The sequence below is a fragment of the Equus quagga genome, chromosome 3 (genome assembly GCF_021613505.1).
Source record: "Equus quagga isolate Etosha38 chromosome 3, UCLA_HA_Equagga_1.0, whole genome shotgun sequence".
Lineage (NCBI taxonomy): Eukaryota > Metazoa > Chordata > Mammalia > Perissodactyla > Equidae > Equus > Equus quagga.
The window spans coordinates 134,072,979-134,134,112 of NC_060269.1; the positions used below are offsets into that span (position 1 = coordinate 134,072,979).

The following is a 61,134-nucleotide window of genomic DNA, read 5'->3' on the forward strand; positions in this document are numbered from 1 at the left end:
AATTAACAAGACAAGAATAACAAGTGTGGGGAGGATGTGGGGAAAACAGGACTCACATACACTGCTGGTGGGAAAGTGAATTTGTGCAGCTGCTATTGAAAACAGTATGGAGATTCTTCAAAAAATTAAGAATAGAGCTACCATATGATCCAGGTATTCTACTTCTGGGTATTTATCCAAAGAACACGAAAACACAAACGTGTAAAGATATTTGCAATCCACAATAGCCAAGACTTGAAAACAACCTAAGTGCCCATCAGTGAATGAACAGATAAAGATGTGGTATATGTACACAATGGAATACTACTCAGCTTTAAAAAAAAAAAAGACGAAATCTTGCCCTTTGTGACAACATAGATAGACCTTGAGGGTACTATGCTAAGTAAAATACGTCAAACAGAGAAAGACAAATACTGTATCATCTCACTCACATGTGGAAGATAAAAGAACAACAAACAAACTCAGAGAACAGATTGGCGGTTACCCGAGAGGAAGAGGGGTGGAGGGAGGGTGAAAGGGATAACAGGGAACACTTGTACGCTGACAGATAGAAACTAGACTTTTGGTAGTGAACACAACGTAGTATATACAAATGTTGAATCATAATGATGTACACCTGAAATCTATATAATGTTATAAACCAATGTTACCTTGACAAATATATATATATATATATATATATGTTTATATATATATAAAAATTACTAACTTCTCATCCAGGCAACCAAGGAACCAGGAAATCAAGAGTGAGATTTATATTGAAATTACAAATTGAAATTACAAATCTTTCTCCTAGTCAGTTCTCTACCCAAACAAGATTTCTCACCTAAGGAATCACAGTCAATTAAGAAAAAAATCAATGGCTATATTTTGAAACTCTATCACTATATCCTAACAAATTGAGGCTGAGAATGAGAAAGGAAAACAGAAGCCCAAGAAAAACACACGCGCGCACACACACACACCCCCCCCACACACGCACAATATTAGCCAAGGAGACCACTTTTGTGTACCAGGATCTAGGTAAACCCATTCTTGCAAATGAAAATGCTAATGAGTCCCTAACTCTTGATAAAATATTAGCCATGCTGTAAGTACACTCACTCAGCTCCAGGAGACCACGCTTAATGAATATAACTCCCTGACCTTTAAGATTTTACTTGTATTTTTCAAGATGCCCCTGAGAGTCCTTACTCTCTTCCTATTTAGCCATTGGTCATGGGATAACAATGCTCTGTGATATAAGTAATTGCTTGTAACAGTCATTGCCCTCCAGGGTTTCTTTCTTCCCTACAAGGATTGTGTCTCCAGGACTGGAGGGGTTTATAGAGGTGGTCTCCTCTGGCCTGAAGGCTGGGAAGTACTTAATAGCTGTCCCAAAGAAATAGAAATCTGAACTTCACTCAGTAACCCTTTCCAATTTTCATTCACTCTCCCTAGCAAGGAATTCTGCCTTCATTTAACCTAAGTATGTCTCGTTGCAGTTAATTCATGTTCCTCTCCTTTGGTCCCCAGGGAAAGGAGAGATATTTGGCCACCACCAGTATTCTAAGCTCAAGAGCCTTTTGAAAATGTTGAGATCCAATGCATAAATTACCTTTACTGAGTACCACAAATATGACTGACCCTCTACTTAGCACTGGGAGGAGAAAGGTGGACAAGTCTGTTAGCTGAGAAGTAGAAATTTATTTGTTGGTAATAACAAAGTACCAATATTTTCAAATAAAGTTTCTTGAAATGTATTCCATAGTTCCTCTTTAACAATGAACTTCAGAATAGTATAGACACAATGTGCAACAGTGAAGTTCTTCCAAGTAGAAATCAACCAAAATTGGACCATTAAGATATAGAGGGACATTGTCACAGCTATCTGTGAACTGGCTGTGATTGGCTTGACTAGGTGATTAGGAAGTCATCCCCAGCACTCTTTCAAATCAGTGCCATTCACAACAATTCATTGAGCATCTTGGGTCAAGAATTGAGCTAAGTGCTACAGCAGACATAAATAAGGGCAAGACTTCGTCTCTGCCTTCTGGAAACTAAAAGAGAGGCAGTCTATTTCAGGAATGGTAATTACATTTCCCCTGTATATCAGGTCTTATTGACTGATGGTGACTGTGCTGAGTGCCATGTTGAGAATTATGGAGCTGGGTCTAAGGTTGGTGAGAAAGCACCAGGACTAACTGGCAATGTCTGCAGGATGGAATACGGGGATGGCAGCATATTTTCCAGGTGTTTTGTTTCCCCCTGTAGTCTTTTAGACTAGGACTTACCCAGATAGAGGAAGACTGCTTCTCCTGCCTACCATTTTCCATTATCAAAGTTGCCTTCAGGTCCTGCAGACAATGGTAAGATCCCAAAGAGGAGACCACTGGGGCCTCAGGTACTTGGTTGGCTAGCCCTTACATTCCTCCTGTCACCGCCAGGAGGGAAGCAAGCATTTCTGTTACTTTTCTTTCTTCTCACGAAAAGAACATTTGAATTGCACAGAACCTGATCTTCCCCCATATATGTTTGGTGTGATAATGCCTGAAATCAAAAGCAGGTACAGGTGGAATTACAGAAACAAAGATTCTCAAGATCCGAGATGGGATTTTTTTTTTCATATTTTCTTCAGATTTTCTCACTTTGACTCTACTCCCACAGAAGAGGGCTCTGTTGCTCTCCCTTTAAAATTGTGACCTGAGAAGGAGCAAACACATCATTCCTGAGACAGCCTGACATTTTCATAAAGAGCTTTATTAAAATCTAACAGAGAAAAAAGAAATAATTACAGAAATGCAAACAGAGTAAGAATAGTTCGGTCTTCAAAGCACAGGTCTGCGATCCTAAGCAGACCAGTAAATCACAACTGAGAAAAATGAGCCTCAAAACCCCTCACCCTCAAATAACTCGCCCAGGCCTGTGCGGGTCGGCAAAACCAACAGGGGCCTTGGCCAGCTCACTTCTCGTCTCTCAGAAAGTGACCTTCAGGTGACTTTTGTCATCCTGACTACTGGGATCTAGCCTAGGGCTAATTCCAGCTCTCTTTTCCCAGTTCCCCCGTCCCTCCTAGAGCCCTTGCCCTCAATTTCAGATCTTAGTCACATAGCCTTTCCCAAAAAATATTCACGGCAGTGGTGACAGGTACTCGCTGGGATCTAATGAAGGATACTGCTCTCAGTTTTGCCCGCTTTCAGTGCAATCTGGAAAGATTTTGTTGGGTGATCCTCTATCATCTCCTCACCTATTCACAGGAAGAAATTCTCTGACCGAGGTCCACCCACTGGAGTTTTAATACCTTCTAACTCATTCACCACACCTGGCACGTGAGGTTCCAGCCCTGATTTGAGGAGGCAAGGGCTGGTCTAGGCTCAGTGGGAAAAAGTACAAAGATCAATTAGCAATGTCTGCCATGGTGGTGGGAAGTCCATTGGCATTATCCACAGGCCTATTTAGCAACCCCAACTTTATTTACTTCCTTTTTTTAAAGATTGGCACCTGAGCTAACATCTGTTGCCGATCTTCTTTTTTTCTTCTTCTTCTCCCCAAAGCGCCCCCAGTATATAGTTGTGTATTCTAGTTGTGAGTGCCTCTGGTTGTGCTTAGCAACCACAACTTTTATTGCATAACTGTAACCCCTATCCATAGTTAGCAAATAAGAAAAGGGCCCTTCTTTTCTGGTTGGCTAGGCCAACAAGTTTTAGTTTCTAGGAGAAAGCAGCTACAGCAACAGCAACCACAGAGGAGGATAATGGTAGGTTTCTAGACTGATAATTAACCCACTTTTCTAATTAGTTCTAGGCCTTTTCCATCACTCCTCTTCTATGTTCAGCCAAAAAATAGATCTTTAAGAAAACTCGTAATTGTTCCATGATGCTTATATTCATCCTCTGTGGCATGGATATGTTGGAAACACTGTGGTGAGAGCTTTCTTCAACATGATCGGGTCAAAACTGCTGGTGTCTGGCCCTCCAGCTCCTGAGTAAAATTGAGAAAGTTCATTGGATTGCAAAACCAACAGAGTCCACCACAAATTCATCTTCTCCTGACTGAAAAAGTCACATGTTCAAGATCTGAACGGATCACAATTTTGTTGATTTAAAAAGGGACAAGTGGGGACTGGCCCAGCGGTGTAGTGGTTAAGTACACGCACTTCACGAACTTAGGTGGCCTAGGGTTTGCAGGTTTGGATCCCAGGTGCGGACCTACACACCACTCATTAAGCCATGCTTTGATGACATCCCATATACAAAATAGAGGAAGATTGGCACAGGTATTAGCTCAGGGCCAATCTGCCTCACCAAAAAGAAAAAAGAAGGACAAGTGACTTCACTCTACCAACGAATATCCAGGATTTTAAGTGCAAGCATTCTTACAATGAGAATAAAATAAAAGCCAAGGATCCTACATCTAGTACAAGCTTCTGCTCCTAATTTTGGCTCCTACACAGTATGAAGCAGGAGAAAACAGTAGTCTCGGTGTGTTTTTATGCCATTGAGAACTATATCAAAAAGACCCAGAGAAATAAGGAAAAAATTAGCAGTAGAGAGAAAAAAGCAAAACGTTATCCTACATATTGTTAAAACTCTCAGGTGGCAACAGAGCATATGAAAAAAATGAAGAAAGGATATATTCCCCAGTACTTTAGCATATATCAACGCCTTGTTAACACCTTGTTAAGATTCTCCTAAGAATCTCAAGGTTTTCAGGATGTGAAAAAAATCCCATTAAATCTACATGGTAGAAGATGGACTAGGAACAAAGTGATGGAGACAGCAGCTATGAAGTCGAAGCAGTTTGCCTCACTACTGAGGCAAATCCTTGATATTATTAGTACTTAGAGTGCTGGTGAGGAGTCATCAAAGAATTTAGAAATAAGGAAAATAAGATTGGAATTGTGACTTTAAGACCAATAGAAAGAGATCAGAGGGGCTTAGTGGCATTGCGGGTAAATTCACGAGCTCAGCTTCTGTACCCTGGGGTTTGCAAGTTTGGATCCCGGGCCCAGACCCACTGCCGCTCATCAAGCCACGCTGTGGGGGCATCCTACATAAAATAGAGGAAGATTAGCAAGAGACGTTAGCTCAGGGCCACTCGTCCTCACACACACACACAAAAAGGGTCAGAGAAGAGATGAGTAAACTCAGCTTAAGGAAATAGAGTAACTCATACAGTTAACTCCCTTAATTCAGGGTCCATGCTGAACAAACAACCCTTTTTATTGTGATTTTATTTCTCGTGTGATCTGTAGTGGGTTGAATTGTGACACTCAAAAAGATATGTCCACATCCTAACACCCAGTACCAGGAAATGTGACCTTATTTGGAAATCTGTCTTTTAATGTAATTAAATTAAGGATCTCAGGATGAAATCATTCTGGATTTAGAGTGAGCCCTAAATCCAATTAATAATGTCATTGGATTTATAGTAGAAAGGAGAGACAGATTTGAGACACCCAGACACAGAAAAGGTCATGTGAAGATGGGAGCCGAGATTGGAGTTATGCTGCCATAAACCAAGAAATGCCAGAAGCCACCACAAGCTGGAAGAGACAAGGAAGGGTCTTCCCCACAGCCTTCAGAGAGAATGTGGTCCTTCCAACAATTCCATTTTGGACTTCTGGCCTCCAGAACTGTGAGAGAAGAAATTTCTGCTGTTTGAAGCCATTGATTTTGTGGTAATCTGTTGCAGCAGTCCTGGGAAATTAATGCATGGTCTGCTTTAAGGAAAACAACGCAATGACCTAGGGACTCAAGTGTCGGGCCCCTAAGCAGTCATATTTACCACTGTACATTTTTAAATTAGCATCCTATTTCTACACAGCAATCTCATGCACTTGGTGAATTAGGCAGGACAGATCAGGTTATGCCATTGTGACAACCCAAAATCTATCTTAACATGCCACAAGCCCCTCGAGGGTTGGTAGGGGGTAGTGCTCTACAGGTACAATTAAGGAGTGAAAATCTACCCTGTTGTAGCTGTGCCATCTGAAATCCAAGGCCTCCTGAGTTGCAACAGCAAAAGAGAGTGCATAGAAATTTGACAGCTCCTCTATGTTTTAGCCCAGAAGAGAAAAATACAACCCTGTTCGGACCCCACCAGCAAAAACTAGTCACATGGCCTTGCCTCACTGCAAGGTCAATGGAAAATAAATGAGAGTAATTGATATACTTTGTGAACATTACTTTTACTGCTGCGCTTCATTAACATGAATCCACATGAGTAAGAAAAAGACTTTCCCTTAGTGGACTCAAATAGGGAAAGTACTGAGTTTATGAGATGGAAGGTTAGTCCTTGAACTTTGGCAAACTTTCTAATGCTTCTTAGGGGTATCCCGGGTGGCTTCCTCTGGGCCACACACCATCATACTAATTCAACACTATGTGCAAAAAAATTTTTTTAATTATTTTTAGTTTCTATAGTACAAAAATACTGTAAAAGCTCTCCAAGATTCATCCCAAATCTAGCATTCTGTAGCTTTAATTCCAGACATCCTATAACTTTCGGTCCCATGATGCTTATGTGCAAGCCATCCCTTTTCCCCTCCTGCCAGGTACTGCAAAATTTTAAGTCCCTGGGATTCTCAAGAAAGAAGGTATCCTGGGACACTGAAATTTTTGTCAAATGCAGGACTAAGACCAAGAAAATTTTTATGCCAAACCTTTACTACAAATTCTTCCTGAAAAATCTACAGACCATTGCGACTTGCTAAATGGAGTCAAACATGATAGAATCTTTGATACTCTGAATCGTGTTGCATCCGAGGGTTATCATTCTTAACAAGACACTGTACTCAGAGAAGAATTACTCCTCCCAAAGCAAGAGGGAAAGAGTTCACCTTGAGGGGTTCAAACCATGGAACCCTTCCAGATCTGTTCTCTCCCTGCAGAAATCATTTGGAATCACAGCTATCCTATTTCACCCAGATCTCAAGAGCCTGAATCCAATCCAAATTTACTTCCCACAGTTTTCAAACAACAACAACAAAATCTGGATCCCAATAATTACTGCTAAGTGTGATTTAGGAGAAAAAAGTAAACACTCTTCAAATTGTGATCTGCTGCAATTTCCGGCTGTGGTAAACAAGCTTCACAAACACAGACGTTTGCAGAAAATTCTTCCTGTGCTGGTAAAAGCTGTTTCTAAATTGATGCAGGTGGTCCTGGTGAGACTCCAGCATAGCACTTGGGTATTCCCTTAAGGGCATGCTCCCTTCTTGCGAATTAACTGTTATTTTTGTCTACAAATTAATAGGCATAGTTAACCTGGAGTTGGGATTTAACTGGTGCATGGGGAATTGGGACCTCAGAGACTACTGCACAAAGGAAGGAAGCTAGGTCTCTCCCAGAAGGCACTGTCACTTCCCTATAACGACGCCTTAAGGTTAGAAATAAATGTCTTACCTTGCAAGGAAATTGGCCTGAAGGAAGAGCAAAGGAGATCTCATTTAACTCGCAGCAAACCTTCCAAAAGTGTTGGAACATACTAGAAGAAATGTCATGTCCTGTCACCAGCCTTGCACTGGTACAGTTATCCATTGAAATCAAGAAATCAGAGACCTTTTCTTACTACCTTCATCCAAAGGCGTTATTGTACACCACCATGATCAAGGTCTGAAAAACTGTCACAAAGCAGAGAAAACCAGATTCTGCCCCTCAAAAGACTGGCTAGACAGGTGACAGTGATCTAGATTAGTGATTAAAGAGAAACATGAGTACTGTGTGTATCAATGGGTACCTTCCTTATGGTTAATTCAGACTTGAAACCAAGGCTGTTAATACTAAAGGTTCTGAACAATACTGCACTAGCAGATATTCTATCTTGACTTAATGGAAATAAATGTGCTGCTTTGTCTTCTCTGCAGATTCTGATGATGGTTTGATAAATCCAAATGATAGTCCAAATTTATGTGATCCAGATTAACCTATCAATAAAGGATTACCAACTATCTATTGTGATAGACTATCCAGCATCCTTCACTCTTTATAGAAACAGCAGCACAATTTTGTTTAGTGAAATACTTCTTCCTTCACTCTCACTTAATGATGTTTAGATTATATTAACCCCACATCTGGCCTGGCTAATGAGAACATTACATTCTTCAGCCACCATGATGAGTCAGGGATGAATAAGCAATCCAATTAAAACCAATGACTTTTGCTGAGAACACAGAGAGAGACAGAGAGAGAGCAGAGAGAGGCTCTATTATCTTATCTTCTGACCTGGATTAGTCAGAGCCAGGTTGCCACCAAGAGGGAGAGGCCTGAGCTAATGACCATAAAAACAAACTATGAGATGTAGAACTAAAGGATGGAGGGATACCAGGACCTGACAATCATTTATGAAATCATTTGTGCTTGAACCCAGCCATGCCTGAAGGTGACAATCCCTAAACTTTTCAGTCACTTAAGTAAATAAATTTTGTTTGTTTAAACATATTTGGCTAGGGATTTTATGTTACTCCACACTGAAACAATAAGACTTAACACAATCATGTTCCTAACACTTTGAAAGTAACTTTAAAATACCAAACACGTAGGCTATTCCCACAAGAAATTTACATGCTAGATAAAATAGACATATCAAGGTACCCAGGAGTAGATACTCATTGTTATGAATTAAACAACCTGTCACTTCTGAACTCCTAGTTTTCATGAAAATTAGGAATACAGAGCCTGAAGAGTTATTATAGTTCCACGGGAAAAGAAACTGGAGTTACCCAAGGTCCCATTTTTACTTCTTGCTACTGAGTGCAAAAACAGATCCATTCCAATGATGATTTGAGAATCTTGTTAGAGCAGATTTAGAGACCTTGAAACCTCCATCCATGACCATCATTTCTTGCTTTATTGTTCGTAGTGCATGGAGCTTTAGATTCTGAATTCTAAGCTCTTCAGTGTAAAGATCTGACACTGGAATCTCAGCTACACAAAGCACAGAGACTCTCAGAGATGCTGTATAAATTATACGCAGCATCAGTGATGAGAGGAAACAGGTACAGAGAAATTGTGCTCCTTGGAGTTTTATGAACATAATATTTCAAACTGAAACTAGAAAATCTGGGAAACAATTTGTACTACATAAGAGTGGAAAAACTGGGGAGTTAAGGTCTGCGTTTCTAATGTGTTATTATTAAACTAGGAACGGAAGTAGAAATTCTATGATCTGAATCATTCTCCCTCAGTGGAATAATGCCTTGTATTTTTTTTGTAAACTACAGAGAAATGAATCTTCAGATTAAAAGTCTTAATCTTTTCATGGAAACATTTCTTCCATGTTCTACATATTTAGAAAATTGGCATATAAACTAATATATTAAGAGAAAAACTATAGAACATTTTGACAAGTATTTAGAGTTTCGATGTATTTCAGAAAAACATATAAAATTATAAAGAAATAATATTACTCCTGAAAGTTTGAAAGACACAAAATGACACAAGCAAAACTGAAGAATCATAAGAGATATTTACAAAGTTAATCAAACAAATGTGAGATACAGACATAAGTTAATTGACTTTACCATCCTCTAAAGCTTTCTCCAATTTCTCCTTCTACTTCCCCTGCAAAAAAAAAAAAAAAAAGAGATTAAAACAGCCCATAATACAGACACTCAAAGGGCAATTATGTGTACCTTGTAAAATGTCCAAGTTACCATTCACTCTTTGTGGCATCTAAGAAAACAAGAAGGAAAAACTGTGGTCACTCTTTTTAAATAGCAGCTTTATTGAGATATAATTCACATAGAATTAAAGTTCACCCTTTTAAAGTTTACAATTCACTGGTTTACAGTGTACTCACAAACTACCAAAACTGACTCAAGAAAGTCTGTAAAGAGTTTAGTAATTTGTCCAATTCATTTAGATTATCTAATTTGTTGGCATGCAATTGTTTATAGTATTCCCTTATAAACTTTATATTTTGATAATTTGAGTCTTCTCTTTACTTGGTCAATTAGCTTAAGGTTTATCAATTTGGCTGATCTTTTCAAAGAGCAAACTTTTTGTTACATAGATTTCTCCATCGTTCTTCTATTCTTTATTTCATTTATTTCTGCCCCGCTCCTTATTATTTCTTTCCTTCTGTTTGCTTTGAGTTTAGTTTGCTCTTCTTTCTCTAGTTCCTTAAGGTGAAAAGTTGGGGTATTGATTTGAGATCTTTCTTCATTTTTAATATAGATGATTAAAGCTGTAAAGTGTCTTTTAAGCACTGATTTAGTTGCATCTCATAAGTTTTGGTATGTGCGTTTTAATTTTTATTCATCTCAAAATATTTTCCAATTTCCCTTGTGATTTCACACATGGATTCAAGTTAATGTATAGTGTCCTTTCATTTCAGCTCAAAGGACTTGATTTAGCATTTCTTGTAGAGCAGGTCCACTAGTGATAAATTCTCTCAGTTCTTGATTTTCTGGCTATGTCTCAATATCGCCTTCATTTATGAAGGATAGTTTTGATGGATATAGAATTCTTGGTTAACAAGTCCTTTTCTTTCAATATTTTGAATATGTCATCCCATCTGACCTCCATGGTGAGAAGTCAGTCAATCTTATTGAGAACCCCTTGTATATGATGAGTCACCTCTCTCTTGCTGCTTTCAAGATTCTTTGTGTCTTTGGACAGTTTGACTAGCATGTGTTTGGTGTGGATCTCTTTGAGTTTATCTTCTTGGATTCATTGAGCTTCTTGGATGTATAGATTAATGTTTTGGCCATTATTTCTTCAAATACTCTTTCTACTCCTTTCTCTCTCTCCTCTCCTAGGATTCCTATTATGCATGTGTTAATACACTTGACAATGTCCCACAGATCTCTGAAGATCTCTTTACTTTTCATTTTTCTTTTTTTTCTCATTGTTCCTCAGATTGGATAATCTCAATTTACTTGTCTTCAAGTTCACTCATTCTTGCTTCATCCAGTTCAAATCTAATATATTTTTCATTTTGATTATTTTACTTCTCAACTCTATAATTTTTATTTGGTTCTGTTTTATAATTTCTATCACTTTATTGATATTCTCCATTTGGTGAGATATAATTCTCATACCTTCCTTTAGTTCTTTAAACGAGATTTCCTTTAGTTCCTTGAATATATAGATAGTCATTGATTTAAAGTATCTTTTTTGAGTAAGTTAAACACCTGGGGACAGTTCCTATTTACTGCTTATTCACTGTGTATGGGCCATATTTTTCTGTTTCTTTGTGTGCCTCATAATTTTTTTTTGAAATCTGGACATTTTAAATACCGTAATATGTCAGGTCTGGTAATCATATTCCCCTCTCCAGGGTTTGTTGTTGTTGTCATTTTTGCTGCTGCTGCTAATTTTGTTTGTTGTCTTCGTGACTTTCCTGGACTAATTCTTGGTAAAGTCTGCATTCTTTATCCTATGCAGTCACTAATGTCTCTGCTTGGTTGCTTAGTGGTCAGCTAATTATTGAACAGAGATTTCCTTAACTTCTTGGGACCAATAAGTCTCCTAGTCTTTGCCTAAAGGCTTTCTGTGTCATATGTTGGGAGCCATATTCAATGCTCCTGAAGGCACTACAATTCTGCCTCAGCCTTTATATCCTGCTTGTACAGAGCTTTAAGCCCAACCATAAATAAAAGCAGCTTAGAGTTCTCTCGGGTCTTCCCTGAGCATGACTTCTAGATTCTCAGGAATACATCAGAGTTTTCCAAAGCCCCCTATTGACATCTCATTCTCCAGTTTTTCTTTTTAAGTTTTGTTGTCATCCTCCTGTTAGCCTCAACAGGTAATACCATCTCAAACAGCTGTGCAGTTAAACAATTGTCACTGATTGTTTTCAACAAGTGACTTGCCGGTAGGCCGCATGCAGAGCAAATTCTGAGTCAAGTTAAATAATGCCCTGAGAATGGAACATTTCATTACGCTACCAGATAGGTCAAATACAGACAATGAGGTTTTTAGGTTGCTAAGTGGCTGCTAAGTTAGTTTTTACAGCTATCATAGACGCAAGGCTGTTTTCAAAGCTATCACAAAGATGGGGGAAGGGTATGGAATTAGAGCAAGTTAAAACACCACAAGGCTCGTTGTTTTTACCAAGACTCAGTTGTTTTTCTTGAACAAACATGCCTTAGATTGTTGCAAGCCCTTAGTCAATTTCCAGTGTTCTGAAAAAGTTTTTTTGACCAGTATTCCTGGTGTTCTCATTGCTTTTATGGAGGAGAAGTTTTCAGAGGCCCTTACTCTGTCATTCCCAAAGTTAGATGTAGTAGACATTTATTGTAGCAAGTTTCATTTAAGTTGAAGATAAAATTGTAGAAATAAATAATATATAATTGAATAGAAAAATAATAGAAATCACACAGTATAACAAAATAGAAATAGATAAGTAATAATATGTAGTTGCCATTATTTTCTTCAACATTTCTAACTTTTGATCTCTACTCATGAACCAAATATTCAAGTGGTGCCTGACATCACATTCCACAGATTACTGACAGAAATTATTCCTGTGACTTGCAGATATGTTTCTATCAACCAATAAGAGAAGTTTTGTTACAATAGCATAATAAAAACAAAATCTCAATTGCTTAACCTTAAAATCTTCTATCTTGCTCACCATGTATATCCAACAGTGGGGTGAGGTGAGGGGATCTCTGGTCATCACAAAGAGATCCAGGTTGATAGAGGATTCATCTTGATGAGTGATTTCATGATCAACACCACATGGGAAAGTAAATCTCCCATTACCTCTTAAAGCTTCTACTCAGAAGCAATATCACTTCTACTCAGATTTCACTGGCTAAAATAAGTTGCATAGCCATGTCTAACTCTGAAAGAAGCAGAGAGGTATAATCCTATCATATAACAGGAAGGAGAGAAGAGCCAAAATATTTGTGAACAGCCAGAATATCTACTGCAGTGTCTTATCATTTTATTCTTTATCTTTGTCTTTCTTAATTTAACAAGGACTACCAAGAATGAAATATATATGCCAATTTTCAGAAGGGGTGGGGTCATGTGATTAACCAACTATAATGCAATGGTGGTGGTCAAAAGTCAGGAATTCTCTTTTAATGGCAACACTGGCTTTCCAGACCCATGGAAAACCTCTGATTTTCTGCCCTCCCACTTCTACCATAAGTAGAGTGGAGAAAATGGATATTTGGATAAGATGAAATAATGACCTCTTTACTAGGTAGTTGATTCTCAAATTTTGATATATTACAGGATTACCCAGAAAACCTGTTGGCAGTCCAGATACCCAGGGTCTATCCTCAAATGATGTGATGTAATTGGTGCAAACCATGCTATCAAAGACCCACTCGTGTACTCTCCCCCAAAATTCACATGTCGAAGTCCTAACCCCCAATATCTCAGTATGTGGCCTTATTTGGAAATAGGGTCATTGCAGATGTAGTTTTAAGATGAGATCATACTAGAGTAGGGAGGGGCCCTAACCCAATATGACTGTTATCCTTATGTATTAGTCTGCTTGGACTAGCACAACAAAATCCCACAGACTGAGTGGCTTAAACAACAGAAATTTATTTTCTCATGGTTCTGGAGGCTGGAAGCCCACGATCCAGGTGTCGGCAGGTTTGGTTTCTCCAGAGGCCTCTTTCTTTGGTTTGCAGATGGTCACCTTCTCACTGTGTCCTCACATGGTCTTTCCTCTGTCACACACATCCCTGGTGTCTCCCTCTTGTCCAGACTTCCTCTTCTTATAAGGACGCCTATCATATTGGATTAGGGCCCACCCTAATGACGTCACTTTAACTAAATCACCTCTTAAACGTCCTATCTCCAAATACAGACATTCTCTGAGGTACTGGAGTTTAGGGCTTCAACATATAGATTTGAGGGTCGGGGGACAAAACCCAGCCTACAGTACCTTATAAAAAGGAGTAATTTGGACACAGAGGCACACAGCGAGAATGCCATATGAAGATGAAGGCAGACATCAGGTGATACAGCAAAAGGCAACATACACCAAAGATTGCCAGCAATCCTCCAGAAGCTGGGGAGAGGCAGGGGAGAGGGTCTGTCTCGAGGCTCTCAGAAGGAACCAACCCTGCCAACACCGTGATCTTGGGCTTCTAATCTCCAGAACTGTGAGACAATAAATTTGTTGTTTAAACCACCCAGTTTGAGGTACTTTGTTATGGCAGCCCCAGCAAACAAACACACTCCTCTTCCCACCACAGCAAATGCTGCCAGAGGTCCAACTCTCAGTCCTGCATTTCTTTGCCTGGCTTTGCCTGCGTTGACTTTTCTGGCTGTCAAAGTTTCCTTCGCCCACTCACATATCAGGAGAAAAGTGCTGGGGCATCGATGCCCCCAGAAGCCACCTTCCACTAAGGTGTGATTGAAATTGGTGTGTAAATGCCACAGGTCCCTCATGCCTCAGGGGCGACGTGTACCCTGGCCACAGAGTTTCTTCAGGATATTAACCTCCAGTTGCGCACAGTGGAAGGTGATAACACAGCCCTATTGGCTGTCCCGTCTTCCCACTTCCCTTCCCCAGCCCTCTGGTGTTTCCTTCACCACTTCGACTTCACTCAAATTCTAGTCTCAGGCTCTGTTTGGGGGATTCTAAACTAAAAACAGTTCTGGGGCGGGGCCTAGGGATCTCCATTTTAACAAGCTCTCCCTGTCATTGGAACACAGGCAGTTCGTGGATTACCCTTGGAGACAGAATTTCAGGGCTTCCAGGTTTTATCCCTGAGACCAGTTAGAACAGCCCAAGTCAAAATGATGACCTTAAATGGGTTCCTCTCTGGCACAACATTTTGCTGAGCTGGACTTTAATGTGATGTCTTGATCATTACAAGTGAAATAGTTACTCAAAACTACTTCTAAATTCATCATAAAACTCTTGTGTTATATATATACAAAATCCCTGTGAAGGTCTTTTTCTATAAGAATTTCATGCCAAAAAAAAAAATTAAGTTCCCTCTAAGGAGCCAGGGTACTTCTCTGTGATAATAAAAGAATGCGTTTACTCTTTTTCCCTTTTTGTCCTGGTGACCAGGAATCTCTAAGACAAATCAGATGCTCAGTCACTATAATTTTGAGCCTACTTTCACATCGTTTTTGCTACCCTTTCCATGCTCTTACATCTCAATTCTACCTATATTTGCTTTCTAAAACAGTCCAGGGAATGGAAATAAAGCAAAGATTAGAGTGAGACCAAGGAGTAATAAGTTCTCTGAGGTTACCAAAGCACCATGCCAAACAGTTTCCCCTCCTTTATGTTTTCGATGACAAGACTTTCCCCAAGAAAATTTAAATGGAGCATTTCACTGGCAAAGGAAACCTGTGTGACGAGGACTCTGAGCAGAAATGATTAATGGCATTAGAACGTGGAGTGCCTTTGACCTGAGCTGGTCACCCAATGACACCCATTTGGCTTCTAAATCTGAATATACCCTATGCCAAAAAGATACTTTCAGAAGAAGAAAAAACTGACTCGGTCAACAGGATCCCCAAAGGGAAGACTTACCATTGCTGAAGAGTAGTTGGCTGGGAAAGAAAGTAACCACACACACTTCCTCCTGTTGAGAAGCCAAGAGTTCTGTTTTCATTTCGTTCAACTCAAGAGGCCCACTTCAGACAACTGCAGTTTTATGTACTGAGTCAGACTCTCTGAATCCAAATTCCTGCCAGCCCCATGGGGGCTTGGAAGAAACCCTGACTAGTTTCTGTGTAAGAGGACATGCTCAGTGGTACCCAGAAAGTGATAACTACTCTTGATACAGTGAGATAAAGAAGAAAGACACAGAAATTGATACTCAAATGGAGACAGACAGTGCAAAGCACATAAGCATCCTTTCTATCCACTGTCTTGGCAGAAAGTTCAGCACATCATAGGCACTCAACAGTCATTTGACGAAATTATTTATTTATTTAATTTTTAAAATGACATTCTCATGAGAAAGGTAAGAGGAAATATTATTTTTATTTCATAGGTGGTGGAAAAAAGAGCAAAGAGAGATTGCCTCTTGAGGTCATATAATGCAAATGACTTGGGACTACTTGCCCCCCATCTCCCCCTAACAACCCGTACCATCTCCTGTGTTTGATGTTTCAGTTAACATCGCCACCCATGCCACCCCTCTGGCTGAAAGTCTCAGTCAAGAACAACCCTTTCTGCTCCTTCCCCTCCTACACAGATTGTCACCAACTGCTACTGAGTCTGCCTCAGAATCTTGCCTCTCCTCTCTGTCCTCACAGCCATGACCTTGGTCTGTCCTTGTCTGGCACCAGGACGTTCAGCCAGTCAGTTGGTTACCAATCTATCATATTTTTTAGCACTACATTGTGCTACATTCTGAGCTTAGGAACTAAACATATGTGTTAAAGGAAGGAAAGAAGTATTCCCCACTCCAAAGGAACTTACTGTCTCAAGGGAAAGACAGTCGGAAAAACTGCAGTGCTTGAAAATGCCACAGTAGAGGTAAGAAGAGGGTGCCATGGGTGCACAGAGCTCAGGCTTTCATTAACGCATTCATTGACAAAGATCGCAACAGTGAACAAACTATGGGTCAGGCATTAGGCCAGGTGCTGGAGCTCTGCTGTGACCAAGACCATTAAGCTGATATTTTACCCATGAAGCTTATACTCTCATGGAGGAGACAGACAAAAAATTGCATAGATGATAGAGGATGAGATAGATAGATGACAGATATGAGAGAGAGACAGCTAGCTAGCTAGCTAACTAGCTAGCTAGACAGATAGATAGATGAGAGAGAAAGTCAAGCTATGTTAATGGCTCTGAAGAACAATGAAGCAGGGAGAGGGATCAGCTCAGTCCAAGTATAAACAGGATGATCAGAGAAAGCCTCTCTGAGGAGCTGTCATTGGAGCTGAGACCTAGAAAAAGTGAGGGAGCATGCCAGACAAGTACCTCGGCAAAAACTTTTGGCAGAGTGAACAGCAAGGGTACAAACCCTGCAACGGAAACGTGCATTTCCCTCCGACCAGGACCCAGGGACAATTTTGTGAAGATGAAGCATGAGCTGACTTGAAGAATGAATGAGGCGCCAGGTGGAAACGGAGAGGAGAGCATCCCGGCCAAGGGCAGACACAGGCAGAGCATGAAGCCAGAAAAAGGAATGGTCCATTCTGGGAGCTCCAAGTATTCAGAAGTCCCTAGCCACCAAGTAATTTGGTTTCTGTGCCACCAGCTTCCCACCCCATGAACTCTCCAGGTTTTTTGTCTCATCTTTGCTTAATTTGAACCGTCTTTCTACGCAGACGCTTCATCCAAGGAAGCTCTGTGATCAGCTGCTCCCACTAAAAACTGGCCCAGCCAGGTGCTGTGGGTAAGGCTCTGGCTCACTTCCACAGGCTGGATTTGCCTGAAGTTTCTGACGTGACATGAGGGCGGGCAAACCTCAAATCTGGCCACAGGTCCCCGAGAGGTGCTCTGCAACTCCTGAGGACGCCCCATGCTCCTTTCTGAGCATCGCTTCAGGAGAAGGGGATGGGCTTGGCTTCACTGACTTGTTTGCATGAATAAGCACAGCCTCAGTTTCTCCTGTTATACGAGGACCAATAGTTGGTGCCCTCCTCCAGCTTTTCAGAGCCCTAGGAGGTTAACGAAATGTCGCCTACCAAGCCTAGTGAATTCCTCTGGCATGGCCTTATGTAATACAAGATTAGGTCTTCAGAATCTGGCAGAGGACTGGTTTTCATTTCTACATCAGCGCTCTTTATTTTTTGCTACAGAAGCAATTCCATCACACCGGAATTCACAAACTGGAGAAAAAAAATCATTTCTGATTTTACTTCAGCATAATCCAGAAACTTATGGCCCGGATATCTATCACAAAGGAAGCCAGAAGGGGCCAGGGGAAGCATCACCAGGCAGAAGGAGCCCAGCATGGGGGAAGTGCTATGGAGACAGCAGGAAAAGAAAGATGTCATTCAGGCAGACGCGAGAGAGGAAGGGAAAGAAAATAGGGCGCACGGCAGAGGCAGGCAGCCACGGCTCGCTACAGCCTAGTTCCCAGGAACAGGAGGCCTGGAGAAGCACCCATAAGACCACAAGCAGCTCATCACCTCATCTCTCAAACCAGCTACCTCTACTCTGTGACCCCCTTCAATCAACAGAACCAGCCAAGTCAGGCACCTTGCTGAGAAAGTAGATGTCATCCTTGATTCTCCCTGTCCTCTCACTCTCTAATCAGCCACTAAGTAAGGAAGCTGCTGATGCCTGAGGCAGGGCTTTAGAGACAACCTGTAACTGACCAAACAGGAGCGTCCTACGCATGAAGCAATCAGAGCCAGACGGGCCGGGCTCCTGGGAGGCAGCTTCCCACTCAGAGTTTGCTCCTGTTTCCAGTCACCTCGTCTGGTTTCTAGACCCTGCTCGAGGCCCCCATCTTCCCATGTGATGTTGATGCCTGCTCTAGGTGACCTTTGACTTCTCAGCCAGGGGTCAAGGCCCCTTGATGCATTTCTGGCCCCAACCCCTGGTTTCAGTCCCATTGTGTCTCATGTTGAGGGAGGCGCACCAGCTTCTGCCTCTGCAGGAATACTGAGTCCTTCACCCATTTCATCACATGCATTTAGCGACTAGGTACAGAGCTCCTACTGTGTGTCACACACTGTTCTGAGCCCTGGGGACACAGGTGCACAAGACAGAAAAAATTCCTGCTCTCGAGTAGCTCATGTTCTATTAACAGAAGAAATGTCAATAGGAGAGAGGTGGTTGACGGGGTGTCAGACAACTTAAGACAGTGGCCAAGGACGACCTGTCAGAGGAGGTGATATTTGAAAGATGAGAATGACCCAGTCATGCAGTGATGTGGAGGATGAGAGTTTCAGAGAGGAAGAACAGCCGGTTGAAAGGCCCTGGGGTAGGATCAGGCTATATGTGAAAAGCAGAGGGAGCCTGTGTGGCTGGAGCAGAGGGAAAGGGGGCATTGGTAGGGAATGAGAGCAGAGAAGTTTCTCAGGCACAAGATGTTCCAGGGCCTCCTTGGCTACAGTAAGGATTTAGGGTTTTATAAATGAAATGGGAAGGCAGTTAAAGGCTTAAAGCACGAGAATCATTTGTTCTTATTTGGGTATATTTTTAAAGATCACCATGGCTGCTTGTAGAGGACACGAGTGGAAACAGAGACCTACCAGGAGGCAGCCACAGGGTCCAGATGAGAGGACATGGTGGTTTAGGCGAGGGCGTTGCTGCTATTCCAGCAGCCCCTGAGTTCTTTATCTGTACTCCCCAATCACTCCTACATCAAATCAACTCTGAGTACCACTACCTGCTAACACATCCTGAATTACAGCTGTGAAGACATTGCTAGATATCTATCCAACCCCAGGCTCCCTCCTGTTCACATGTCCCCATGACCCAGTTTAGGTTAATGAGATGCACATGGAAGTCAACAGGGGGTGACTTCCCAGAAAGCTATAGCTTTCTGATATAAACAGTAACAGACTCAGTGGCACAAAATCTTTGCCGGATGTAGACACCACGCCTGGGGGTGGAACCACATGTTAAGGATGGTGGGGCATGAAGCTAGAAGGGACCTAGTTCCAGATGGCATCTTTGAGCCCATGGAACATCCCTGGACAGCCTACCTCTGAACTCTTCATCAACTGAGGAAAACAGACCTATAGTTGGTTAAGCTGCTGTAGTCAGATTTCTATTAAAAGCAGCAGAACACATTTCCTCGCCAAAGTGGGGAGCTCAGAGACCTAATTCACCTGCAGCAATGGAAGACTTTAGTACCACGTGCTTTGGCCCTAAAACGAAGGAGAATCGTGTTCTGGGAAGAGGGAAGTCACTACCATGTGCAAGTCTCGATGACCAAACTCTTGATTTCTGCGGGGTAATTTCTAGGAACCCCCAATCTCCATACAGGCAGATGTGCTAGTGGAAGGAGAACGCTGGGCCAGGCCCGATGATTCCGCTCACCGGAGGAGCTTGTTCTAAATGCCTGGATTCCCTCCCTTAAATTCAGTGCATCACGGCAGCGTCTAGAGAGGTCTCTGAGCATGAGCTCCAGAGAACTCTTCTAAAGACAAACCACTTCCAGCAGCTGCTGTGTATTAAAAAACTAAAGAAGGTCTGGAACCCAGAGGTAAGACTCTCCCTCCAGGGTCCAAAAGCACCTCAGAGGTGGGACCGCAAGCAGCAAGGAGGCTGCCAGTGAGGCCGAAACAACATTACAGGCCCTGGCTGTGGCCCAGGCAGGGCAGACAGCATGCCAGGGGCCCAATAAATAGAACGGGGAAGGTTTCCCAGCAGGGACAGAGCAGCACACATGAAGCAGTGGGGATCAAGTTCAAACACAGATTCCAAGTCCATTGGTCTGGGGTGAGGCCTAGGAGTCTGCATTTCTAACAAACAATTTTGAGGATGCTGAGGCTGCTTGGCAAATGGCCACATTTTCAATAACAAGGAGATAGCACCCAGCATTAGGAAATGGGGCCACATGGGATTATTGGGGAAGCCACTGGGAGGTGCAAATGTCTCCATGTTGGTGGGGGGTTGTGCACGTATAGGGGGTTGTGCACGTATGTATGCTCACAGAAGCTCTAGTCTTAGTTGACACTCTGATAGTGGAAGTTTGCCTTGGCAGAAACTCAAGAAATTGCTGAGAACAGGAGACTTCCCCGGGACCCATAGGAGCCACAGCAGCACGTGAGTGGGGACAGCTCCCTGTTTACAGCCTCAGACTAGTGGCCGAAATCCACAAATTCGACTGAAGTTGCTGCCCACTTCTCCCTATGCGAGGCCACTGTAACCAGAATGGACTGCTGGGACCAGTAAGGTCCTGCAGTTCTTGAACTTGACTCAGGGAAAAAAGCAGACCCCAGGAAGGTCAACACATTCCTGCAATGGCAAGCTGGAGCGCCCCCCCCCCCCCCCCCCCGCCCATTTTATCTAAATATAGAAAGAGATTTGACCTCAGTCTGAATTCTAAGCCAGTAAACCAGACAGATGGCTTACCTTTATGATCAGTGAAAACAATAAAGCTATTTCATTTGAGAGAGAAGAAAAGCACAGAAAGGACCCGGCCTTCTGAAAATTGTTCCAGGTCAACTAAAAACCCAGCCTGCCCACGCTCCTCCAAAATTTAACCCCTGCCGGCAGCTCCAATGCTCAAAGTCACAAGAATTTTTGTTATTTGTTCTTAAATGTGAACAGGAAAAAAATATGAGTAGGAGAAGGAGACTGGATCTAGAGAAAATACAAAAGCCGTACTGGGTTTGTGACCTGCTCTTTAACGCCCGTCTGGGACCACGGGAGGAAAAGACCTGGTCTGTTCCATCCACCCTCCACGCTCGTGTGAGCTGCACCGGGACGGTGTTTGGCCAACAGAGCACAAGAGAAAAGCTTCTGAGAGGGCCCCATGTGCTGGACAGAACTCATAACAGAGGAAAGAGCCCCAAACAGGGGTAGCTTGGGGTTCAGAATCAAAGCTGAGCACCCGTGAAGCCTGTATTTCCTTTCTCAAGGCTCTCATTTATGTTCTTGTCTCAAATTCTGGGGTCCTCACGGGTTGGGATGGGAAGAGTGAATCTCGGATTGAGTGGCAGGAAGGAGCCCCCATTCCCTCCTCACGGCTGGGCCTGGGCAGCGAGGTGCGCCACCTTCCCCTCCATTTTCCTCCGATGTCACCGTGGACTACGCTCTGGGTTCTGGAGGTGGGTCTTGGCTGGTTTCTCAGGAGGCATGTGTGAGAGTTTCTTCACAAGCAAACTAAATTCCCTTTCATTCTTACCTCTTATTACCGGCATAAATCCACCTGGCATCTTGTCAGCTGAGAGCTCACGCAGACCTGTGCACATCAGTCTCTCTTATGGAGGGAAAACATTAAACTTTGGTACAATATAGATAAGGAAAGGCTGTGGGAATGCTGGAAGTTTTCAACATCATGTAGGAAAGTGAAACTAGATGTTTTCAAAAATTATTTCTTATCAGTCTTGTATTGTGAACATAGAACTGCTGTGAATCAAGGACGTTTTGAGGGAGGAGAGGTTAAGGAAGTAGGGACGTGCAAAGTTTTAAGTCAATAACAGAGAGAAGGCACACGGAACACGGCTAGATCAAGAAATTCCCTGGGCTGGAGGGTGGCGGCCCTGATGGAACTGAGCAGAGTCCCAGGAGAAAGCTGTTTGGGGCGGGTCCATGCCCCGAGACCAGCTCACAGCAGATGCCGTTTCTCCAAATTCCTTTGGGAGAGGCTGGCAGGGCTGTGGATATGGGAATGATGTGCTGGAATGGGGGTTCACGGGCCAGCATCTAGTCCTAGGTGGTGGTGAGACTCCTCACACAGCATCCATTCTAGAAATACTTATCAAGTGTCCACTCTGTGCCCAGCATGTGATGGGCGCTAGGGTGCAGGTATGACCAAGACAGGACCAGACTGTGCACTAGCAGAGTTGAAGATCCAGAAGAATGATTTAAAATATCTTTTTGAATACACAATTGCAGAGAGAGTTACGAAATGGAAAGGACAGCACTAGGAAATGCTTATCAAGGAGGTCTGATCTGACGTAGGTTTAAGGAAGGGCTCCTTGGGGCAGTAAAGAAAAAAGGAGGAGGAAGAGAAGCTTTTAGCATGTACTAACTCATTTAATTCTTACAACTCTACAAAACACGCACTCTTATTATTCCCATTTGATAGACTCGGAAACAGAGGCACAGGGATGTTAAGTAGCCTGCCCAAGGTCATCTCCGTGTGTAGCAGAGATGTTTCTAGTCACCTGCTCCATCTTTAAAAGATCTCAACTTACTCTTAAAAACGTCATGCAGGTGCCAGCCCAGTGGCGTAGGGGTTAAGTTAGCACGTTCCACTTTGGTGGCCCGGGCTTCGCAAGTTTGAATCCCAGGCATGGACCTATGCACCGCTTATCAAACCATGCTGTGGCAGTGGTTCCATATATAAAGTAGAGGAAGATGGGCACGGAAGTTAGCTCAGGGTCAGTCTTCCTCAGCAAACAGAGGAGGATTGAGGGTGGATGTTAGCTCAGGGCTCATCTTCCCCCCTCAAGAAAAACAAATCATACAGAAGACAAAAGCAAATGCCATTCTGAGATTTTACTCTCTCCAAGCTCCAAATCGTCCTATACAACAGGAAGAGGCAGCAGCAACAGCCATGAGGGCTGCCCTGGAAGCCGTGTGGACTGTGGCGAGGCTCTGCAGTCATGGTGGATAGCCTCTGGGGCCAGCCTGCCCTGGCTCGAATCCCAGCTCTGGCACTTACCAGCTGAGAGGTCTGGGGCAAGTTCCTTCCCTCTCTGTGCCTCTATTTCATCATCTGCAAAGTGGGGATAAGAACAGCACCTATGACACGGGGTAGTCGGAAGGATTAAGTGAGTTACCATATGTAAAACACAGAGGACAGTCTCCTGCACATGCCTAGAGCTCTATAATTGCTCAGACACCTGCCTGACAGACAGGGCCTGTTAGAATTCAATACCCCTAAAGGTTCCTGGGGACACACACCCAAAGTGAGGAACAGAGCCCTCAGGGAAGAGTGTGGACGAAGCAGAAGCCCCAGAGCTGACAGGAAACCAAGCAGCCTCTACCTCCGCCCTCCCTTCACTCATTCTTTTTTCCAACACGCATCTGTGAAGCCCTTGCACTGTGCCTGACCCTCTCAGGGGAACGAAAGGAGTCTCTCAGGGGAACACGAGGAGTGTAACTGAGGTTAAGGAAGTCCAGAATGCTTAAGCCCCAGGGGCACCACCACATTTTCCCCCATCCATCAATCACCAAGATCAGGTGGAGGCAGAATAGCTCAGCGGTTATGGGCATGTGCTTTAAAATCAGATGTGAGCTTGAACCCCAACATTACGACCAACCAGCTTGAGCAACCTGCTTAGCCTCTCTGTGCCTCCATTTCAACATCTGCCAGTGGAGTACCATAATAATATCTGCTCCTTAGAGTTGCTGTAAGGAACAGATGAGTTAAATAATGTTTGGAAGCAAGTCTAGCACATAGTAAGTGTTCGATGTTGTTATTATTACCTCATGATGTTTAAATGAGAAAATACATAGAAAGCATTTAGCCTTGTGCCCTATGTACACAACAAAGGCTCAAGAAATAGTAGCTATTATGACATCCTTTCCACCCACCATCATGCAGGGTGGTACGAGAACACCAGGGCATCTGAGGCTATTCTCGGGGAGCCTTGCATTCTTACTGGGGGAAAGAGCTGTTATGCAGGAAGGACTAGAGAATACTTTATGGAGGATGCAGAATATTATTCATTCATTCAACCATTCAGCAAAGATCTATTGGGCAGCTGCTAAAGTGCAGGACATTCAATATTTTAACAGCACAGAACACTCAGTAAATAACTCCTGCCCGAGGCCCCAGCCAAGCTTCCCTACCACCCCTGCTCTGGGGCCTCTGCAGAATCCTGGGACGTCCCTCCAATCCAGCCACTCAAGGGGCTTCGCCTGGCAGAGCCGGGGCCTCCAGGACCTCAGAACCCGCTCCAGGGCCCCATTCTGGTACCCGTGCCCCAATGGTTATTAGTATTTGAAAACACCCCTGTATTCACCCTCCACAGTCTTGGGGAGAAGACAAACAGTAAACAGTGAGTTGCCAAACAGTGTAACAGGAGCCAAAATAGTGCTACTCACAGAAATAAGGAGCTCAGGGCCAGCTCTGCTGCATGGATGCAGCATCAAAACCGGCTTCACCAAAGAGTGATTGCTGAGACCAGACACAACTGGGACAAGCAGACAAACTATCCCAAGTAGAGGGGTGTCGACAAAAATAATCCATAACCAATCTATAAATGAAAATTTGGGAGAGTTTATTCTGAGCCGAAATCTGAGGACCATGGCCCGGGGCCTTTCTTCCTGAAGGAAGAAAGGGCACCGAGAAAGTGGGGTGCACAGAGTGGTTATATACCCCCAAACAGGATGTTTCACATAGGATTGAAATGGCCCTTCTACAATAGTCGCGAGACTGCTCTGTCGGCACAGTGATTGATGGAAATAGCAGGTAGGTCTGCTGTCTCGGTGAACGCAGCAGGATGGCAGGTCTGTTGTCTCCAGCTGAGTGGTCACAGGTGAGCACTGCAATCAGTTCCTAGCCTAAGGAAAGAGGCTTAATCTTTAAGGAAATGCCAAAGTTGGGAGGGGGAGGGAAGTTGCACCTTTATCTCAAGGGCCTGTGTTCTTACCATAGGAAATGTATATACAATGCATGCTCAATGGCCACAGTCAGGCCCTTTTGGAAAAAACAAAGTCAGGCCGAATTAAGTTTATACCAAATGACTTCCTCATATACTCCAATATGTCCTATTGTTTGCCATTTTTATTTGTCAGGGGACATCAGTAGTAAGGCATAGAGGTGAGAAGGAGCAATCTCAGGAAAAGCAAGATCTCAGGGCAAGGAGACTGGAAAGACGGGCTAAGTGTTGGCTGGCCTTGGATGCAGTAAGGTCTAACGGAGGGAGAGGAAGCTGGCAGTGCCTTTTGGTAAAATCACCCTTGCAGTGGGGTGGGAAGTGGACCAGAGGGACAGGAGGATGGAAACAGAGAAGCTCATGCAGGGATCCGGGTGAGAAATGACAAGTCTCCCAATCTAAATAGAAACAGAGGAGATGAGAGCCAAGGAGGGGATTACAAAAGAGACTGAAATGGGTGGATGAGGATAAATGAGGTGGGGCAGTCAAGGAGAGTCATGTTTCTATCCAATCGCATGGTGGATGAGACACCATTCCTTAAACCAGGGCAGTCAGATTGGAAGGACAGTCAATGACATACACAGTGGGGGCAAGCGATTATACAGCCACTTGACCCTCCTGAGGTGTCAGCCAGAGGGATTTTTACAAATGTAAAAAAAATTACAACACTCCTATCTTAAAATCCTACAATGGTCTCCCATCCCACTCAGAATGAGATCTATGCCTGATTGCCTTACCCACATAATCAGGCCCGTCACCTCTGTGACCCCAGTGCCTACCTCCAAACTCTCCATGAGCTTACTGATCTTTAGCTACCCTGGCTTCTTTCTCATCTTTAAGCAGACCAAGCTTGTTCTTGCTCCTAGACACTTACCAGGTAATTTGCGCTTTTCACCATTTCACTTGTCCTTCAGGGCTCCTCTTAACTGTCATCTTCCCAGAAACACTATTCCCTGACCCACTATCTGATGTTGCCCACCCACCTAAACCCACTCAGCTATTCTCTACCACATTCCTTTCTTTTTTTTCTTTACAGTATGAGATGGTCTCAAGTATGATGGTTGACTCCTCTCTTTTTAGTCTCCCATTAGCAAGTAAGCCCCCTGAGGATAAGGGTGGGGTCTGCCATTCACCCCTGTATTCCTAATGCCTGGAACAGTACTGGCTTATAAGAAATAGTCAGTAACTATCTCTAAATGAATGGAGGGGGCCAATCTATCCATGGTGTTCGTTTTTAACTTTGGAGGAGTACTGAGGGGGAATGAGATATACTGTGTATTCATCAAGATGAAAATAAGAAACAGTGCAGTCAATGGGACAACTAAGGAGAGTTAAAAAAGGGGCTGTTTACAAAGGTCTGGGCAGGGATGGGGAAATTTACCAGGGATGATGCACTGCCCCCGGGCCAAGAACGGCCAGAAGCTGTTACTTCCCCAGGCATAAAGGACATCAGGGGAGACAGTTACCAGAACCCAGAGGCAGCTGAGGGCACCTGCAGGAGCCAGGGCAGGAGCTTTAGTGAGGAATGAAGCCAAGCTGCAGCATCCCCGAAGAGAGGGAGCCCGAGGAACAACCTCACTCTCCCAGCTCCCATCTCCTCTCAGGGCCTCTCATTGGACGAATCCACCCAGAGGCCAAGGGGAAGGGAGCCCAAGTGATGAAAGTCGTGCAGCCCAGCCTCCCAGGCAAAGAGGAGGGAGAAAGGTGGAGTGTGGATCTGGGGGGCAAAGGGAAGTTAACCTGTGCATGGTTTTATTTATGGTTGTGGTAAACATACGATAAAGGAGAAGGAGAGATTCACCCAAGTGATATTGGACAAACAAAAGCAACCTATTTCCACGGTGCGTACAGATTTACAAAAGACAGTCTCGTTTTCCATAATCTCCCTCTGGCCCCTTTGGAGTCTCGTCTTCTCTTTCTTCCCAGTGCCCCCGCCACAGGTTCTCCCTGCCCTTGGCTTGTCAGACATGGCAAACAGCATGGTGGCTACAATCTGGAGAATCATCCTTTACATGTTGGTACTGCCTCGGGTTGTGGGGCAGAATAAACTGGAGGCATAAAACAGAACACTGTTGTGAAATTCTCACTGAGCCCAAAGGCAGCGGGAGACGGTAGAACAAGAGATTTGAATTTCATGCCCTCCGTCACCTGGGCCGCAAGTTTCAAATGCAGAATTCCTAAAATGCTGACCTGGGAAATGACAGGACTCAAGCTCAGAATCTTCTAAAGGATTTGGGCTGCTCTGCATTTTCCCCACAGATTTGGGTGTCTGTTTTTTCAGCACTGAGTTAAAGCCTGCAGATGTAAGTGCACATATTCCAAAGATTCATTGAAGATTTTTGTGTATTTTTTTCTTTGGCATCTAATTCAGTGATTTGCCCCAGGCTTCATATCACAGGCATAATCAAGTATTGTCTAATAAAATCTTTAAATGTGGCCAGTGCTTAAAGCGCTGTTCTTACTGTAATAGAAACTCAGAGGAGAAGGGAAGAGAGGAAAATTTTCATATTCAAACTTCCTCTTGTTTAAGGAGGTAAATGTCCTGCTGGGACGGACATCCTCCAGCTTAGGAAGGGCTGGTGCATGTAAATATTCCTGCTTTCAGGTCCTGAACTCAAGCAAATGACAGCACCAAGCAAACCTGGTCCCCGATGTTCCAGATACCCCAAGGTTCCAGATGCCCCGAGGTTGTCACTTGCTGCTGGATTTCTCCATCACCATTGAGGACACCTCTGCATTATGGATCCCCCGCGTTGAAGGATTTCTGTTTCCTGCAATTTACATCATTAAAATTGAAGACGATTGCTGGGTTCTGGGAGGGATAAATGCAGTACCCCTGGTAATTTAGGCAGCAGTACCTTATAATCTCAAAGGTTTCTTTTTGCAGAGTCACCGTCAGACTTCAGAAATAGCCCTCAACATAGGGTCTAGGAGAGCATAGGCAAGTGCTTGGCTCTGTGGGGGCCCTGCTAGAGGCTGCCTGTGGACAGGAAGGAAGCCAAGGGGGAAAGAGAAGAAAATAGGAATACGGGGGAGGCAAGAAAGGAGAAGAGAGAAGGGGATGAAATGAGATTGAAATGATTGGTCCATGGTCATTCATCTAGCAAGTAGAAGAGACGGAACTTACATTCAAACCCGGTTCTCTTTGACTCCGAAGTCCAAATCCCTTCCTTTATAACAGGCTTGGAGAGGTGTCACAGGTGACTCCCAGCATAAGAAGGGTATTCTTGTAAGGAGAGTTCCCAATTGATCATTTTGTCTCTATTGATTTTCACAAAAGCATTTTTAATAGGGCTTAGTGTGTGCCAGACTATGGGTTGGGTATATGGGATCCAAAAATAAACAGATGTATTTCTCACTCTTGAGGAGCTCACAGTCTAGTGGGGGGGGAGGGGGGGAATGGAGGGGTATACATGTGCAACTAAATAACCATACACAAAAATATAGTAAGGGTGGGAACATAGACAAGTATAAAATGCCATAGATCAGAAACAGGGGAGTAACAATTGATCTAGAGACTCTGATAAAGATACATAAATACAGGGATTTTTGATCTGGATTTTGAGGGATGATTAAGAGTTCAGACAGCAGATGACAGCAAGAAAAGGTATTACAGACAAAGAAACAGCTATTCCAAAAGACAAATATGGAAACATTATGGGGAAGTGATAAGGTGGCGGATTTGGCTCAATAAAAGCATAAACAGCCCAAAAATAGAACACTGCCCCAGAAAACAGGAAATTCTCCCTTGCTAGAAGGGTCTGAGCAGAGTGTAGACAACCCTGTGTCAACGAGAGAACAGTCAGGGTGAATTCTGCCTGGACTCTTTGGTGGTCCTTAATGTGTGCCCGACTCCAGCTGGGCTCACACCGGAGGTGGAGTGTGGTGCAATGGTGGAGGGCAGGGCCTCGAAAGCAGACAGGCCGGGTTGGAGCTCCGGCCCTTCACTCAGCTTACAAGCTGAGGGTGAGTTATTGAACCCCACTGAAACACAGGCTCTACACCTTAGACTCTAACAGCTGCCTCACCTGGCAGAAGGAAATGCATTAGTGGTGTGGAGCACTTAGCACCGTGTCTGAAGAGGGAGATGAGTCCTCAATATAGAACCAGGAGCCATGGTGTCATTGTTACTGCAGAAGGTGGGAAACCCCACTGAGGTGGGTAACCCTGACCTGTTCTTACCACCTGGGCAAGGTGTCATGAGTGCTGGGGGGCAGCCACTGGCAGAAGCCAAGTAAGTATGTCCCGTGGACCAGCGCTGGGACACAGAGAGGAGAGTAGGGTCATGCAAGTGTAGGGTCATATCCTGTCTTTATTTAAAATTTTGGTATTTTGTTCATCATAGATTTGTTTGCCTTAAATTTGATTTTTTAAACATTGCTTTAATATATTCCGTATTTCGTTTTCTGAGCTTTTTAGCACGCCGTAAATTTGGGGCCTACGGCAAATGCCTTATTCCCCACCTCCTGTCCCCTCCCCACCCTGTTCCCTACTGCTCTGGGTGCCAAGCACCCACATAAGCTGCCCTTGCGGGCCCCATCCTTTGTTTTAAGGTCTTTCTTCCCAGGACCCCCTGCCCTATGCCGAGGGCCCCTGAGACCCCAAGACTGAAGAAAACAGCTCCTGGATTGCTAATACTTGACTTCACTTTGTTTTTTTTTTGTTTTTTTTTTTTTTTTTTTGGCCTGCCCTACTATGAATTTTATACAATAAAAAATTTTAAAAACTTTAGAATCAGACCGCTGAGAGCTCTCCACTTGAAAATCATCCTGAATTGTGTCATTACCCTGAGGAACCAGAGGAGTGAACTGAAGCGAATACATAAAATTCACATCACCTCCAAATGAGTGGTCTTAATGCACCTTTTGCCAAGAGCCTGTGCTCAAAGGGCCTGTTTCTGGGTGTACCGTGTACCAGGCTTCCCCTAAGTGATGGCCGGGCATGTTGTGCAGAGTGTAGGAGCCTTAATCAGCCTGAGTGTTAGCAGCTTTCTTAAGCCCTGGTCCTGCTGACTTCTCTCCCTCTGTACCACCCTAAATGATGCTGCTAAGTAATTCGTTTTGAAGAACTCTTACGGAGATCAATTTTACTAATGCACACACAGCCTAATAGAGGCTGGGCTACTGTAGAGAGAGGAAGTGATCTCTCTCTCTCTTTTTTCAAATTGGAGAACAAGAACAGGAATCACCAGTCAGGTCGGAGCTGCGCCTGGGCATGGCTTCCCTATGGATTAACATTTCCTGACCAGGCACTTCACAGAAAGGTTATAACTATTTGTGTTATGTGCAAGCCATGCATAGCAACCAGGACCACTGCACAGCTGAAACCAGGACGCCTCCTGGGATTTCAATGCAGACATCAGAGTCCTTGAATTCCTGATGATGGTTAGTCACTCCAAATCAGCAGAACTGGCCTCGATCTTGCATATATCTTTTCTTTTCTTATGGCACATAGAGGTTCTTGATTCCTTTACTGATTAACTCCTCCGTTATAAATTTTTATATTCCAAATATAAGCAGTTACGTTGAGAAGTCTGTAACTTAGCAACTATCTAGCAAGATGGAGATCTGGTTCAAAGACAATCCTTCATGGTGTGTAAAGACTTATTCAAAACGTGCTGCGTTAAGAGAAGTCAGGAATCAACAAAAGGCAAACCACATAGGAATAAAAAAAGCATTTTAAAAGATAGAGGGCTGAGATATTCTAGAAACGGGTCAGGGAATCACTTCGGTTAAGATAAAAGACCTGCGAAGCTCATGCATGTTAAAATCCTACAATTTCTGTTTAGAGTGAGCAATCAACTAAGACACAATACCCCAACATTGGTATTCTATGGGAAAACCATTCTCTTAAAAGCTATGATTTCCCAGTAACAGAGGTCCCCATTTATATGCCTCTGTGATTCAGATTTCCCCAATATAATTTTGGCTATATATTAAGTACACATTCGGCTTGAGCCCATGGAAAAGTAGGACATCAGAGAAACATAAGATCAGCCAGGCCACTTCATACCACTTAGAAGATTAGCAATCTACAAGGGCACACAAAATCTGCTTTAAAATGCCTTTTGCTTTCCAGCATCTAACTTGAAATAGGCTTCCAGGAAGAAAAGATAAGAGGCTGGGAGGGAGGGAGGACATTAACATTGATGGGGGTCTGCTCATGTCAGACACTATGCCAGGCACTTCACAGAACTTCTCATTTAATCTAGGTCGTAACGATTTGAAATCATCAATCCTCTCGCCTTTTTCCTTATTTTCAGAGAAGCCCATTCACTGCAAAGTACCTTACATATCCAATTTTTATTACTTTTTTATTAGTTTGGATGCAAGTGACAGAATCTCAATTCAAACCAGTTTTGGCAAAATCAGATTTATTAGCTCAACTGCAAAGAAAAATTGAGGAACCAGATCATGGAAAGGACAGGAATGCAACCCACTTTTATGACAACTGAGCCTGGAGAGTGAATACCACCAGGATTATCTTCCTGAAACTTATCTGTTTTTCTCTCTGGATGTTGGTTCATTCTTCTTCAGCACACACTTGGTTTTTCTCCACATTTGAGGGGAAACATGGCCCTCCCCAAAGCACTTAAGCTTGACATCATAGAGCTTCTAGCTCAGGAGAGGAGCTGACCAATGTCTCATCTCAAGACCAAATATCCCAGTGAGAAGACAATTCACAAGGGACACTATGTGCTAGTGGTAGTCACGACAATGGGAGGCGAGCACTTTCTGGGAGTAAAGGGACCGTGGGCAGCAGTCTCCTTAAGGTTCCCTACATCCATCTAGAAGATATTTCTCTTCTTTGTGAATGCCTAGTTTAATTTCTAGCACATAACAGGCCTCCAGTAAATAGTTACTGAATGTCAGAAAGGGAAGTGAGCAGAATACACACAAGGCCAGGGCTGGCCCTGACTCCATTTGGGAGGGGGACATTTCTTCCCTGCGGGTGAGCTCACGCCCTGCAAAAGCGTTCCTGAGCCCCAGGCAGAGCGGCTTGTGTGCGTTCAGAGGCTGACTCTCAGGTGGTGCAGACCCTCTGAACACACCCAGAAGGCTCTCCAGCTACCAATGTTTCCAGGCTTATTTTATCTTCCCCTGCAACAATATACTTTTTTTCCTTTGGCAGCTGGTGTGAGAATCCCTCCTCCAGGCAGAGACCCACTTTTGTCAGGCAAGGCTTTGATAAACCCACTCAGGGGTTCCAGTCAGCTGGTGCCTGGATTAGAGAGCCAGGTGGGGCTGCTCTGCATGAGATAAGAAAAAGGACAGCTCTGCTCCTGAGAGGGAGGGGAGGTGGGAGGGGAGCAGGGAGGGGAAGGAGCAGAGAGAGGAGACTCCAGGTCAATGGCATATCCAAAGAAGCCTGGGAAGAAAAGAGACACGTGCCTAGTGATGTGAGGTCCTATGTGAGCCCTCCCCACGACCCCATGCATCCTTTATAAAACAACAGCAATCCCCGTTCACTCACAGGGTGGCCTTCCTGGAGAAGCCTGAGAAGGGAAGAGATACCGTGTCAAGGGAGGAGTGGGGTGCATGAACAGTCGGACAATGTGGGCAAAAGGAATAACATCTGGCTTGGGTTCCCAGTGCACAGATGTGAAAATGACCCACATGCCATGCCTTAGTCTGCATCTGCTGGGAGCCCAGGCGGGCACCATGCTGGTGTTCAAGGTGAAGACAGCTGGCCTTCCCTCCCTGCTCCTTAAGGGAGCAAGCCCAAGTTCTAACAGCAATTCCATCTGTTAGGTCTAGCCCTTGTACACAGATCTCAAGTTCCTGTTACTTTGCTAGTTTTTCTGACCCGAGGCCCTCTCCTCTCTTCTTCCTCCCTCCTCCAAGCCATGGAGCTTTGCCTCTCTCAGTCTTCCTCCTCACCCAACTCCCACCTTCACCTGGCAAGCTCCTCTTTATCCTTCAGATCTCACCTTCTATGTTCTTTTTCCTAGGGGAAAAAAGTCCCTCAAGGCTAGATCCATGTCCCTTCTATGTGACCATGATTCCCTGACTTATTTCAAGCATCACCCTGATCATGTTGAATTAAATTGTTTGCTTGCCACTTACCTGCCAGTCTCTCCTACCAGACTATAAAGTCCATGAGGTCAAGGCTGTGTCTATTTTATTCCATTGCATCCCTAGCACAAAGTACAGTGCCTGTCCCATAGCAGTTGCTCAATAAACCTCTGTTGAATGTGTTGAATAAATGATTGAATAAATAAGGCTCTAGGAAAACCACTCACAGCCAGTTCAGTCCCAGCCTAATCATTCAAGATAGTCCCTCTCTCCTCAGTCTCATGCCCTCCTGCTGAGCCACGTAGAGCCTACAGCCACAGCTCTGTCATCAATAGGGAACTCTTACAGTGCACTCTGTTGGCAGACTCCAAGTAGTAGAATTTGCCCGTGGAATCCGAAGATCCCAGCCTCAGCCCAATGAGACTGAGAGATAGGGACTATGGGAAGAAATCTACCAATTTGCTAACTCCTACAATCCACCTGGCCACTGTTACAACATCCAGGAAACATACACACGAATACTGCAGGCATCAAACCTGTCTTTCCCCTAGAGCAGCTGGGTGACCATAGAGGCCTTCTAGAAGGCTCTCAGATGCCTTGGCTGTCTGAACACATGAAACAGAATGCAACATCGTCCCCATTATCAATGAACCTGAACTCTAGCTGAAAAGATTGGACACCACAGAAAGCCAAGGAGCGACCCAAGAAGACAACAGCAAAGAGAAAGCAGTGAGTGGTTAAAGCCCCAGAAACAGAAGGTGCTTCAGAGAAGGGGCAGGGACAATCCCCCAGGGAACTTGGAAAGCAAGTAGCAGCTGAGTAGACGGTTAGAATCAGGAAGGTGTAGAAGTCGTGAAGAACATAGTCAGCAAAAAGTCAGAAGTGGGAAAACCAAGGAGCCTTAGAGCCAGAGAGGAAACCAGTGTCACTGGAGTGGGTGACTCATGCAGGAAGGAGAAAAGAACCAGAGTCCTAGGAAGGGCTCAGACGGCAGAAGTTTAAGCTCCAGGTGAAAGAGTTTGAAGCTTTACTTCTAGCTAATAGGGACCCTTTGAAAGCTTTAAGGCAATTTCCCCACAGAGTTTGGAGACTAGTCACCTGGTAATGCGAAGGATGTGTTGGCAGAGCGGGATCGTGCAGGCAAAGGAGCAGGCTGGGGAGCCACAGCATTCCGGGAGAGGCAAGAAGGGCCTCCCCTCTCTCCTAAGTGACAGGGCAGGGGAGGCAAAACAAGGAAGGGGTGAGGGGAGGGGGAACGAGGGCCAGGCCTGGGGCTGGATTGTGAGCAAAGGAAAATGTAGCTTTATCTGAAATATTTTCATTTTTTACAAGGAAAATGTATTTATGTAGTACTTGAGTGTTGAAAAGTAATGAAATTATTTGAAAGGAAGGAAAGAAGCAAGAGACAAAGAAAGAATTAAAGACAAAAGACAGAGAAAGATTGAGGTAGAAAATGAAAGGAGGAAGAGAAGGAAAAAAGAAAATAAGAATGGATATAATGCAGTAGATTCAGGAGTATTCATTCAAGAAATATTTACTGGGTGCCTAGGATGTGCCAAGTCCTCTTATAGATGGTAGGATGAAAAAATAGATGAAAGAGAAAAAGTTCCTTCCCTCATAGAACTTACATAGAATTAATAATTATACATAACAAACAAGTTACGAAATAAATAATTATATTCCAAATAGCGATAAGTAAGAAAAATAAAAAGCTAGCAGTGTAAGGGGATAGAGAATGTTATCTTTTGCTGTATAACAACCAACCACCAAATAGTGATTTGGTTTTGTTCATGATTCTCCAGCTTGGATAGGGCCCAGTGGGGACAGCCCATCTCTGCTCCACTCACTCAGTGTCACTGGGGCAGCTCAAAGGTAGGAGGCTGGAATCATCTGGAGGCTCGTTCGTTCTCTCACATATTGGGAGCTGATTCTGGCTGGTGCTTGGGGACTTGGCTGGGGCATTTGGACGGAACATCTTCACATGGCCTCTCCATGTGGCATGGGCTTCCTCACAATATGGTGGGAAAGTTCCAAGAGCAAGTGGTACTGAAAGAGAGGGAGAGAGCACCCGGCTGATGTGCTATTGCCTTTTCTAATCCAGCAGAGGTCATGCAGCATCACTTCCATTGCATTCTATTCACAGAAGTGAGTCTTAAGCAGCCTTAGGAGCCAGCCCATATTCAAGGGGAGGAGAATTAGTCTCCACCTTTCAATGGGAGGAATGTCAAAGAATGTGTAGACATCACAGAGAGTAATGTGGGAGGATAGTCTTTTACACCAGGTGGTTAGTAAAGGGCACTCCAAAATTGGTCAGGCTTCTCCAGAGAAATAGAACCAAGACGAGATTTTATATATATACACATACGCATATATATGTATACATGAATGTACACATACATACATATACAGAGATATTTATTTCAAGGATTGGCTCATGCAAGTGTGAAGGTGGCAAATCTGAACTCCATAGGGCAGCCTGCAGATAGAAACTCAGGCAGGAGTTAAAGTAGTGGAAACCAGTGGAAGATTCTGAGCAGGGTGGCGTGATCTGATTCACACCACGTAAAGATGGCACCAGCTGCCGGGGAAGGAGCACCCTGGAAGAAGGGTTGCCCAGAGTTAGTAGCTCCCTGGACCCAGGCATCTGGAAGGAGGGGACAATGAGGGACAGCATGTGCTTTGCAGGCCAGCTGACCGAGCACTGTCAGCCATGGGACAGAAACGAAGAAATCAAAATAGGGCTCCCATTTTAGGAAAGTCAGATCTGAAAGGAACTAGTCAACCCTCTTGAATCAAAGCAGTAAGAAATTCGGGACCAGAGCTGGCTCAGGACAGCACCACTGTTCTGCAAGGCGTTGCTCAGAGGTGATCGCTGGGACCATGTCGTGAGAGGCTCACCCAGGAGAGAGAAGAGAGAAACCGGAGTACACTTCAGTGGCCAGCACCTTACGATGATCCATTCCTGGCCATGGAGAGGGGATTCAAGTAGCTGAAGGAAGAAAAAGAAATCAGTTTGGAGAGAATGCCTCTCTGTTCTCTGTCTCCTGAAAAGGCCACGCATGTGATGAGGTGTTGAAGGCAGTCCGAGAGACAGCTGAGAGGCGAGCAGCATGCATTACTTATAAGACTCCACTGAAATGTAAATTGAGGTGAGTTTATTGGTTCCCTTGGTCTTAAATGGAATCATAAAGTATTCATTGGGTCCAGCTAAGGCCTTTCAGATCTGGAGCTCCATGAGAAATATGTGGCATGCTAAGGTTACATTAATAAAAAATAAATAAATCCATGTCCCAGAGACTCGTGCTTGTGCACTATAAAACTGCCCATTCTGTAGATATTAATGTTTAATGTGTTTGTAAAAAGCAGTCGGCTTTGCCAAGCACAGCAACAAAAATGTCCCGCAAATCCTCAGTACTTAACGTCTCAGCACGTCGCCTAAGTGCTCTGGCGGAGAACACGCTGCTAGGGTGGGAAGAGAGGTAGCTCTGAGCAGCAGCTGGTGCGGCCACATTAAAAAGTAGCTTCATTCAGAGGAAACGTGCTCGCTCGCTGCTGATGCGAGTTAGAGTCGAACTTTCACTCACCTTCACATTTTCCTGGCTCCGCGTGCTCAGGAGAAATGTTGAGAGAAGTTGATGTTTTCAGAACTGAATACATAATGACTGGAAACCTGTTTAAAGAAAGACACTCGAAAAATAACCACATCAAAATAAACAAAGTTGGTTTTACAGAAGAAATCTGATAACACTCAACTCAGAGAAGCAAAAGTACTTTTTGCTTCAGACCACTCATACAACCCCAGCTGTTTCCTAGACGATTCTAGCAGGAGTGCACCGATCAATCTGAATCATCGCTTCCCTTGGCCGCTGGGCAGCAGGCCGCACATCAGACAGGCTGCACTTGGTAGCTGTTATGTTTTGCTTTCGGTCTCAAGTCGGTGCAGAGAAATCTCTGCTTCCCCTAAGCTGATTTGCTGTCAGGAAACGCCTGCCACGTCCTGGACCTGCTGACCAGACCTTACCACCTTACTGCGTGCCTCCAGCTTACTCTTCATCCTAAGGCACCCTTTGGAACCAAACAGTGAAATGAGAAAGGACAGGTGCAGAGAACAGAGCTGAACCCTCAGGAATGGGAATCTATACTTAAACCCAGCATCAGGTACCCCACCTCAACCGCTAACCACCCAGCAAAGCCGGCAGGGATCTGCAGAAATGGAGTGCGGACAACAGAGAGAGACGGACTCTCTCTTGTTCTCTCTCGCTCTCCACATCCTGGAATTCAGCAGACTCATTTTCATTTCTGTCCAGACTTGAGGGCCCATGGACAGCATCCCTGAAGTCAGAGACCAAGCTGTCAGAGAGACGTAGAGGGCTTAACAGCTTGAGAAATGTCAGAGACACCTGGAGCACTGCTCTCATGCTAAGAAAGGGAGCCTGACTTATGACCCTCCAAATGGAGCTTTGCTTCTCACACCCTGAGTTGTGGGTTGAATCGTGTCCCCCAAAAAGTTATGCAGAAGCCCTAACCCTTGGTACTTGGACTTACTGGCTATTTTGACTTGAGGATTAGGTAATGATAATGGTAGTAACAATAATAGTCTCCTCCTCTGGTTTAGGATGGACCTTGCTTCCTGCAGTGCTTCAGTGCAACTGAGTGAAGATTTTACTCAGCTTCATGCTTGAGAAACGTCTTCTTCCTCAACCTTAGTGGACAGCATCAGTGTGGGGGCTGGCAAGTCCCTGCCGCAGGATTCCTGGAGGACTGTCTACGGAGGAGAGGGGAGGCTCTGCAGGTGCATCCGGGACCTGGGTTCCAGACCTGGCCTCTTTCTATCCAGCAGTGTGACTTCGGGCAAGTCACTGCCCCTCTGTGGACCTCCGTGTCCTCACTTGTAAAGTGGCGGTACTGGACCAGGAGACGCTGAAGATCTCTTTCCAGTCTGACGTGCTCTAAGAATCTCCCAAGCTTCTCCTTGTGCTTGGATTGTTCACGCTGCATTTCTCCTGGACCTTGGCGTGAACAGTTACACCAAAGACAGCTCCAGGGAGAAAGACAGACAGACAGAAGGATATGGGTGAGAGTCCTGATTCTACACTTGGTGGCCACCCTTGGGCGGTGAATGGGTTGAATTGTGTCTCCCCAAAAGATGCTGAAGTCCTACCCCCCAGTACCTGTGGATGAAGAGTGGTACAGTGAATGTGGCCTTATTTGGAAATAGGGTCTATGCAGATGTAATCAAGTTAAAACATGGTCATCGTGGATTAGAGTGGGCTTTAATCCAATGACTGGTATCCTTATAAGGAGAAAAAGATTTGCAGACACACAGACACACAGGAAGAAGAAATGAGAAGACAGAGGCAGAGTTAGTATTGTGCTGCCAGGAGCCAAAGAACTCCAAGGATTGTGAGGGCCACCAGAAGTTAGAAGAGACAAAGAAAGATTTTTCCCCTGGAGACTTCAGAGAAATCACAGCCCTGCCCACACCTTGATGTCAGACTTCTAGCCCCCAGAACTGTGAGAAAATCCATTTCTGTTGTTTTAATCTGCCCAATTTGTGGTCATTACTACAGCACCCCTAGGAAACTAATATACCCAAGGGCACATGGTGGTAGCTCAGGAATGAGAAAGAGAAATCCCTGAGGCCAATGGCTCCAAAGAGCCCTGTGGTGAGGATGGAGATATCCACCACTGACCCCAGAGAGGCTTCCAGGCAGGAAGGCACTAAAGTTGCAAAAAAACCCTACCTGGGCAGGATGTGGTCAGAGCACACCTGTCACTCTGAAACATCTGGGCAACATCAACTCTAACATAGGCATCTCTAAGAGCCTCATCAAGGCAACAAAGAGACTGAGACAGGAGGAGGGAGTCGCTGTCCAGGAACGAGACTAGAATTGCTGTGTGCCTGGGCAGACACATGGTTGTGTGGTTTGCTCCAACAGGAAGATGGCTCACTGTCCCCAAAGAGTCCCCCTCCAGCCTACCATAATCTTTGGTTTATTTTTAACGTGCCTTACCCAGGAAGCAGGAGCACATAAAGTATTCCCCATCGCCGGCCCAACTGTTCACCACTGGATCCCAGTGACCAGAGCAGGGCCTAGTAGAGAGATGGCGCCTGGTAGATACTTGTTGACAGACTGAATCATGCAGGAATGCATGATTCAATAAAAGCAGAGAAGAGAGGAAACCACCTGGATCCCAGAGAGATAAACTGAGAGGAATCAAGAGCCATGGGAGGACAATTGAGGAGACTTCTGGAAATGTTGGGCTGAATGGGCACCTTCTAGAGAAGCTCTGAAATGCCAGGAGGACTTGGTGACCTGGTCTTTGCCAACCCTCCAGCCTTCTCTCATTCCCCTCCTTTTGTCATACTTTTTGACCAATCATTCTACATTGTTTCAGTTGCCTATACTTGCCCTGCTGTTTCAGGCCTCCAGGCCTTTGCACGTGCTCTTCCCCCAAGCCTGGAGTCTCTGCCCCTTGGTCATTCTCCAAAAACACTGCTTGTCATCCCCTCCTCTAGGAAGCTTTCCTGGATAGCCTGCATCCAAGTGTCTTCTTTCACAGCCTTCATCATCTTGGGCATATCCCACAATACTGCAACAATCTGCATATCTGCTAGGGCTCCCTCTGCGACCACCTCTGTATCCCCAGGCCCTGGCATCAGATAAATTCCAGGTTAATGTTCAACTGAACTGGGATGAGGGCAGAGTGGAGTGGGAAAGGAGAGAAGGATAAGGATGAGGACGAGGAAGACCCAAAGAGGGGAAATATGGAATCAGGATGGACTTCGACTCTTCAGGAATTTTGCCTGGAATGAGCCTGGTTCTGAGTCATCTGTTAACATTTAGAACACAGTGTGGGCCAATTTATTTAGGGAAGAAGCTGGAGAAATACGAATTACTGAGCTGTTCTCTCTGATGTACTCACAATTTGGCTTCTCAGATCTGCCTTCTCCAAACAGCCTCACTCTCACCTGCAGCAGTGAACAATCTTCTGGGCAATTAACTTCAACCATTTCAGAAAGCCCATGACTTCGTGGAGCGGAGTCTGCCATTGGCTCACTGGAATGGACCCAGCTCCATCTCCTTCTGTCTCTTGAGCAAGTGAATGAATGTTATGAATGAATGAGTGAGGCTTACCACGGCAGGATAAATAAAACCAGGCCCTAACAGCAAGCATAACAAGGCATAACAAGCACAGGTTTTAGAATCAGAAAGACTAATTTGCTGTCTACCACTTCCTAGCCGTGACTTTCAGCAAATGGCTTAACCTCTGAGAGCCCCCATTCCCTCCGCAGCAAAATGGTTGTTAGAGATAAAGATAAATATGGAAAGTTCCTAGCACCTAATACCAGGAGTTTCCGTCCTCATTCTTCCACCCTTCTCTTCCTCCCTCCTTTATTCCCTCCTTATAATAACTAACTAACATTTAATAAGTGCACACTAGATGCCAGGCCCTGTGTGCCAGGGGCCTTCCTACACATCCTCTCATTTAGTCTCATCCTTATGCGTTAAACAGCGTCCTGTATTAGTTTGCTAGGGCTGCCGCCATAACAAAGTATTATGAAGTGGGTGGATTAAATAAGAGAAATGTATTTACTATTAAATAAATCTTAACAGTATCACAATTAAATACCACTCTGGAGGCTAGAGGTCCAAGATCAAGGTATCAGCAGGGTTGGTTCCTTCCAAGACTGTACGGGAGAATGTGTCCCAGGCCTCTCCCCTAGCTTCTGGTGGTTTGCTGGCATTCTTCGGTGTTCCTTGGCTTGAAGAAGCATCACCCCTTCAAAGGATGCTTCCTCCATCTTCTCATGGTGTTCTCCCCGTCTGCATCTGTCACTGAGTCCAAACTTCTCCTTTTCATAAGGACAACAGTCATATTGGTTTAAAGTCCACCCTAATGGTCTCATCTTAACTTGATCACCTGCATAGACTCTATTTCCAAATAAGGTCCCATTCACTGTACAGCACTTCATTCATAGGTCCTGGGGGGTAGGGCTTCAGCATCTTTTGGGGAGACACAATTCAACCCATTCACCGCCCAACGGTGGCCAGCAAGTCCAGAACTAGGATTCACACCAATATCCTTCTGTCTGTCTGTCTTTCTCCCTGGAGCTGTCTTCGGTGTAACTGTTCACACCAAACTCCGGAAGAAATGCAGCGTGAACAATCCAAGCACAAGGAGAAGCTTGGGAGATTCTTAGAGCACGTCAGACTGGAAAGAGATCTTCAGCGTCTCCTGGTCCAGTACCGCCACTTTACAAGTGAGGACACGGAGGTCCACAGAGGGGCAGTGACTTGCCTGAAGTCACACTGCTGGATAGAAAGAGGCCAGGTCTGGAACCCAGGTCCCGGATGCACCTGCAGAGCCTCCCCTCTCCTCCGTAGACAGTCCTCCAGGAATCCTGCGGCAGGGACTCGCCAGCCCCCACACTGATGCTGTCCACTAAGGTTGAGGAAGAAGACGTTTCTCAAGCATGAAGCTGAGTAAAATCTTCACTCAGTTGCACTGAAGCACTGCAGGAAGCAAGCTCCATCCTAAACCAGAGGAGGAGACTATTATTGTTACTACCATTATCATTACCTAATCCTCAAGTCAAAATGGCCAGTAAGTCCAAGAATGCCACATTCCTCCCATGTCCACTTTCAACAAAACAACCCACAGAAACTGAATCACAGTTTCAGCTAAATACATATTTAATTCCTTATGTATTTTTTATATTTTGTTTTGTGCAGGACTGTTTACCTAGTTAACGATGAAGGGGAATCTATTGTCACCAAGTTTCTAGGTTTTTCTCTTACTCAGTCTTGAAGTGCCCTCTAGTGAAGTGTTTTTATATTTAAGAAGCTGAGGAAAAAGTTGAAAATAAGATTTTCAGAGAGCTGAGGAGAATTTTAGAAAGAAATGGGGGCAAAGTTGGGGGTTTGGGGGATGGTTCCTTTGTTTCAAGGAGATTTGAACATGATTCTTGTAAAATCTCTTTCTAAGCCCTTTTCTATATGCTTGCTCATGCAGAGTGCCTTGCAGATTTGTCACTGAGACAGGAAGGTTTTACCCACAGAACATACGCCAGACAAATCCTGCAGGCCCGCCTGCAACCAGGCAGTGGGAGCAGCCAGCATGGCCAGACGCTGCGGCCAGAGCGAAGCTGGGGATTCAGCCAGTCACTCAAGCAGGTGCCGTGAAAATTTTGCCAACACTAAGTTTGTGCATGAGCGATTTTAGGGAGCATCCTTCCAGGAGAGGAAATCTGAGAGTCATCCTTTGGTTATTTCAAGTCTTGCAAATTTGTATCGAAGACAGCATTTGATGGGGGAAGCTGTGTGTGTGAGAATGTAGGGATATATGGGAACTCTCTGTACTGAAAAATAAAGTTTATTAATTAAAAAATTGTTTAAACCCACAGCATTTGATAAAGCAAAATAAAGCCACAGGAACTAAGCATCAGAGAGGTAACCAAACATCAGCTTCATCCAAAATGACAGTTTGCAACCTGGCCTCCGTACCAGAATCACCTACAGAGCTTTTTAAAAATACCCATTCTGGGGCTGGCTCCATGGCCTAGAGCTTAAGTTTGGTGTGCTCCACTTTGGCAGCCTGGGTTCAGTTCCTGGGCGTGGACGTACACCACTCATCACCAGCCATGCTGTGGCAGCAACCCACATGCAAAATGGAGGAAGAGTGGCACTGATGTTAGCTCAGGGCGAATCTTCCTCAGCAAAAACATATATACATATACATATATATATCCATTCCCTCTCCCCATGCTCAGAAGTTTGCATTTGATTGGTTTGGGGCAGAGCAGGCGTTAGTCTTCTCTCAGAAGTGCCCCCAAAGCAACCTGATTGAGTGCAGCCAGGGTTGAGAAACACTGACCTAGATGATGGCCCTTGCTCAGACTCCAGATCTCACCAAGGCACCTCTGAGGGGTGATTTGGGCTCCCTTGGGATCCTCCTACAGGCAGGAGGATGGGGGACTGGCCATGCAGAAGGGATGGGCATGCAGGTTTCCAGTATGCCATGTCCCCTGGACCTCTGTGGGAAGGCAATAAAGCGGCTTCTGATTCTAGATTGGCTCCCCAGGTGAGCAGTTCACAGGGGGATTCAGATCTCCATGTCAACTCAAATTATCAGGGCAACTTCACCAACTGGACCGGGCCACAAAGCAATGCTGCAGCATGGCCTGCACTCCAGCCGGAGCATAATGCTCCTGAGAGGGCAGCATGTCCCCCAGGGAAAGGCACCGGACACCTAGTGAGCTACCAGGGGCAGCCCAGGGGCTGCAGTGAACCGTGCAAGAAGGTGTCTATAAAATGAGCATTCCCAGGCCTCCCCTGCTCCTCCATTGGTCTCCAGGGGTGGGGCTCAGGAATCCATGTTGTGTAAATGCTCCCTGGGTTATCCAGATGGGTTTCCCAGGTATGGAAGCCACCAACATATGAGAAAGAGCCCCAGGTTTAATCCAGTCAGATCTGGTTTCTAGCCCCACCACTTATTAGCTGTGTGGCCAGGCATAAGTTGTTTGACCTCTCTGAGACTCAGTTTCTTTATCTGTAAAACCGAAATACATATGCCGTCCCTCACAGAGTTGGGGTGAGGCTTACATTTAAGAGTGTTTGCAGGTGTCTGGCACAGACTCCCATGTATACAGCAGGGCTCAATCAACAGCAACTTTAACGTTAAGCTTCAGCCCTGACCACACTTGGTGGTAGCTCAGAATAAGGCTCTAGACCCTCTTACTTGGGGAAGCCACTTAACTTCTCTGAAGCTCAGTTTTCTCATCTTAAAATGGGGATGATAATAATAATAAACAATATAATTGTTTTGAGGATTAAATGAGTCAATCCATGGAGAGCAAAGCTCTTGGAATTATTCGGGTACACAGTGAGTGCTCAGCAAATGCTGACTTGTTTTGTTAGCTCCAGCTTCTGTACCTCTGCTCATTTCATTAACCCCTTTATTAAAGTCTAATGAACATCCCACCTCCTGTGGTTACCCCAGCCAGCCACAAGACACCTTCAAAGTGCAGCATAAAACCCGGAGCCATGGAAAGCAGTAGTCCCAGGTTCAGATCTCATGCTTGGCTTCAGCAGTATGTGTCCATGGCTGGTTTCTTCACATCTCTGAACCTCAGTTTTCTCATCAGTAAAATGGGTATGTAAGGTTCTCCAGACTTCAGGGCTATCACTTCAATACCCATCTAAGGGAGTCGGAGCCCCCATGCTACGGCTCTGATAGGATGCTTCTCTCCCCACATTTCTGAGAGCCTTTTAGGGAGTGTTCCAGCGTTGCCAAAGGCAGTGCCAGCTGCTGCCTGTCAGCCCTCGCTTCAGACTCCTGTGGGCATCTCTTCTGCTCTCCGCTTACTGTCTTGTTGTAACCATTTCTCCCAGCCGCTGTCTTCCCTCCTTTCTACTGTGCTCCAAGCATGAGAAACACACCTTTTCTGTTTCCTCCAAACACAGAAAACACAGCCTGTGATGTTCAGTAAGTCTTGACTGGAGGCCTGAACAGAACATCAAGAAGTCTCGGTATTAAAAAGGACAGTTTCAACAGGACTATCAGATGTCTCCACTCCCAAAGGCCATCGGGCTTACCCCTTCTTGGGAGGCTCCACTGAGAAAGAAAGAGGGGATAGAGCTTCTTGAAGGATGAAGGGACGAGGAGGATGCAGGGATTGGTCGCCTAGAGAGCTCCAGGTGGTACAGCAGCAGTCCATGGAACCGCACACCATGGGAGCTGATTCTGAGAATGTCGCCCATGAAAAGAGAGGGGCCTTTGCCCAGGAATAGTCAAGTGAGGGGACCCAGAGGAGGACCACTGCAGAGGCTTTGTCAAGGCCAGTGACCACATGGAAGCCGAGTCCTCATAGCTGGCTGTGACCACTGCCTCCACAGCACCTGTGGTTCTGGTCAGTGCAGGAGAGGGCCAGCGCCTCGGCCACCAACTGTGCAGCCAGAGTGACACCTGTGCATGCCATGGGACTGCTTGGCATCATCCACCTGCCCTTGTGAATACCTACGCCTTTCCAAATGGCCCAAGAAAACATGAACCTAATGGTCAATGGGCAGGGACGTCTAGCTGGGAGATGGGGGTACAGGAAGCATCCTCCCCTGTTTCAGAGGGAACTGAACACCTCTCTTAGGGGTTTGTGACACCCCTCTTGATGTCTGAGACCAGCTCTTCTTTCCCCATTGGACAGGAACAAGCGACACTGTTCCCAGACAGCGTGGCACTCATGTCCCCTTTGCCCAGCCCACAAGAGCTCTAGCCAGAGCCTGAGTGCTGCTTGGAGGAGGTGCTGGGCACTCCCAGGCGGGCTCTGCTGCACTGTGAAAAGGCCTCACTGCTGTACGATCCTGTAACGATGGAGAAAGGACGTTATGCATTTGGCAAAACCTATAGAACTGCATGACACAGAGCAAACCCTAAGGTAAATGATGGATTTAGTAGTAACAATGTACCAACATCTGTTCAACAATTGTGACAAATCCAGCACACTAATGCAAGATGTTAATAACAGAGGGAACTGGAAGAGGGGAGGGGAAGCAAGTGGATGAGAACTCTGTACTTTCTGCACAATTTTTCTATAAACTTAAAGCTGCTCTAAGGAAGAAAGTCTATTAATTTTTTTTAAAAAGGCACTAACTTTGTGAACTTCCCTTGGAATGAAAAGCATGACCTTACCCATCAGAGGCAGCATCATTTGAAATGTCCAATCATCCCTGCACAGGGGAATAAAGCCTACGGGAGCAAACTCACACTTGGGCACGGCCCCTCCAGCCCTCCCAGTCCCCAGAGTGGTGGCCTCAAACCAAACCACCAGCCTGTCATGCAAAGTCCCCAAGGCAGAACCGCTAGAGCTCCTCCCATCATCAGAGAGCCTAGACTCCTCCTTAATTATAATGAGTGGTGCTGTCCCCACTAAAAGCTCACATTCAAGTGTAAATAAATTGGGCTGGTGAAGATGGCTGGGGTTTTGGTATTACATACCAGCTGCTCCCAGGGCTGGGAATTATTTCCTTACAAAGGTGAATACTTTCTCCAGGGCTGCATCCCACCAGCAACATTTGCCACGCCTGCTTCCTGATGGATGGGTACCGAAGACCACAGCCAGATATTCTGCATGCCCCATTGGGCGAGCCACCGTGAAATCTATCCAGAACTGATGAAAGCTACATCTGCCCACTCCAACTTAGCCAATTTGTCTGCCCAGGGGGAAAAAAATTACGTTGAAAAGAATGGCCAATTTTAAAACAGAGGTTGCTTTTTCATTATTGTGAACCATTTAGTATAAAGGGATATTTATCACCCTTTGCTTACTTCATTCCACTCTGGTTGCTAAAAATAAGGAGGCCAACGTTCCCACTATCCTGAAGGTGGTTAGACTTGTGTTAGCAAGGCTCCCAGGGGACTGAGTAGCATCCAAGGGTGTACCAGGAGCACTGCCAGATGAAATGTTTACAAAGTCCCCCCAAAAGATGCCTTAACAGAAGCAAAACAGCCATAGATCATGACAATAAAGGAGGAAGGAAGATCTGGTGGTTTTAAAAAATAAAAGCATCCCTAATGCAAAATTTTCCCTCTGTGCAGGACACCCAAAGGAATGTTTCTGGTAGGCTGTCCCTCCTCTTTCCACCTTCGGATTATCCCTTCATCTACCCCATTCCTTCTGCCCCTCCGATAATCTTGGTGGGTATAGGATTCTCCACTTTCTCTGCTCCAATGCACATCTTTACAAGAGAAATCCCAGAAAGGCATTTACTACCACTTCCTCCCCACATTCATGTCCAGGAGGAACACAAGGCCTGGCCTGTAGGAGACGCTGGATAAAGGTTTGTTGACTGAGCAAAGAAAGATGGGCCTCAGTGGCCCCATTCACAGATAGGGAGAAAGCAGCTCACTCCATAACTGATGATGTCGTGGTAATAACCCACGAAACCGATAAAAGGAGACAGATACAACCAAGAAGATCGATCTGGCTCTTAATCCCGTGACCCTGCCACAACATGGTTCTGCTACCGGCGGCTGGTGGCTTCACAGTTGATAGTCCAGCTATTGGCTGATGCATGGAGATCAGCCTAGACTAGCAGGCAACCTCTAGCTGTGTGCTCAAGAGGCCTTCAGCACAATTCCCTGAATATATTAAAGGAAAGTTTCTCAATTCACCAGGAAACTCAAAACTAAGAAAGGGTGTTGATGATGGTTGCAAATAATGAATGTATAAATGCCACTGGATTGTACACTTTAAAATAGTTCAATGCTAAAGTTTATGTATTTTACCACATTTTTTTTAAAGCATGATGTGCCTTAACTTCTGATAGATTTTGATTCCCTACCAAGTCCCTTCTTGCCCTGTAATTCTACCCCAGGCCCCCCCTTAGCCTGAGAAGAGGTATTTCTGAAGGAGAAGCAGTGGCTTCTTTACGAGGGTGGCTCCTACACTATTCCAAGAAGTCCCCAAGACCCCAGAAGACGGAGCTGAAATGGGCTGGACAAATGGGTACGACTAGAGCCCCAGCTTTCTTTAAAAAAATATTCGTACGCTGCTTCTGGACTTAATATACCACAAACATTTTCTCCTATCCCTTCAATATGATTGTTAGTATCTGCATAATATTCCATTTCTGAAAGTATCCTAATTTGCCTTAAGGTTCTGGTTGTGTTACCAAAGCAAATTGGGTCCGGTTCCTGGTGAGTTGAAATCAGAGCCTTCTCCAGAGGTAGTTGTCACACAAAGTAAAATTTATTTGCGGCAAATAGGAGACCACGTGGAATCTTCTCCAAAGGCACAGCTGCCCCCCACCCGCCTCCACAGAACACCGGGCAGCAGGGGCCTTTTATTTCAGATGGGGAATGAATATTCAAAAGGGAGAGGTGGGCATTCAATTGCGCAGGCTCAGTTGGAAGACGTGCTTCCGTATACATCGCATGTTATGGTAATAAGAACTAAGCTCCTCCTGAAGCAGAGATCTTAGGACTAAAATGAAGTAAAGGGCGACTTCAGGTCATCTCTCTGCTCATCTGCACAGGCGCTGCTCTGGCTGCTCCTGGCCTGATCTGGTTCAGGGTGGTTGGTGATTGTATCTCTTAACATCACAAAAAAGAAAAAAACAATTTAGAGAAACAGTTACATGCTTCCGAAATCTCCCTTGAGTTACTCAGGCAATTAGTCGGTGCCGGATGGTTCACCTTTATAAATATGCTGCAGTGAACATCTTCATATGCACATCCCTGTGTCCTCTCTGGGTATTTCCAAGGCTATTTTTAGTGTCCCCAGAGAGAGCCCCCTCTTTTGCCCCACCACTGTGTCCCCCAAGCCCTGCCCAGCAAAGACCCCAGGGCTCACCTTGGCTCAGTCTGCCCAGTGGAAGATCCCCAGAGATCTCCACAGAATTTCTCCTCAACCCTGCTACGTCTTCATTGGCAAATACATTCCTTCCCTTAGAGGGGATTTATTGATCTTAGTTTGCCACTTCAGCCAGCCCTCCAGAAAGCAGTTACAAACATTGTTCTAGACTTGGACGGTAAACCAGGGCATGGGCAAGGAAGGTAAACCCAATATTTAATCAAAGAAAAAAGGAAAAACGCCTTAGTGGGGGCTCTCTGCGCAAGCAATAAATTCATCTGAGTTCTTTCCTTTGCAATAAATTCATCTGAGAATGGTACTGGCTTAAGTCATTTTTAAAGCTCTTTCTCTTTAAAAAAAAAACAAACGTGAAGGGACGTGTGTTTTATGCCATGAGATAGCTGCAGAAGGTTTGTGCTTCGTTTTGCTCAGTATTAATCTCCACATTCAAGTCAACGCTGCTGGGGCTGAGTCAGCGCCGTTCCTTTAAGTGACCTGATTCTGTAATTCCATTATTAATATTATGAAAATAGCTTTCCTCTACACTATTTTGTGCTATCGATGGAAAACCACAGTTCCAAAATGCATTAGCCGTGGCCGGCTCCAGCAAGATTATTTGCATCAATATAAACCGAGTTAATCATCGGCCAATTTGAATACTCAGTCACGTGGCGCCCGCACCTGCCCGGGGCTCAGCCGCACCTCGCTGGGGGGCCTCGCATTTCATTTGGGTCCCGCATTCTGTTAAACACGGCAGAGTTTCCTGCTCGCTATGCTGCAGCATCTCGCCATTTACTTCGCAATTTTTCCTCTCCTTCCCTGACAGAGAGGTATGCCGGTGCCCAGCCCCCTAATCAGCAAGTCAGAGGTGGTAAATGGCATGTGTTAAGACGGATAAGCAGAAAGAGAAAGAGAAAAAACAGAAAGAGAAAAAGAAAGGTTCATTAGGAAAAATAACGAGTCCAGGAAGAATAAATGTCAGAACAGCAAAAAACACCTCTTATTTTTTCACATTATTAAATTGCCTTTGGTATCTTAGGCCTTGAGGTAATATTTTACTGCTTTACAATTTGCAAAACCAAAATTAAGGCAGATGGGGAACAGGGGTGGGAGAGAGTGCAAATTAGATGCTAATAAGGGGGCGTTTGATGCGTTCCAACCTGCACCTGCCCTCACCTGAGCCTCCTGGGATTGTCAGGGATTTCCCACTGACAATATTGTTGGCGATCATCAGAAAATTAGGCCGTTGGAGGCTGGGGAGAAAAAAGGAGGAGCCAGGGAAATCTTTTAAAAATGCAAATCAGATCATTTTACTCCATATAAAACCACAAGGTGGTATGGGGCCCTGTGATCAGAACCCACCTGTCTCTCCAGCCCACTTCGCCCCTCCCCACACACAGACCCTCTCTGTCCCAGCCCAGCTTGCCTCCCCTTCCTTCCCTGGGAGGTGCCCCGTCTCGTAGAGCTCCGTCTTCCTTCCTTTGTAATGATCCACCGCTCTGTAATGTTCTTCCTTCTGATTTCAAACAATGTCACTTCCTCTGACAAGCCTTCCCCCAAAGAAGAGGTTGTTGCACCCTTTTCTTGAGCACCCTATGAGCCCCCTTTGTAACATGCTCAACACTCTTAACCTGTTCACCAACTGCAGTGAGTTAAATGGTGGCCCCCGAAGAGATATGTCCATGTCCTAACCTTGGAAACCTGTCAATGTGACCTTATTTGGAAGAAGAGTCTTTGCAGGTATAATTAAGGAACTTGAGATCATCCTGGATTATCCCCATGGGCCCTAAACCCTGTGATAAATGTCCTTATAAGAGACACCCAGAGGAAAGACACACAGGGAAAAGAGGAGATAGTCATGGGAAGTCAGAGACAGAGACTGGAGTGATGCAGCCATAAGCCAAGGAACATCTGGAGCCACCAGAAGCTGGAAGAGGCAAGAAAGGATGCTCCCCTAGAGTGCTGGAGGGAGCGCAGCCTGCTGACACCTTGACTTTGAACTTAAGACCTCCAGAGCTGTGAGAGAGTAAGTTTCTGTTGTTTTAAGCTACCAAGTTCATGCTGATTTGTTATGGCAGCCGCATGAACAGATCTTAAGTTCCATGCGGTCAGCCACTGTATCTGTGTTGCTCACCAGTCTCTCCAGAGAGTGTACTAGCACATGGCAGAGCTTAATGTATGCTTACTGGATGAATGAATGAATGAATGAATGAACAGACAAGTGGTGAAGTACAAAGTAGTGTAGAAAGAAATGTGTTTCTTCAACATGGACCTCCAGCTTTGTAGTTAACTTGCAACCGAGGCAGCTCCAACTCCTGGCAACCCTGTGAATGAGTGATGTCCACCATGTCCTGTCCTTAACAACACTACTCAGCCCCTGTAGACTCATGCCTATGGCTTCCTTTGTGGAGTCAATCCACCTCATATTTGGTCTTCCTCTTTTCCTGCTGCCTTCTACTTTTCCCAGCATTATTGTCTTTTCCAAAGAATCCTGTCTTCTCGTGATGTACCCAAAGTAGGACAGCCTCAGTTTTATCATCTTTGCCTCCAGTGATGATTTAGTCCTTATTTGCTCCAGGACCCACTTGTGCATCTTTCTGGCAGTCAAGTGTTTCCTAGAGCTCCTCTCCAACAGCATATTTCAAATGAAGCGATTTTTTGTGGTCAGCCTCTTCACTGTCCGACTTTTGCACCTGTATATAGTGATTGGGAATATGAGGGTGTGGATAATCTTGGCCTTGGTCTCTAATGACACTTCCTTACACTTGATATGTCCTAATTCTTTCACTGATGCCCTTCTGTCACCAACTGATTGCCCCCAGGAACTCAAGGGAAGTTTCAGAAGCATTTAACTGTTTCTCCAAATTGTTTTTTTTCTTTTTTATTATGTTAAGAGATGCAATCACCAACCACCTAGGACCAAACCACGCCCCACCACAAGAGCAGCACCTGCACAGATGAGCGGAGAGATGACCTCAAGTTGCCCTTTATTTAACGTGCAGTGTACGCGGAAGCATGTTTTCCAGTTGAGCCGGCACAAGCAAATACCCACCTCTCCCTTTGAATATTCATTCCCCACCCAAAATAAAAGGCCCCTGCTGTCCCATGCTTGGGGAGAGCCATGACTTTGGAAATGATTCTGTGTGGTCTCCCATTTGCTGCAAATAAACTCTCCTTTGTGCGATAACTACTTCTGGTGGAGAGTCTGATTTTAACTCACCAGGAAGCAAACCCAATTTGGTTCAGTAACACTTCCAAGTCTCAGTCTTCTGATTTCTTGGCTACAGTCTCCACTTAACTTGATGATTATAAATAGGCCTCCAGCCTATACTACCTAAGTACCCTATTGGAAGGGGCTCTTTTGTTTGCAAATGATGGAAATTAACTAAAGCTCTGAGGCAGCCTCTGGAAATCAGAAATGTGGCCAGGCTTCAGAGGACTCAGGAAGAGGAACTGGGAAGTCATTGGCACCATCTCTCCCGACACATCTCTCATCTCAGCCCCTCCACACAGCTGCTCTGAGCTTCTCTCTTGCAACACAGTTTTCTCTGCTTCTGCCTGGAGGAATCCATCCTGCTCACATCTCCTCTGGGGTAGTCCAGCTACTCAAAAAGAGTGACTCTCTTCCTCTACCCTAATCCTAAACTATCAGGGAAGAATCTCTGACTGGCCAGACTTGAGTGAAGAGCCCACCTTTTATCAGTCACAGGCAGAGGAGCAAACATGGCTGTCAGAAGTCCCCCACCTTTGCAGTTCTTAAAGCAGAGAGGCTGAGCAAAGAACCCAGGAGGTACCCCCTACAGCTTGTGTGAGCTTGTCTTATATCTCAAGCATCTGATTGACCCACTGTCTCTGGAGCCACCACATCCTTCACAGGCTACCAGCCTTGTGAATGCACAAGCATTCAGTGCACGAGAGTAGACTCTGATAGCCTGTGCTCAGCAATAATGCACCGAGACTTGTGGCTATTCCCCTTAATTAATTGCAAACTCCAACTGCACATCCCCATGTAGCCATGAAAATCTCAAGGAAGCTACACCCAAAGCAGCAGCAGCCTGAGCAGGAAGATGATTTCCTTAGGCAGAGCACATACACTGCAAAGGGGCCAGCATGCAATACAAGAGACATTAGAGAACATGCTGGAAATGATACCTCCCTGAGAAATGAAAGGCCCAGCAGTCTTTGAAAAGTACTAAGAGTGAAATCAGTCCCCACCAGTACATGCTAGAGACTCAGGCTCTTGCACATATGATTATACCATAGAGAAAAGCCTCATTTAAAAAAAATCCCACAATGAGAAAATAACTACTTAGAGGCACTTATCATAATGAAGCTACATTAAGTTACAACAAATAGATGTCCTCTTGAAAGAACTTCTACAGATAAAAAGCTTCACCAGGCAGAGGAGAGCCATGAATGTCAGAACTGGAAGGCAGAATAACAATCATCTAACTGAAGGACCTCACTTGACTCGTGGTGAGCCAGCCTCAAGGGGGTGGAGGGATGTGCCGCATCTCACCATTGGCCAGTGAGAAAGCCCTGGTTAGGAGTTAGCTCTCCCACATGCCCAGTTAGTGCCGTCATTGCTCCCTCTCCTCATGTATCAATAAGTCAAAGCAAGAGACGGGTAACCAAAGAGGGTCAAAGAAAAGCAAGGACAGAGATGAAAGAAAAGGCAAGCAAATTTATCCAAACAAATCAGTCTCTCTTGAAAGGACAACAGCCAGTTACTAGAATATTCCATAAGGTTATTTTCTCATTGCTTCTTTCACAAAAAAAATATTATGTTCTTTTGTGTATGAAGACAAAGATGAACAAACTCTTGATGGAGACGGGGTTGAGACTTTTAATCCTAATCCCCATACAATTCTGGAATCCAAGTGATTTAAGAAAGCCACTTATGGAAAGTTTATGATCTCTTTGCCAAGATCTCCTGTCTTCAACATGCAGGTTCCAATGGGCCATGGAGAGAAGTGCCAGAGTTCCCCTCCCAGGACCCTGAATCTCAAATCTTGGTGACTGTGAGATTGCCATGTAGAAGAAATATATGTTTGGTCATACTCCCTTTTCCTGGCACAGAGCTCCTGAAACTCTTGGAATTTCCAGTGATATGAGCCATAAAGATGTCTGTTGTTGTGTTAATGAGGTGACTTCGGAAAGCAGCTAAGGAAAGAGACCAGCTGCCAGGAGAACCAACCATGTGATTAGAGGGTTGGAATTTCAGTCCCACTCCCCTGACATCAGGGGAAGGGAGAGGAGCTGGAAGTTGAATCAATCACTGATGGCCAATGATTTAATCAATCATGCCTATGTAATGAAGCCTCCGTAAAAACCCAAAGGATGGGATTCAGAGAGCGTCTGGGTAAGCGAACATGTGGAGATTCAGGGAGAGTGGCACCCTAGGACAGGGCAAGGATGCTCCACACCCTTTCTCCATACCTCCCCCTGTGCATCTCTTCCATCTGGCTGTTCTGAGTTATATCCTTCTACAATAAACTGGCAATCCAGCGAGTAAAATATTTCTGTGAGTTCTGTGAGCCAATGTAGCAAATTAACTGAACCAAAGGAGGGGATTGTTGAAAACGTCAATCAATATCTGGTCGGTCAGAAGCACAGATGACAACCTAGACTTGCTTTTGGCAGCTGAAGGGGTTGGGGGTCAGTCTTGTAGGACTGAGCCCTTCACCTGTGAGATCTGATGCTCTCTCCAGGTAGATAGTATCAGAATTGAGTTGAATTGTAGGACACCCAGCTGATGTCCAAGAATTGCTTGGTGTGGGGAAAAAACGCACCTTGGAATTTGGTGACATAACTCTAGTGACCTTCCCAGAGAAGTTTAGGCAGCATCTGCAGCACAGACAGCTGCCCTGCTTTAGCGGAATTAAAATAAGAACAAATCCCCAAGCCTGTTCCAGCTGATCGGTGCCACTGGAATCATGAGTGGTTCAGTCAAGTTGAGCTAATTGATGAGTTGTGCTGGCCAGACCCAGATGTGAACTAGAAAATATGTCCATAGGAATTAATCCGTCCTTTTCTGCCGATGAAAAGTTAGAACTGTCGACTTCAGTCACCAAATGCTTTTGGTGCACACTGATTCCGTTGTCTTCTAAACAACCATCCTTTGCCTCTTCTAATTAATTTCCACTGGGGAAAGCTTGGTCTGGGTAGAACATCAGAAAATCAGTTCCTCTCCAACACCTAAACAGGATACAAGCTAAGTTCTTACACCCAGTCACCACATTTTGTATGTCTGGAGGTCAAGGCTGCAAGTGTGGAGACAACCACGAGAAGCACATTAGGCCCTGTCCAGTCTCATTTTGCACAGATACTCAGTTCTGTTGGACCTTAAGCATACAGAACAGGGAATTGCCATCAGCGTTTTGCCAGGTGCTCTGGAAAGAGCCCTCCCTTGCTCTGATTTCTGGGTCCCATCCTAAATTCCTGGGTCCCATCCCCTTTACACCTTCTTTTTTATTAAAGCACCAAAGCTATATGAAGGTTCTTAACACCAAAGGAGATAAGACCCCGAAGCAAAGCAGGTGCATTTTGATGGGCAGAGAGAAAAGGGCCAGAGTGCTGGGACCAGCAACCACGGGAGGCCGAGCCCACAAAACATTGGGAAAAGACAGGGCTAAGGAGGTGAAGTCATGGGTCCAACCCACGGCAGACGCAAGAGTCTGGGTGTTAGGAGTTCTCTTCTATGCTGTACAGACAACTGGTCATCATTTCCGAGACACACTGCGGCCTTGGAAAGGCCACCCCCAGACGAAGAGAGACATAGAATATGAGAATGACTAGTGACCTTTGACCCTCTACAACATCTCTGTGACAGGGAACCATGGCAGTAGCTGACACTGCTTGGTGATCTCCATAAACGCCTTCATTCTGTTCTGCCTGCAATCCAGGGAGCAGGGCTACTGTTATCCTCAATTTAGAGGATGAAAATGGTGTCAGGGACTTTATAATTTGCAGTCTCATTGATTGCAAGTGGCCAAGGTCCTGTTTTTATAGGGGAAAAAAACATCACTTTCTTGAGCCAGCCCTGATGGCCTAGTGGTTAAAGATCAGCTCTCACTGCTTCAGCAGCCCAGGTTCACTTCCTGGTCACAGAACCACACCACCCATCTGTCAGTTACCATGCTGTGGTGGCAGCTCACATTAAGAACTAGAAAGATTTACAACTAGGATACACACCCATGCACTGGGGCTTTGGGGAGGGGGAAAAAAGAGTAACATTGGCAACAGATGTTAGCTCAGGGCCAATCATTTACTGCAAAAAAAAAAAAAAAAAATCACTTTCTTGCCATCCACAATAAGAAGAGAGAAGATGCTTCTAAGTGCCATAAAAACTCTAGACCAGGTTCCAGCAGCCACCATCCAGGACCATCATGCCAACTTCTTCCTTTCTGGCTATATGCCAGACCAGGCCATTTGTCCCAGATCTCCAAGCTGATGGTAAATCTTTCAAAAATTCTATTGGCCTCCACTGCCCCAGGCCTTGGTTGGAATCACCCTGCCCTCCTTCAACTTTTGTGCCTCAGAGGTTGAGGGGTGGGTTCTTTTATGCTCAGAAATCTCCTGGGCTCCTAAGGTCCTCTTCCTCTAAGAACTCCAAGGGAGAAGCCACATTCACCAAACCCACAAAATATTAGTTAAACTCAATTCCCAGGAAAAGGGGAACCTCCTTGCCTTACTGGTTCTGTGATCCCTGGACAAGTTTTCTGTTTTCTGCAAAATGAAAGTAATAATAGTACCAACCTCATATGATTTTTCTAAATTTAAAAGAGATAATGCTTGTAAAGCACTGAGCATGCACACGCTAGATAAATAATAATTATTATATACAATGTTGCTATCCTTATCATTCACCTCCATTTGCAAAAATAAGGTTTTTCAGATGACCCTCTGCAAAATGAAGATCTGCTTCAAACTGTCTTTCTCTCTGAGTCTACTCCTGTTGCAGCTGGAATCTTCTCTCAACTAAAGCCTACCCTTCCTTACATATGCACCAATTAATGGTCCCAGTACCTGGCTTCACAAAGAGCTGATGCCGACCTTTCAATGTATTGCTGTCTCGAGGTTATTCTGCATACTCTGTCGTTCATTTACCTCTGACTCCCCTCCACATTCACACACACACCTCCCCCCATACACATACGCACACACCATACACACACACACACACACACCAGCTACTTAAAAAATTTTTTAAAAAGGCTTTCAGAAAGAAAAAAATATTTAATGTAATCCCTGTTCTGTTCTCATGATTACTGATACAGAGAAGTGCGCTGGAGCAAATGTTTAAGCCCATTAAAATTAAATAATGCATTGCCTGTGTCTTTGTATTACCTAACACACAGGGACCTCTGTCAAATAATAAAGGTTGCCCACACTTTCGTAGTTCAAGTTCTGGGACAGCAATCACTTTGTAAGTGCCCGGTATCACCTGTGCATTCATTTATCTCCTAGAAAATAAGTCCTTAGCAACTGTCACTTAAACCTGATTAGAATGGGGAAATGAAAGAAAACCAGGATTTAAATAGGCTTGTGAGCTTAAACGCGATTCTATCGAACACACAAAATCATTAGCAAATGTGAATGTGACTGATGGAATATTGTATTAAGAGCTGTTAAGAAAAGGGTTCACTTGGCAGCGTTCATTTATAGGAAGGCTGTTCGAACTTCTCTCTCCCTACACCTCTCCTCCTCAATTACCCACTTCAGTACTTGATTTGTTTTCCTTCTAAGATATAGATACAAGGCAGGCACCATTTATTCCATCCCACTTCTATTGGGTCCCTATCATGTACCCAGAACTGTGTCAGCCACTGGAGACAGAGATGAAGATGCCATGGTCCTGCCTTAAGGGGACTCACGGTGGAATGGGCTGCTACACATGACGAGGGCTATGATGTAGAGAGAGAGAATGTCAGGGGCCACAGGGAAGGAAGAGTGCTGTTAACCAGGCATCTCTGGGAAAGCATTACAGAGAACACATGTCAGAAGAGCTTTTAGGGCTGAGGCGTTCACCAGGAGAGAAGGGGCCTTGTATGTGGAGGAAAAAGAAGAGATTTGAAGGAGAGAAAGTGCTTAGTATTTTCATTGATGGCGAGCCCAACAATAAAGTTAAAAGGAAAATGGTTTGTTGAGTTTTGTATCAGGAAGGTTTTTCCACAAGTAACAGAAAGCCAGACCACCAGTAGCTTGAGCCATTAAGATAATTATTGTTTACTTAATAAACAGTCTGTGGGTTCTAGATGGTTCCAGGGTTCATTCTGTGGCTCAATTTTGTCATCAGATGCTCTGGCTCTGACCATCCTTTTTGTCTACCATCCTCAGAGCATTGGCCTTCTGCCCTGGTACTTGTCAACTCATGATGATGGCTGCCACAGTTGCAGACATCACGTTGCCGTCTAGTGTCCCAAGAAGGAAGGAAGAAGTGGGTGCCAAAGGGATTCTCTTATCAGAAAATAAAAGCTTTCCAGACCTATGCCCTCACCTGACTTCTTCTTTGATGTGAAAATAGGTTATGTGTAGAGGAGTGCGTATCTGGCAAAGGGAAATGGAATTGCCAGGACTGGATTAGATCCACCCTGATTTGTCCCTGAGGAAGGACACATGGTTGGGTCAGAACATAACAGTGCCGCAACATTTTTATTCTTAATGTTTGAGACACACAAAACAGCATGAAGAATAACAACTCTCACCCAGCTTTAAAAAATAATTCACTGCCAACACAGTTAAATTCCCCTTATCGGATGCTCCAAGATTCCTCCCCTCCCTTCTTTCTATCCGGGAAGGACCCCTGACTGATTCTGGAGGTTTTTTATTTATTTGCATTTCCTTTTTCCCCTCCATCTATATATCCCTATTCAATTGATGGAATTGTTGCACATATTGAACTTTCATATAGAAAGCATACTGTGAACATTCATTTGCAAATTTCTTCTTTTGATCAATATTATGTTTGTGGAATTAATCCATATTGACTCATTCAGCTCTAGTTCATTCCTCTCCACTGCTATGTGGAGTTCCATTATAGAGAGAACACAATTTTTTTCTCCTCTGGATGGACAGTGGGAAGTTTCTAATACTTTACTATTATAAACAATACTTCTATGATTATTGTTTTTCATGTCTCCTGACATATATGTGTGTGTGTGCATATATAGAGGTGTATATGTGTATATATGTAATTACATGCATACATATATATGTGTGCATATATATGTATATATATTAATTCATCTAGGCTATATATCTAGAAGCATAATTCTTAATAATAGTGTATGTGTGTCTTCAACTTTACTGGATGTTGCCAAAGTTTTCTCCAAAGTGGTTGTACCAATTTTCATTTCCAACAGTAGTAGATAAGAGTTCCCATTATTCCACATCCTAAGCAAAACTTAATACTGTCAGATGTTTTAGTTTTTGCCAATCCGATGGTGTGAAACAGTATCTAGTTTTAGTTTTAATTTGCATTTCCCTTATTAATAATGAGGTTAAGCATCTTTTCAGGTGTTTATTGGCAACCAATGTTTCCACTTTGGTAAATTGCATCTTAACCATTCTGCCCATTTTTATTAACCTGTTTGTCTATTTCTCTCTGATTTAGAGAAGTTCTTTATGTATTCTGGATATTAATTCTTTATTTCTTCCTACCTGTAGGTAATCTTTTCATTTTCTTAATGGTATCTTTTGATGAACAAAAAACTTTTTTGTTTTAAAGCAAACTGAATTTTTCAAATTTAGCTCTGGTCTGTGAGTTTGAAACATCATAAGATTCTTTTCTCCATCAGGTTCATAGAGATGTTCTATTTTCTTGTAAAAGTTTTAGACATTTATATGTCTTTCCACAATTAGGGCTTTAACTTACATGATGCCGAGGATGTCACTGTATTTTTATCCATGTTAATAACCAACTACTAATAAATAAAACACTAACTGAGGGATGCCATTTTCCCATTGAGCTGCGGTGCCAGCAGAGATGCATGGAGTGTGTTTGGGCTTGCGACCTATTGCCAGGGATCTATTTGCCTGTGCCAGTACCTCACTGTCCTTACTATAGCTTCACAATCTGTCTTGAGAGCTAGTAGGGAGCATCGCTACCCCGCCTTCCCCTCCCCCACCCCGGGCTTGTTCTTCCCCTTCGGGGTGTCTGTTAGCATAGCGTAAAATATGGAGGCACTCCTATTCCCATCCGGCTCCTTCCAGCCGGTCTTCACAACCCGGGATGCTTGCTTTCCTCTACAACCCACCAATAGCATCTCTCACCTTTTAATTTGCACACTCAGCAAAGTGTGGGATGGTTTGGACTCCTTCAAGCTGAAAAATTTGCTTCCCATTTGAAGCCCCATCTGAAAACAGACACCCCATTAGCAGAAGTGCATTCAGAGGACAATTCCAGTGTCTCAGTTAAACATCCTCTGACCACATTAGTGAGCGCGGGGAGGGAAAGGGAGGAACGGTCTGCCCCGCCCCCTATAAAGTGTAAGCGCCCCACAGCCAAGGAAAGCCACAGTCCGACCGACAGCTCCAGGAAATCCCAGGTGTCGGATGGACAGCCAGAAGGGATGGAGACAGGAGGGGACCAGCGGTAACGTGGCTTGTGTTTCCTCCTCCTCTCATCCTGGGCTGCCCCAAGCCCCACCCTCATCCACTCCTCTCTTCTGCTGATAGGGCAAGAAAGACCTTTCGATTCTACCTCTTCCAGGCCTCCCCTGGTTCGCCGAACTCTTAGATCTAATTTAAAGCTCAGATTTTCTCATTCTCATTCCTAACACTAATCTCTGTTCAGTTCCCCTAAGGAATTCCTAATTTCTGTTTGTGTATTTCTAACTGCTGTTTTATATGCATTTATATTTATAAGTATCTTCAAATATGTTTTAGGGAAAGATAAAATCTAAATGTGTGTTCCAGTTTACAGATCAGGAGCACAAAGTGTGTGTGTGTGTATGCTGTGTATACCCACTTTAATAATTAAGTGTGCATCTGAAACCCTGCAGGAAAGGTGACCCCCCAAGGCCAATTCCTTTTTAATTCCTAAACCCTCAGCGCTTCACCTAAGGCACAGGGTTTTACAAGCTGCTCAGGAAAGGAGGAAAAAATCCTGACACTAACCTAAAAGCTCTATTTGCCCAGCAGGAACTATCATTTTGCTATCAGCACAGAGACCTTGCCTGACAAGTGGGGCAGAGGCCTTGTCTAGAACACAGAAGAAGGAATTGCAACAATGGCGAGTGTGTTAGCACAGTGAGCAGGGGCCAAAGATGAGCTCTCTCAAATTGCTCCAGAGCCACAGGAAGACCCTGCCAAAGGGAAGCAGGTCAAGCCTAACTGGGACACAGTCACCCCCAGACCTGGGTGGTCCCTCCTCACTCACATGTGCCGATGCCCGGGAGTCCCTACTCACAGGTTCATGTAGCTCTGATCCAGGGGCTGTCACACTTAAGCCCACATCAGAATCACCTGGAATCGCTCATTAACGCAGATTGTGGGCTCCACCCCAGAGTTTCTGGTTCAGGCAGGCTTGGGGAGGGGTCCGAGAATTCGCATTTCCAACCAATTCCCTAAAAAGCGATGCTGCAGGAACACGAACCACGTGTGAGAACCGTGGCTCCACTCAATTCAATTAAGCTTGTTAAAAATCTCAAAT

General features: G+C 44.8%; 1 long non-coding RNA gene across 1 annotated transcript; it reads right to left on the bottom strand.

Annotated features, from left to right (window-relative positions):
• Window positions 1–34,919: 34,919 nt before the first annotated feature.
• Window positions 34,920–36,797, bottom strand: LOC124236971 (uncharacterized). Its single transcript, XR_006887894.1, has 3 exons — window positions 36,712–36,797; window positions 36,026–36,116; window positions 34,920–35,173 (listed from the first exon to the last, which is right to left on the bottom strand). It is a non-coding gene; the product is annotated as an uncharacterized LOC124236971 (long non-coding RNA).
• Between the last annotated feature and the right edge of the window lie 24,337 nt (window positions 36,798–61,134).